Here is a 72,089-nt window from a genome sequence, read left to right as displayed (position 1 = left end):
AATAGTAGAAATAAATATAATTCTCCTTGTAGAAGTTAAAACAAATACACATTTTAATTATGGCTTCTGATAAATTTGGCGTAGAACCTCATACAAGAAATATAAACTGAAACATGTATGTATGTATGTACAAAAATAATTATAGATGAAACGGTCAGGGTTGGATTTGCTTCGAAATAATTACAGGGTGGAAAGACGAGGGAAGCGTGGGTAGCAGCATAGAGGAAATAAGAAAGGCTCTGAGGTGATAGCTGTTGAAATTGAGTGATGGGTGTATGTTGAGTTACCATGTTCTCCTGACTTCTGTATATGTTTGAAAATTTCCATAATACAAAAGTTTCATAAAGAAAACCCGTATATAAGAAGATGAAGGCCCTGGAGCTGATAAAGCTCGCGTCTGACCATCTGCCACCGGATGGTCCCTTCTGGAAAGCTGCGAGAAGCCCTTGGGATGTTTTCAGAGGTTCAAAAACTTTTATAAAATTTGTAGAAGTGAGGAAATTTAACCACAGTTAACTACTACTACTGTCTCTTCACCTTTCAAAAGCCCCTCCATCATACTTCACTGCATAGTTTGAGAGGCTATAGGCTTTTGGAGGCTTTAGCTAAGAGGAAGTTGAGTTGGGGATATAAATAGCTACCTTCTAGTTATCTTTATTCATAGATTCAAGGTACAGATGTAAAATTCCCAGCAGGGACACGCACTTTGACACTTTCACAATTTAGGAATACATTTGTTTCTTACCAGCCCCTTTTGAGTGTGTTATCACTGGTCATGGCAGTGTAGGAATGGCTTCCAGGAATGCTGTCCACTGTGTGGAGCCACTTGTGTTATGACCTGAGGCAGAGGGCCAGAGTTCGCAGTAGGATATGAGTGTGCTCCATGGTACTTACCGCCAAAGTATGTAGCTGGTCAAGAAAAAACTAGATTTGAAACGTACATAGCCAGAAGCCAGTTTATGGGCAATGCATCCAATCATCAGATGTGTAAAATCATTTGCATCAGATTTGGTTCTCCTTGATATTGATTTAAACTTGAAGTCAGAAATATACTCGATGACACTTTATGTACAATTATAAATGCATCATACTTGTTTTTAGAAATCAAGAGAGATGGGATTTATCAAATGTTGTATTTTTAGGGCACGTACACTAACAGAAATATAAACTTAAGTATGTGTTATGTATGGGTACTTGAATATCCATTAGTTGTGTCTTAGCCTAACTAACACATTTTTGCCATGAAGCAATGGAATGCCAAATAAAAAGACACATAAAACTCGACTGCCTCTGATGCAATAAAATGACCAGAAGCAAACACAGACACACACACGCACACACAGGGACACACAGTGGATTGAGCCCATAATGAGTGGTGGAGGTGTTCCGACTTCAGTGAGTGCATGAAAGTGTTGCAGTCCAGCAAATACTTCTGTGAACTGAAAGACTTTGGGAAGCCGCCTTCCAGCATGACTTGAAATATGCAATGTACTCCTTGAGGATAAAATTTAAAACAGAATAGTATTAGATGCATCTCTAGGCTCGAAACTAAAGCTTCTTACTACTTCATATTTGAGCCCTTTGCAGAGAAGGTTTCAAAGATAACAATCTAAGTTTAAAAAAATAAAGAGTCCCTCCAGAGAACTGAAGCAAGCCAAAATCGGCAACGCAGAAAAGAATTGCTTAAAAGGGAAAAGCAAGTCTTCCTGTTTCACTTGGTTGTTTTCTCTTACAAATGTCGAGTAGAGACATCTAGAAGGCAGGGTAACAGTGAGTTAATATTCATCGTGTTTTGTTTATCTTGGCCTTAAAATAACAAACTGCTTCAATTTCTGGTTTGTGATGATTTCTATATTTATCCAGTCAACCTTATATATTTTTTTCCAATTTTTACCTTAAAGCAAAAATCTTAGTCCATTTTCCTCAGGTTTTCCTTCTCTCCTTCCAGAAATTGTTCACCATTTTTGCTACAGCCTGTTTACCAGGAGCATGTTGGCAGGATGTTTTATTTTTGAAACAAAATTTAAACACATTAACACACAAGCAATGGTGTGTATAATATGTATGGGTGAATACAATTACATGATCCATTTATTTCTTTCATAGATAACTACAGAATGCCAGTTGCTTATTGGTTTCTAAGTGGTTATGCCTTTGATTAAATTATGCTATGCTTGTAATACCATAGAAAATCTTTTCTTTTTCCTGAATTTTCCAGTATACTGTTATGTGTATGGCTTCTCTGCAACAGAGTTCCTAAAACATTCAGAAACCTTCTGGCAAACTTTGTTCTTGTGACTTTATGACTGTATTCAAATGTAGCTGGAGCTAATGTGTTCAGATAAGCATTACTATATAGTGACAAGTGACTTGAAAATTTCTGCGACACAACCAAATCATGGTTGATATGGAATATAGAAACTCCCCACTGCATTCAGCCATTCAGGGACCCAGGTTCCATCTTCAGAATTTGACTGAATCATCTACAACCAGATGGTAGAAAAAAATAAAATCTGGAGAATTGTGGAGTGAAGCTTACGGACCAGGCCTAGAAGTGTCACTTCTTACCCACATTATGTGGGCCAGAGTTCAGCCACACGACCTAGCTGCATTACAGAGGATGCTAGAAATCTATTACACTGAGCCAAAGAGGACGAGAAAATGGGGTTTGGTGAGTTCACAGCATTGCCTCTGTCACCATACAGTTCTACCTGCTATGGCACCATAAAGGTCTCTGTTATTCCCCCAAGTAGTCTCCAATGGGAAGCCGATTCTTTGATCCGCCTTGAATCAAGGTTGAATGATAGCCTTAGTTCTTGCTAGGTGAGACTTTAAAATATTATCAATCATTTAGCTCCGTGTAGATGGAGGCTTTGATAGCAGGTCTTGTGAAACGGACTGAGATGGAGATTTTCATGCAAATAATTTATTGGGGAATGCACTCAACAGCGTTGGGGGAAGGAAAGAAAAGTAGGATGAGTCAGAGGGAGGGGTTGAAATGGTCACTGGGATGGCTCTCCAAAGTTGTCCTGCCTGAGACAGGGGCCACCTCTTTGGGTCCCTCTCTATGTGTCAGTCATTGGATGTGAGCTACACCCAGGGAGAGGGTGTGATCTATGGTAACGATGACCCTTGGGCTTCTGTCACTGCTTTTCTATATGCTTCCCCTCCTGGAGTACTGTGTGAGAAGAAGCACAAAATAAAACCCCCACAAATGTGCTTTTAACTCTCATGGTTCTGTTTGGCCAAATGCCGCTGTAAGGACCAGCTTTACTTAGGCTGCGCGTTCCGCACCCCACTCCCACCAGCCCAGAATGGCCCTTCCCCTGTTCCTAGCTTACACAAAACGTTCTCATCCTCTCAGGTGTGTTTCAGTCTTCACTTTTGTGAGGCACTCTCTGCTTACCTGCATTCCAGGGGAGTTCACACTCACCAGAAATCCTTGATAGCAATTATTTGTCCGTTACTCATTAAGCACTATTTTACCTTGCTAGTTATCTTTTCCAATGTGTACCCAAATTGAAAGTACTGGAGGGAAAAGGTTATATTTATATTCGGTGAATCATAATCAGTGTTTGGTACGATGCAAGTCTTAAGTTATTTTATTAGTCTGACAAATGTTTATTTGGTACCTATTATGTTCAAGCACTGTGTTGATGCTGGAGAAACTTAGGTAAGAGCTTTCACATTCAAAAAGATTGTTCTTGTGTGAGGGACGGACAGACCTTCAATTCCACTGCAAATAGTCTTCATAGGCATACCAGGTGGCGTGGAAGGCCCTAAACTGACCGATGAGACAGGTGTCCAGGGTGAGGGACTGGGGCAAGGAAGGTGTCAAAGAGGTCAGTCACCATTGATATGGTGTATGAAGAACTCTGAAGCTTCACATGGTGACTGGGGTGGAAGCTTGGGAATCAGGAATGGACAGAGCCTGAAACTTTATGGAAATAGGTGCTCATTTATGAAACTACGGGTCTATCCTAGGGTTTCTCAATCTTGGCACTGTTGACATTTTGGACTTTAACTTTCTCACGGGAGGCTTTCCTATGGTCAGTGAGATTTTAGCAGCATCCCCGCTAGATGCCAATAGCTCCCCCAAGATGTGGTAACCGAACATACTCTAGAGCAGTTTTTCTCAACCTTCCTAATGCTGCAACCCTTTAATACAGTTCCTCATGTTGTGGTGACCCCCAACCATAAAATTATTTTCATTGCTACTAGCAACAACTGCTCTAAATGTTACCAAATGTGTCCTGGGATCCAAATCAGCTCCACAAAGAACCCCTGAGCTAGACCCTTTTGCAATAGGCAGCACTGGCTGTGATAGCAGCTTCTCTGAGAACAGAAGACATTCCTTTCATGAGGCTGAAAAGTTAGGAGTGCTGGAGTTCAGTGCTAATGGAAGTCCAGATGCTCACACTCTGTCTTGGGAATAATACACTTGAGAGTGGGTGTTTAACTCTCTCTTCTTTTGATGGTTTGTCTATCTCACAAAATATTCCTGCAGTTGAGATCTGGTATGAGGAGCCTATTTTTCCCAAAGTTGATAGCTACACTTTTTCAAGTGATTCTTATAGGGTACATGGTCATAGAATAAAAAGATCAGAGTTAATAATCATTTGTTTATTGTTTTTTGGAAATGTTGACCAGCAGGGAAGTATGAATATTTCTAGAAATCACTAGGGTACAGTGAAAGTTGCCAATAAAAATGTAAAATAATACAGATGTTGTTATGAAGCAGAAACATGTTATATTTTAAATAAATCAGGATCCTTAACTATTAGCAAGAGAGCATGAGTTTTTTAAAAAAAAGAACAATGGTATTATGACTTTATTATCTTTTTCCTACACATCTGGAATTTTGAAAACTTTTTGAATAAGAAAAACATTAGATTATTTAGGTCACCCTGGAGTTTAATAGTAGTTTTTTAAACAGACAAAAAGTTTTGCCTCAAATATTTTCTCCTTTTACAGAATCTTCTTAATTATTTGAAAAACCTTATCTTCAAGTTGGTCTTGTACGTAATAATATACAAGTATGTAGGCAAAATCCAGATAGAGACTACAATTTTTATTTTTAAATCATACCTACTATTTTTATTATATAACTATAACATTTGAAAAATAGACAAGTATAACAAAGAAAATAAATGCAGTTTGTAATAGTTTGATGAATTTTTTTTTTCTGGCCCTTTTGCTTACATTTTAGTGGCTCTTAGACTTTACTCTCAGAGGGAGAATATCTTTTAAAAGCGTGTTCCAGGGCATATAAGAGTACAGGATGAGGTCTGTACAGCATTTCAGTACATACAGCAGCTGATTCAGATTCAGATGGTCTCTAAAAAGCACCTGGAAAAACTCATATACCTTCTTATGTTGCCCTCATCTCATTCCCATCCACTGACTGATTAGGGGAGAGAAGAAACTATAGGTTTTTACTTCTGCTTTGTTTGTTTTTAAAAGAGCCCTGTTCTTTGCAAATATCATTTCTTCCACAATAATTGGCTTCTATTTAAGGCGTGACGTTCATTTAAATCTTTCAGTACCCTTTTGGATGATTTTCCATGGATTAGTAATCATTCAGTGTTTTCTGGAACAGATACATGAGTAATCCATTTAAGAATTAATAATGTCCTCTGAACTCCCAGTATTCTTGGTCTGTATTTCTCTTGGGGTATATTAACTCCAGGCATAAAATAGCACTCACATGACAGGGCTGGCATGAGACAGTACTGACAGTGTCAGTGGTGGCAGGATCAGATGAGTAGCACAGACCGGATGATTGGGAAGGGGCAGAATTAGTATCTTTTATGGTGTGAGGGTAAATGAGAAGGAAATGTCCCAGGTGAATCCAACTTTGGGAACCAGGGAACCCCAACTGAGAGGAGCTGTGTTGGAGAGTTTGGGGGTATGGGTCAAGGAATATAAGAAAAGCAGCAGGCCAAAAGCAGTAGCTTCCACCTATAATCCTAGCACTACAGGAGTCTGAGATGAGAGGATTACTTGAGTTCAGGAGTTCAAGACAAGCCTGAACAAGAACAAAAGCGAAACCTGGTCACTACTAAAAAAAAAAAAAACCTAGCTGGACATATGGTGGCAGGCACCTGTAGTTCCAGCTACTTAGGAGGCTGAAGCACAGGATCACTTGAGCCCAAGAGTTTGAGGTTGCTGTGAGCTATGATGCCACAGCACTCTACCAAGGGTGTCAACATGAGACTCTTTCTCAAAAAATAAAAGAAGAAGAAGGGCAACAGGATGCAAGGTTTCAGAGGCCAGTGGGGCATCTATTAGAGATGTGTAGAAGTTTGGAAATTTTAACCATGTTTAAGAAGTTTATCAGGGCTTGAAATAGAAAAGTAGGAGGCAAAGGAGTAAGTGGACTAACCTGAAACATGTAAATATTAAGAAAAGAGGGCCAAAACTAAGCTGTGAGGTGTGCCCTAGTTTAGAAGCCTAGGAAAAAGCATAAATAACAGAGCTAAGGAAAGACAGAGAAGAAGTGGGAACACCAACAATAACCTGTCCTGGATTCAAGGGGAGGCTTTAGATGGAAGACATGTCCAGCAGAGGCAAGACCAGCTGAATGGAGAGAGGGAAAGGATTGAAAGCTTTTGAGTTGGGTGGCCAGGATTTCACTGGTGACCTTTGGCAAAAGGTCAGTTACTTGAATAGACTTAAATGAAGTAAAAAGTCATGAGCTTGAGGAGAACTTAAAACTCAAAATCACAATTAAGGACATGATTCTTCCGAGTCCACTCATTGCTGGGTTATAGTGAATTTCTGCCTGCTGTCCTCTCTCAGTGACTCCTTTAGTGTAATCACTTCAATATTCTGGCACCCCCCCCACCACGACCCTTAGTTGAAGCCCTTTGAATTAGGTGGGTCACTTCAGTGGACTTAATTGTTTCAACTGGCAATTCACAACCATGGCACTTTGGCATCTCCTGACTGAGCTCTTGATGGGGTCCATCACAGAATGCGAGGTGAGTTGAACTAATCTTCCATGATCTTTTCAGTTCACATCCACAATTACTCTCCCTTTTGCTTATCTAACACTATCTCAAATATTAAAACCACCCATTCCAGTTTATAAGATCCTCAAAACAGCATAACAAAATAATAAGACATGGAATTTGGATATTTGAAAAGGTACATGGTAGGGTTGGTGTGTACCTGCTCCCATTCCTTTCTAAGGTTCAAAGCACGTTTATTTTTTTTTATTAAATAATAAAGGGGTAACATTTTTTAAAAACTAGTTATTTTTCTTCACTGGGTTCCATTTAATTGTCAGCTTCTTTACTAGGAATTATTTCTAGTATGGCAGTAACTCCATGAACTTGCACTTAATTCTGAAAAGATAAATAGCTTGGAAGTTGCAGGATTGAATTTGTGCCCTGATTGCTCTGACTACATAGACAATAATAGTTTATACCATACCATGGTGCCTTGACGGATCATCTTTCTCATCAAATTTTGTTTTGAAAGAATGGATAGTTGACATGTATTTTTTTCTGCTGCATCCTCTGGCACATAAATATAATTAAACAAGACTCAGAAAACACATAATACCACATATCAAATTGATCACATATGATCCACAAGTCTATGAAAAATTTAACCTTCTACCTATTTGTGCTACTGCGTGAGTCCTAGTTTCTTAATGCACCTCTTGAGGAGCTATTAAAGGATCGTAATGAACTTATCTTCTACAACACATCTCTAACGTTTATAAATATTTTATGCAAAGTCAATTCATAGAGTTATAGATTATTGGATCTGACATATCTATCTCAGGCATAAGTTGAAAATGTCTAATTCAAAGGCATCATAAATTATTTATATTTGTATGTAAGTTAAAAGTTCTAAAGTTTCATTTTGGCCTGTTTTCATTTTTGGAGAAAGAAAGGGCTATGTTAGATCCAATATTAAGTTGTGAGTGTACTTACAATACATATCAACTTATTTCCATATACAGGGGTGTGGGATACCCATACAAAGCATGTCTGTGGAGCAGTGTGCCTTATTTCTAGATTTGAGTGCTTGGAGGTTTGGGCTAGTGTGAGGTTGAGGACATCAAGCCTAGAAAAGATGTAGATTTGGTTCTGCATGGTGGTTGTAAAGAAATGTGGTCTGGCTGTTGGGTCAGAAAGAGACTGGAAGAACGATCCTTGTGGTGGTGGATGATGACTTTCCCAGAGAAGGGCCCCAGGCGGCAGCTGTGAGTCTATGTGAAACAATACCTACCACTCTGGAACAAAGAGGGTAAAAGTTGCCAGTGGGTAGGTCAATACCAATCAAATGTAGATCACAGGAGAGCCTCAGTCAGTCCCAGGAGAGAACTCAGAGGGTAAGGACAATTGCCACATTGCACTGAGAATTGTGGGAATTTTAATGGCCGACAATTGGACAGCACCATCTCCTCCTGGCAGTAGGACTTGGTACTCTATGGTCTCAGAAACTCAATAGCATTGAGCCTGCAATGATAACTCCAGCTACAGAGATCTGAGAAAGAAAAAAGCTGATAACTTTCTAGGCTATTGGTCTTTGATCCTACAGTTCCATGATTTTATGCAGTTTATTTTTATGTGTGTGTGATTAAGTCTCTCAAAAGTCAACCAAGAACAGACTGGAGCCAGGCTACCTGGGTTCAACTGTGGGCTCTTGGACAAATTACTTGACCTGGTTGTGGTTTAATTTCCTCATTGTAAGTTGGAGATAGTAATCTCTACATTATTAGTTACTTATGAGGATTTAATGGGTTAATATTTGCTTTACATAGAGTAAGAGTTCTCTATGAAATTTCTAAAACTAAAAATAAAGCTTTATCTAGGTTAGTAGGTCCATTTGTATTAGTCTCACATGGGGTATTGTTAAAAATGCAGATTCTGGAGTGTCACCCCAGATTTACTCAAATTCTTAAGGATGGCCCTAGGAATCTATATTTCTAACAAGTCTCCCAGGAAATTCTATTGATCAAAGTAGTCTTTGGGAATTAAATAGGCCATGTTTCTGGTTCATAAAAGATTTGAGGTCGTTAGCACATTGTTTTCTGACTGATTTCTTAAGAAAAATCCTCAACAGATTATACAAAGCTCACTTACTTAGTTCAAGTCTTATTTGGAACAAGAAAAGATGTAAGTAAACCAGTTTCCCTAAACCACTTTTTTAATGAAAGATTTGCTTCCAACTCCAGATGCAAATATATCACCTTGAATGTTAGAAACTACTTGCTAGCCATTTTCCAGCATGTTAAGACTAACCTGGAGTTTGCTTTGAATTGTCAAGTGTCTGTAATACGATATAAAGGAAGTGCATTTGTTCTACATGTCAGAAATCTTTATACAGATTTCTCAATTTCTGAAGGAAAAAAAATCACTGTGATAGGCAATTGCTAACTGTTCTTGGGCATGGTTTTTAAAAGTAGTGTAGTGATAGAAAGCCAAGCAGGAGAGGTCCCAGAAAGATATATCTAAATGTGACTGCCAAGACAAATAATGTTGCATTTAATAGAAACATGGTTTGTTTTTAGTTAAACAAAACAAAACAATGTGATCTGGTCTTCTGTAAATGAATTCAAGAGAGTGGTAATATGCAAATGATTTATTTGAAAAGAAAACAAAATAATTTCTTACTCTTATCACTATAAGTGTTTATGGACTGTGCTTTTGTAGGCATGGAGATACTAGTAATGTATTTTCAGTAGATCATGTGCTACCAGAAAAGATAATAGATTTGCACAGAGTGGTTCTTTAGAGGTGAGGAGAGTCTGGTTATTCTCATTAGCAATATCATTTGTTTTCAAGGTGATTGACTGGAGTTAGGGACCTAATCTATGACCTTGAAGCAAAGCAGAGTTAATTGATATAGCAAAGGACTCATTAGTACTTGTCCCTCAACCATGAAACCAGATGGACAGAGTAGCTTAAGAAATTAACTGTATCTTTTCTTGCCTGTAGGTTTTTAATAGGCAGAAATAAAGGAAACACTTTTTATTCTTCCTTTTCTTTTTGATCATGAGTCACCATGAAAGTTTGAGACAGACTGTGTTACAGTCCATTATTTCATTTCCAAGAAACACAGTCTCAACAGCAGCAACATCCTTGCTGATTCACGTGTGCGAGTTTCACTTTGCTTGGCTTATGAGTGTTACTGAGAGGGGTTCATTTGTTTCTGTCCATGCAGATTTTATATTTCTTGATTTTTGTGTCTCTCAAAATTTTTGTAATAACTTACATGATATAGAAAGCCAAGTGTGGCAAGTTACATTTTCTAAAAATTGCCACAGCAATATATCCAGTCCCATGTGTTCCTCCAGAACTATTCTTCCCTCCCATTAGGAGTTGGGGTCTATTTCTACCCTGCACACCTGAGTGGAACTTTGGGTCTGGCTCAACATGAAGAATGCACTGGAAGCGATGCTGCATGACAATGGAGGTCATGCAGGGTCACATAAGGCAATATGGTTTTACCTGGTTCTGTCCCTTTGAGAACTCTCCCTTGAGACCTAACTATCATGCTGTGAGGAAGCCTCTCTCGCATGAGGAGACTGGTTGTGCTCTTAGTAATAGCACTAGCTGAGAGCCCTAGCTGGCAGCCAGCAACACCACAAATCTTAGGGAATTAGCCTCCATTCCCAGTCCTCAGCCTTCCAGCAGCCCGAAGTTGCAGGGTTTTGAGCAAAATAAATGTTGTTATTGTTTAAGGTACAAAGTTTTAGTGTGATTTGTTAATAGGATGAGTAACTATAACACCAGAGCTTTCTGCTGCAGAGATGCATAGTCTTTGCTTCAAGGATGGAAAGAGACCTTTGTGTCCAAAAGGCAGGCTGAATAAGATCAGAGCCCAGATGCTAAGGAGTGTGGTGGTAGTCTAGCATCTAAGGAGTAGAATTCTTTAATCCAGTGGATGAGTGCTGGGAGTTGTAAGGGCAGAGGAGATGGTGCCCCCTCCCAATGGGGCCTTAGAGAAGGGGCAGGACCTCTGGTAGGGTTGGTACTATGGAGGCTGTGGATTAAATACTAGGCTCAGTGACCTTGGGAACTATGGTAAAGCTGCCATAACCCCCTGTGGGGGTGTGCATGCTTGTGTGTGTGGGTGTGGGTGTGGGTGGTGGAGGGATGGTATCGGAAAAGCCAGCTACCTTCAGAAGGACCACAGGAGCCATGATAAAGAAAAATGTTAGAGTTGAAACCACATACTGAAAGACACACTTTGAATCTTGTCATCCCTGGGACTCTTGTCTGCCCTAGGAAGTGAAAGAGACCCTCAGACTTTATTCTGATAGGATTATGCATATATATTGGAAAATTGATAGCTGTTTGTTTGAATATTATTTGCAGCTACTTAGTTAGCTAGTTAATACTTTCCATGCTAATATAAAATATTGTGCTATCTTATACCAAATATGTTTGCTTATTTGGTTTGCTTTGGTTTTTGTTCCATTAATTTTTCTGTCTATAATTGTCGATATGATTCCATTTTGGTGATGATATATTTTAAATGCATTTTACTATCTTGTAGGAAAAAGTCCCATTATTATTTTTTCCTCAGAAGGTTTTTTGCTTTCTCACAAATTTATTCCTCTTGGTGGGCTTTCAAATCATTTGGTGAGGTTCTTCCACAAAAAAATACCTATTGGGGTTTTGATGGGTATTGTCTTGCACATAAATAGTTAAGAACGGTGGATTTGAACATGTGCTTAAGCTTCTCTCCCACTCAGAATTTTAGTAAATAAGAATAAAGGAATGTTAAAGAAAATGTAAATACAGTAGAACAAAGTATGAGATAAAATACAACAGTGACAAAATTTTGGAAGTTGGCAGACAGACGGATGGAGTTGAAATGACTTAACAGACATGAGAAAGCCGAATCCTAAGCTAGAAGATGGGAAAGGGGGAGAAATAACCTAATGTACATTGCAGAAGCCTTGAAAGGAGCAGGATTTGGCAGGTGGAAGAATTGGTTGAAAGTCTGTTTAAGAATTTAGTCCCTCATATCTCCATTCCAAATTCAGGCATCTGAGCAAACATCCTCCCCCATTCTGGCAGGAGACTTGAAGTTTATTCTCTCGGGATGATAAACAGATGATCTTTGAATTAGGCAATACCAGGTCCAGCTAAAACAGAGATACCAAACACAAAACTTAGGGATTAAGATAAACCTTATATATATAGTAGTTAAGATCTCCAGCCATTTTCCCTTATGTGGCTCAATAATGTTGACAGCCAGATACAAAAACTTCCATGAGGGAGGTCAAAAGCATCTTCTCTGGGAAACCTAACTTCCAAGAGAAATGATCACAAGATATTCAAATCAGAGCTTTTCCAAATATAACCCTACAGAGAATAGCATCGTTAAGAAGCATTCCCCCTCCTCCTCATCCTCCCAATCTTATTTTTAGTGTGCCACTCTTAAATATAAGCAGACAGCTGAGGACTTCCAGACATTTATGAAAAAATAAACCCCAATTTTAAATCCCAATACAAATGGAAATAAAAATTTTGTAATAACTGTTAGAACATATTAAGAGAAGATATGAATCTATGAAGCAAGAAGTAGATACTGTAAAACAGAAATATTCAGTGAAAACAAAACCTTACAAATTAAAAGTGTGATTAAAAAAAAAAAAAAACAGTCCAGGAAACAGGGCATCCAACTCAAGGGAAAGGCTAAGGGAATTCCTATGAAGGTAATGAATGGAGATTCCTAGAGGTCTTCTTGTTGTTAGGTATAGTTAGGTAAGCAGAATTCTAACCTGGCTCCAAAGATTTCTACCCCTTGATATACAAGCCTTTCCATGATTGTGGGCAGGAGCTGTGAGTATGATGGGCTCTTACTCCCATAATTATATGGTGAAGGTGAAGAGATTTTTGCAGATGGTATTAAGTTCCCTCATCAGTTGACTAAGTTATTCAAAACGAAGATTATCCTGGGTGAGGTCTGATCTAATCAAGTAAGCCCTTTACAAGAGTATGTAGCAATCATAGAGGGGAGAAGTTAGATTTAAAACATCAGAGATTCTCCCCTGTTCACTTTTAAGAAGCAGGCAGCCATTTATGTGGCAGGGACAATATGGGAAATGGTGGGTGTAGAAGCTGAGGGCCTCAGTCCTAAACCATGAGAAACTGAGTCCTACCAAGAGTCACATGAGCTTGGGAGAGGACACTGAGCCTCAAATGAGAACTCAGCCCTAGATAATACCTTGATTGCAACCCAGTGAGATTCTGAACGGACAATTCAACTATGCCATGCCTGGATTTCTGACCCAGGAAAACTTTAAAATAATAAATGCATGCTATTTTAAGCCAAGAAATTTGTGACAGTAGGATAACTAACGCCAATGTAGATGGCAAACAATCCAGATTGGAGCAGCTCAGCAGACTCTGGCAGGAGTTACTTAGAGATATAAAGTTGTCCTGATATCTTGAGAGTTATATGCAATATGAGGATAACTGGGAACTGAATTAGTAGTAAGTATTAATAAGTAAATAGTAATGTATTAGCACACAAAACTAAGTGAACAAATACAAGGCCACTACTAACTTTAAGGAAAACAAAATGTTGCATGGGAAAATAGTTATGGTATATAATGTGTCAGCTTTAAATAGGATTTACAGAGTCATTATAATATAAAAACCAAATAATGTCTAAGCAAAATCACATGATAAGTACAGTGCGGAGCTTGAGATAGGACGTGTACATGGGGGTGGGATGAGAAAGTGAATAGCAACAAGTTCATCTCCCACACTAGGACTGATAAATAATGACTAGAATGGAAAAATTTGGAAGTAGCAATATATTTCTATCATTGTGCCTCTGGAAAGGGAGACATTGGGGAGGGGAGGTGGATAACTTTTGTTTCTTGCTAAAACCTTGTAGAAGTAGTAGAAGTATTATACTTACCTCTTTAAAATACGCAAATGTACAACTTGGACAAAAATAAAAATAAATTTAAAGCAAATAATCAAAAGTTCAACTAATAAAGATACCTAAGACTAGTTCTTAAGATGACATTTTTATATAATTGCGTTTTCAAATATCTCCTCCTTATTAGCTGTTGATAAATGGATAAGATTATCAACTGTAATATTCAATTGGCTTTATTCCATGTGTGAACAAATGCCACAAGAGAAAAGAATTTCCCTTTCCCAATCCCAAACATTTCCCTAAAAAAATAATCTTCAAGAAGTAACTTGGACAAATAACCAAGAGCTGCCATTTCTCAATTTTTAGCACATCACAGAATTGAGGGAATTATTTTTATTTACCTTTTCATCCCTTAGAGTAATTAAAATATTTGTAATATATTGACAGCCTCTGGTGAAAGAGCAAATATTTCAATGTTTGTTTCTTCAACAATCAGCTTCTCATATGGGATAGCTGGAATCTAAATTCATTGTTCTCACACATTTTCACTCTCCAGATGCTAGAATTCAGCTAGATCGTGAAGGAGATGTATTGTAGTTGTCACTGTATTTTCTATGAGTAGTATTCACCACAGTATACACTTCCTGTCACTGTATACACTTACCACACAAGTTCATACACCATGGCAAACAGCTCTTTCCATTTCAGTAAAAAGGAGATAATATTTTCAATATAGGATTTTTGAGTGGCTTGCAGGAGATAAGTAGGCAAAGCTTAGCACAATGACTAGCACAAAGTAAGAAATGAAAAAGCATTAGCTACCGTTATCATTGTTATTCAGTAGAGCAAAATTGTCATTAATAAGTATTTATATTCAGATTTAATAAATTAAAGAATAAAATTCTACCTTTAATCCAATAGTTTTTCAATTTAGTATATGAAATTTTCTCACCCAATTTAAGAGATAAGTGGTTAACTGATCCATTTCAAACCTCTTTCTGAAACTAAATTAAACTTACAAAGCATGATAATTCACATACTCTTTATACATTTGAATCTGTGCTATTCAGAAAATATTTTGATGCCAGGTACATATGCATCCATAAAAAACATGAGTTTTCAGACTTAGAATCACCCCAAAAATTTTGCTTAAAATCCTCAAGTTCTTTGGGAAGTTGGAAGGAAAATTGTGTTTAGCCATTGGTTTTTAGTTCTCAGCAGATACAAACAAATTCATCTATCCTTGTCTAGAAAATCACATGACCACACATGGTTATTATTTGCACATATGAAGCAAGAAGGCATACTAAAGATTCGTCCTTGTGAAAACCTGATTATTTAATCATTAAGACTTTGGGCAGGAAAAAATAGTGAGACAACGAGGGTTCCCCAGTTCAGTCTCTTTCTTCCTCAATCACCTTTGTCCATTTATTTCTTGCTCAATTTTTTTTTTTAAAGCAGAAATGCTTGAGTGTGCTCACCATTGTTTGGGAAAAATTCCCAAAACCAATGTATAGAGCGAAAACCTATACAGATATGTGAATATTTTGTTTTAATTTGTTTTGTTCCATTGCAGTCTCATAAAGACATGTGAATTAAGAACTTTTAAGAACTAAGTATTTCTCTAGAAAGCTTTCTTCCTTTGTAAGCCCAGGGAAATTAAATACAAATACTATGTTACCACAGTATCTCTGTGCAAAACCCAAACTTTAGAACAGTTGTCAGGAAATTCCAAAGGTTCTACAGCCCAAATGTGTGGGTGTTGTGGCCTGAATGTAATTTTTCTATTCCTCTTTCCCTTGTTAAATTTATACCTTCAATGCAATTCTGTTCATGTGGTAAAAACCGTGTCAAAATTTGCCCAGGGTATGCAATGTGGCCACGTTCTCACTGTTCCTAAGATCCTTAACTAGGCATTTCCTGACTTTTGATTTTTCATCCTTTAAACAAGTTCACATTAATGCACACCGTACAGAATACCAGCTTGAGAGAAGGGAAGGAAACTGAGGAGAAGGATATTTGCAAACACGTGACGTGGAAAACAGTTCCATAAGACCAATTTTGCTATTTGAATAAAAACGCTTTTTCAGGCAGTCAGCTTGTTCTTCCAAGCATGAGCAGAGGAAGAAAAAGACAAATCTTTACTTCGTATTTTGTGTCAAAGCTGTGCTGGGTTCGCCTCATTTATCATTCAGCTGCAAAATGGAAACTTGGCCTTTGTTCACTCACAACTCTCATTTTTCAAGAAAGCGTGCACAGATTTGAATAACTCCCACTTTTTCTGAGTGCTCAGTATGAAATTCTAAGTTTTTGGACCTTGCAAGACAATTTCAATGAGGTAAGAAAATAGTTTAATTTGGAGATCCAAGCCCTTAAATACCAGTGTTCTACAGAGGGGCTGGGAATCAAAAGTGATCAGAGATCTCCACAAACCACAGGCAAAATAAAACTAGTTCTAATGTGGTACAAAGTAAAATTGATCTGAATATAATTAGTTAATGTCATAGGGGATTTAAGGAATACATTTCCTGTGCCAGTGTAGGATACTATGGTTGATATCTAATAGAATGGTGTTTCCCCTGCTTTTTAACTGAATTCTTCTATATCATCATCCTACCCTTCTTCCCTGCTCTCTCTCCCCTCCGTTTTCCAAGTGGGACAGATGGGGCTGCAGAGGGTGGTCTCAGGTGCATGTTCTTTCCACCCTCCTTCTCTCCTTGCCTGACCCCTCCTACCTCAGAACCTCAACTCTGTGGATTCATATACTTTTGGCACTCGGCACTCACTCGGCTCTGCCATGTGGCCATTAGCCACTGTGTGCTCTCTGATGGGGCAGCTGGCAGAAAGAGGGGCCATCACTTGCTTGATTCACAGATCTGATCATTTATGAAGTCATTCAGGAGTTACCTACTGCATGCCCCCACGTGTCTGACACTTGAGTTGCAGTCCTTTGGAGTGATGGCATTTTTCTAACTCTACAGTTCCACCACCCAGCATGGTAAGCAGGCTCCCACTCACTGTGGGGATCCTGGACTCCCAGCTTTGTTCTACTAGCTTTAAGAGACTATCAGACTGTCAGACATTCTGATCAACTTCTCAGCCACTCTGTCCCCTCTTTTGGGCTTGACAGATATCCCTAAGCAAGAAGGAACACCTAAATGGCTTACCTCTCTCTGCAGTTCTGTTTATTCTGACTTCCTTGAAGTTAAAAATTGTTTAATCCTTTGTAAGCAGTTCAATGCCTTAAAGCAGCTGTTTTAAATAACTAGTCCAGATTTCCTTAGGGCAGGGGTGGTTCCAAAGATGTAGTCGTTCCTCACCTTTTAAGATTCATTTCCATATTCTTTTTCTGTGAGGTTGTGTCTCCGATACCCCTTCCTTCTAGGCAGATTCATCATTTCATCCTCTGTGCATGCTAACTCCGGGCTACATGCCTGTGTTAGCGGATCCATTTTACGATAACTTAAAGATTTGTCTTTTACTTATACAATTCCTGTGTAAAGGACACCAACTTTACCTAACTCATAGTTGTGCCTTCAGTGTCTAATGTTGATGCATATAATAATTGTTCAATAAATGTTTATTGGTAGAAGTAGTTGGCATCTCATAGAAATTACATTTTTAATTAAATTCAATGTCTTAAATGAAAATCACTTAAGAGCTATCTCCCCACCACAAAAGGAAAAAAGAAAGAAGGAAAGGAGAAGAAAGGGCCAAAAGTGTTTCTTTTATGATGCTTCAGATAAGGAAATTCACAAAACCAGGTGTCTTTGGTTTTGTGGGAGAGACAGTGAGGAATTAGGAAAAGAGAAGTAGAGTAACCATCATGGTTAGGAAGGAAAAAGGAAAGAAATCCTTACACACAGATTTGGGGAATGGTTTTCTAAGATGCTAGTTTATTTACATGTATATCTCTATCCCCCAGAGGAGAATCGCATTGTCACTGGCCTCCAGGTGGAGGGCTTCCAAGTTCTCAGTGTTCTTCAGGAAATGAATTTCAGGATGCACCACTGGAGCCAAGCAAGTGTCAGATACTAATTGAAGGTGAAAGTTCCCTCTCAGGGAGGAGAGCAGGCAGGCTGGAAAGAACAGTTGGTCTGAGAGGAAATGGTTTTAGATCTTTTGCAGTTTTACTAAGTGAGGGGAGGAAAATTCGAGACCAAGGGGTTGGATTTTACTAAGAGTTTAGTGGTAATTCCTAGAATTACTGGAATGAGTTCTCTCCTATTTTCATACTTTATTTGGTTGCTCAGAGCTGTCCTGGTGAGTACAAGGGAAGAGAAATTTTAAAGGCCCAGTGTAAATGATATTCTAATTAGCCGAGATTCATGTAAGGTGACAGAGATAGCTAACAAGCTGGTGGAAGCCAGTTCTTTCCTGCAGAAGAACTTATCAGCCCCTCTCGTTAGCTTCTGCTTGTGGCTTGTTTACTTTAACACCTGTACACACTCTTCAAGCCCCTGTGTCCAGCCTCAGCCCTGTCTCCCAGTCTCCTACTCTAACAATGTGACACCCAAATTTCTGCCTACAACAGGATACATTTGTCCGATGGCCGTTGGAATGGGAGTTCAGAAAGAATCTGGACAATTTGTTTTCAGAAATATCCATCCCAACATTTAGCTTTTCTGTGTGGATTTTTGATTGGTGAATTTTGCAGAAATATTTAAAAGCACAGCAAAACAGTAATAAAAAGTACACTTTTAGCACAATATGTAGATGGGAAAAAATTAAGTAAATAACACATTTCCCCCTAGTAAAACTCATTTATAACATAAGAAAAATCGTCTTATTTACAATAGATTAATTACAGCAAATGACATAAGCAGAAGAAATTTGTGCAGAATTCTTCATTAATCAAATAGTATGAAGTAGTTTGTGCCAGAAACAGAATGTTGCTATGAAAAACCACTGCCAGATGTAATGTTTTATTTCTTCACCTATTATATTATGAAGCAAGTAGAAAAACATGAATAAGGGTAAAATAATGACCATTTGTCTTTAAAATGAAAATTTTAAAGTGCCAAAAGATTACTGCCAATTGAATTTGTTATAAAATGAGTAAACGAATATAGGTCTATTAAACCCATTGTTACTGGGTCATTCTTGTCCTCTTCTTAGCTTTTTAAATCATGTCTTCTCTTAGAAAATAGAACCGTTTCCCTCTGTTGTTTAAGGATGCCTCATTCTCAGAATAGTAATCTATGCTATAATCAAGTTTCTAAGTTTAAATTTTGCAATAGAAAAAATAAACCTTGTCACTCAGATAAGATCAATAATGTATGGAAGCCATGAAGTAATAATCTCTGAAAGCACCCTTAAAATATTATGGGCAACAAGCTTCACCATCATTGGTTTACTCAGCGCAATTTTATTGTTAAAACACAAAGGCAAGTGAAACTATAAGAATTAAGCACCTTGGCACACCATGTTACACTCTCCCCAACAAGCTTACAAGGTGGGTGATATTACCCTCCGAGAGCCCAGGAGCAAGGGTTCTGAGAGAGAGAATGCCTTATCCAAAGCAGGAAAGCAAAGAAAAAGAACCTAAACACACACTCCAGTTCTCTTGCTTCCACGGTCTCTGTTCTTTCCACTTGACCACACCGTTTTTAGTATTCAGACAGGGCATGGATGGACCATAGCTCTGACACCTAAAAAGACAAACCCTGTCCAGTGTGATGCAAACTAAAGTGATACTTAAAATAAATGCAAAACATCACATGATGGTTTACATTTTCCCCACAGTTACCAAGTTATTTATTTATGGACGTTATTGATAACCACACTTTTCCTAAGAAGCCTTTCTTTCCCCTCTCCTGGTGTCCCTCCCCCTCTAACTTCTCACTTTGGTGAGAAGCACATACCTTATTTTTCATTCGTGTGATCTGGTACCAGTCAGGGTAGGAAAACTTTTTCTCTGTGGAGCAGTTTCTTTAAAAGGATTTGTGGACAACTAAGGCATCAATAACTGGACTAAAGATGTTGATAAGAGCTCCGAAATGATGTGTAAAATGTTGTGTGTATAGGCGGTTTTCTGAAGTGGGGGCTGGAGCTTTTGTTGCCATCTCCAGTAGATGGACAACCACTGCTATAAAAAGTCCAGGTTGCCAGGAGTCCCTAAAAGCAGGAGACTGCAGAACAAATAAAGAACAAGGTTTTCAAATTGTTTTTATAAGAGAAATGCTAAAAATTGCACACATCTGCTTCTAAATTAAGAACAAAGATCATAGAACTCTACTTAATAAACTTAGGATAATTTTTGCTAACTTCACTTGCATAACATTTTTCTGCTGCACTTGGCACTGTTTTACGCATTGTACGTATGTTAACTTATTTTATCCTCATAAGAACGCAGTGACATTGGTGCTATTGTTTCTGTTTTATTTAAGCTGCAAGATATTTCAAAAATAAAAACATATTTGAGTTCTACATATATTACTACAGTAAATAATGGAAAAAGCCAGAAGAGGGCAAGGGAGGGAAGGGGAAAGGAAGAAAAATACAGCAAAGTCAGATGCTGGGTGCAAGGGTGAGGAGAGAAATCTAGTGCTGAAGTATTAGAGGAAGACAAAGAAGTCACAACAGAGTATAGGCTGGAGAAACCATAGCTGTAAAAACACAGTCTGCTATTAGCCAAAGCCGTAAGCATGAACAGATTAATCATTTTAGGGAGGAAGAAAGGAATATATAAATGATTAGCTTAAAAACATGTATAAATACTGTCAAAATGTATCAGAAGTGTTTGCATTGTAGCCTAGTACTTGGAAGCACGGACATTCTTGAAATGTTCTCTTTCCTTCATTTGATGAAGAAAATCCTTATTCACACACCGTGGAAGCAGGCTGAGAAAACAGTAGTTTCACAGAATAAATCTCCATCTTCCACGTAGTCTTTTGGACTTTAATTAATGGTCCTTCATAGCTCACCCTGTATATTGGTGAAATTAAGCCGAGAACTATATCAAAAGCGCAGGTGAATGCCTGTCCATCTTTCCTCACTCACCAAGTCTACCATGAAGTTAAACCTGTGTTGTCATAATTGAAAAGTCAATTATCTATATTGTAGCCAAAATGCTCTGTTACGTTGAAACTAGCTCTGTATACTACCTGGGACAATATACATACTATTGTAGGAATTTAAACTGGATTCTTTTTGGTCTTTAATGAGAAACTCATAAATACTGTAAATGCTTTTAGCATAGACAAGTTCATATGATTTTCCCTTCAAATTAAAGAAGGTTCATTACTTGAGAGGGAATGGATGATCTAGGCTGTGCCAAGCTTTTCATTTTTCTGTACTTTTTCATCTTTAAAAATGCAGAGAAGAGAGTGGATTTGGATATGAAAATGACTGTTTTCTATCTTTATCCTCAGTGATCAGGGTAGACCTGAGATATCTTCTTTAAGCAAGTGTTTTCTAATATTTTTGGTATTTGTTGTCTTGTGCCTCCCCTACCTCATCCTCATTCCCCCACATTCATTGCCCACACTGCATGGAAATGCACAACTTAGGGACTGGGTGGGGGGGAAACACCATTCACGCTCTATATCCCCTTATGGAACTAATGGATTCATGACAACTAATTTTGACTAAGTGGCTATTAAAGATGGATGTTAAATATCTTGAATTACCTCCAAATGACAAAATTTTCTTTCAAAAAGTGAGGCATGTATATTGCAAAGGTAGAAAGGGAACTTATTCATTGTTCTCTTTATGTTCACTTATAAAAATACGTACTCCCTACTTGCCTATTCCTTTTCATTGGACATAGACTGTTGTCACAATCAGCTCATGAAGCTGTCAGCAGGTCCATGGGGACCACTTTAAAGTAAAGGCAAAGTAGCATCAATACAAATCCCATGGTTATTAACAGACCAAACAGAGCTCATTTGGAATGACTTTTACAGTTGAGGTCACCTCACTAAACTCTTTCCCACTACTCTGTTTCCATTTCAAAGTCACATCTTTGTTAATGACATCATGGGATCCTGAATTCAAATTGCTTGTGTTTTGCTAAGTCTTGGGAAGACTCATGCTAGTATTCCAATTTCCTGTGGGTGTATTAGAAAACCACATACTATTTAAAAGGTTTTCAGTATTGGTCCAACACTTTGTGTATCACAGTGCTATATCATTAAAGTAGAGTTGAAAATCTCCCCTTGAATTAAGGGTATTGAGTAAAACAGTGTTCAGCTAGAGGTATACCACTGAAATATTTGCAGCTGAACAACATTTGAATTAGAACTTCTTCAATTTTTACTCATTTTCCCCCAAAGCATTAAGTGCTTGCCATATGCCAAACATCGGCTACATGTTAAATATAGAGAAGAGAATAATGCAAAAAAGGATCAGGTATACTCATGATGCTCAAGAATTGTATGGAGGATATGAGAGAATGAAATGCAAATGCATCATTCCTGTGTAGAATGCTCAGGGCCATGGTAGACAGATTGGGAGCCCAAAGCCTGAAAGAATCTGCTGACAAATCTTGGAAGAGGAGTGTGAGTTTGGCCATTGAAGAGGAAGGATGTGGTAGAGAGTTGCCTGATTATCTAGCAGCCTAGACCCTTTTTACACACTCTTGTAATAATGGAAAACTTGCATCCCCAAGATAGAAGGTAAAACTTTCCTCCCCAGACTTACTTGAAGCTAGGCCCATGGCCTAGATTCCAGCAGTCATAGTGGTGAATAGGAGGCATTGATTATAGAAGTGAGTAACGGAGGTGGTGGGCGTGTGGGTTTTGCCTTCTAGATACAGAAGTAGAGCTTTGGTGTGAGCTAAGCAGGAGGAGGGACAGCTATGATGTTGGGGGTCACATGGGGAAGTGTAAAGCATTTGAGTATTATTCTTGGCATTAGAGGCAACAGGCTGGCCTCTGACTCTCTTGGAGATTTTTTAAGTTTCCTCATACCACCCAATACCTTGTATGGGCTACTTATACCCCATAATGAATGTTCCTTTTGCTGGAATGGATATGGTTTGGACCTGAGGATCCTGACTGATAGAAATAAGTAGGTACTAATGGTCTGGATGAGGCAGGAAGAAGACTGCAATGAAAAGTAGGAATTGCAGAAGCAGACCGAGTTTAGTGTATGACAGGAATGGTTTGGATAGCATCACCGGTGATAAGTCTGGAGTAGGAAATAATGTAAGGAGATGAGATTAAGAGACGCTAACATCAGATGTGGGGAGAACTAGGATCTCATTTAGGTTTGTAATGATAATTTTATGTAAATTTTTAGAAGCTCTCAGTACAAACTTTGAAGTAGGGAAAGGAAAGGGCCCCTCTGGGTTGGAGGTTAAAAGAAGTGGCCATAATAGACAGACTGAAGGAAAGCCAAGGAAATGACTAACCCTGTAGTCCAGTGGTTCCCAACCTTCCTAATGCCGCGACCCTTTAATACAGTTCCTCATGTTGTGGTGACCCCCAACCATAAAATTATTTTTGTTGCTACTTCATAACTGTAATTTTGCTACTATTATGAATCATGTAAGTATCTGATATGCAGGATAGTCTTAGGTGACCCCTGTGAAAGGGTCATTCCATCCCCAAAGGGGTCATGACCCACAGGTTGAGAACCACTGTTGTAGTCTAATTGGGGTGGGAAATTTATTCATTTCTTTAGCCAGTTATTGTGTGGCTGTTTTCACCAGGGCCAGATTACTCTTCTATCCCAGGTTTTTGCTTTTTCAAAACAATTTAAGAAGGGAAATGAAAAGGTATTTCATAGATGAGGAAACAAAGGTTCAGAGAAGGGTAGTAAAGTGTGTAAGAAGTCGTAAGTGGTGTACTCAAAAGTCAGACCCAGTCTATCTACCTCAAAGGCCAATGTTACTTCCACCATACCATGCTGGGGCTCCTTGAACCCTTCATGAACTCACATTATTCTTAACACTTCCCTCTGCTGTCTAGGGGTCAGGCATCCCTAAGAGTGGATCAGGTGCCTCAATGTAGAAAAGTCTAGGCACAAGCCAGGCATGGTGGCTCACGCCTATGATCCCAGCACAGTGGGAGGCTGAGGCGGGAGGATTGCTTAACCTCAGGAGTTAGAGACTTGTCTGAGCAAGAGTGAGACCCTGACTCCTAAAACAAAAAAAAAATGGAAAACCCAGCTGGGTTCCCTGGCAAGCGCCTGTAATTCCAGCGGCTTCAGAGGCTGAGGCAGCAGGGTGCCCACAGCCTGAGTCTGAGGTTGCAGTGAGCTAAGACACCATTGCACTCTGCTCAGGGCACAGGGTGGAACTCTGTCTCCACAAAAAAAGAAAAGAAAGATCTAGGCACCAAGGACCCTGACATAGTCAGAACCTGCATCTCCCCATCTGGGAAGATGTAATAATCAGACCAAGGTTCATTGTCTTTAACCTTTATTCCCTGATGTAGAAATGTATTCTGGGTGTTTGACAGCCCCACACCAGACTCCTAGAGTGCTCTGCCCTACCAGACCCCCTATCCTTACAACATTCTGCAGTCTCTGGTCTCTGACACTCCAGTCTCTGAAATTGATTTTGTTTCTCTGGCTCCTTTCTATACTGTCTGCCAGGGAAGAGCTGTTGTTCCCATGCCTTAAGTTCTGTTTTGGTCAAAGCACACCTTTCCCCCCAAATTTATATTGCAGTGTTTGCTCCACTTGTTAAAAAAGAAAAGCATCAATTATATTAGAAACCCGTAGGGTGTATATGGGAGGAAGAGAGAAGGAAAGAAAGAAAAGAAAATGACTAAGGAAGACAGAGACAAAGGAAAAAGGAAAAGTTTAAAAGCTTGATACACACACACACACAAACTTAGAGGAGGTAATTGTGGTCGAAAGGCTGTGGGAGAGGTTATTAGGAAGTCTTTAAAATTAAAGTATGATAATATCCAATTCTGGAGAGGTGAAAAGGTCATTTAACATTGCTGGAGGCAGTGTAAATTAGTTTGGCTTTTTTGGCAAGAATGTAGAGTTTGGCAAGAGCCTTAAGAATGTTTATACCCTTTGGCTCAATACTATACGTGTACTTCTGGAAATAGATCCTTAAAAACACTTCTAAATTTTGAAGGAAAAACCTCTTATGTACAAAAATTTCTTCTCAGTAATATTTATATAACTAAATAGTTGGAAATAGTGTGCCTAACAGCAGACAAGTGGTTAGTTTTAATCAAGTAATTCCTATCACTTGATTGAATATTAGTCGTCCAAATATAAGGGAGACTACTCCATAGTAGACTCTCCCTCTGTGATCCAATGGGATACATTACTCCAAGTTAAACTTGAAAAGGCAGATTTGATTTTGGAAAATACATTATGTTTCTTGTTCTCTGTCTTTCTAGGAGACTATTAGCTATCAACATAGATATTTGTCAATAAAGCTTACTGTCTCATTCTAAAAGCAACATGATTTAGGCTATAAATTTGTCTAAAATCTTTCCTTGTCAGGTTTTCAATTTTATTTTTATTTTTTAAATTTTTATAGACATGGGATCTTTCTATGTTGTTCAGGATGGTCCTGAGTTGTCTGCTCTCAAATGATTTCCTGTGTCAGCCTCACAAAGTGCTGGGATTACAAGCACAAGCCACCATACCTGGTCCCTTGTTAGTTTTTTAGTCAGCCTTATATTTCTACATTTCTCATAATCTGAATGCTTCTAGAGCAGTGGTTCTCAACCTTCCTAATGCCGTGGCCCTTTAATACAATTCCTGTGGGTTGCAACCCACAGGTTGAGAACCACTGTTCTAGAGCAATAGTAGTCTATCTCTTGAAAACTTGATAGAACTCATCTGTAAAACTAGGGACATGGTGGATTTGGGGGTGCTGTGATTTTTTTATAATCATAGAAATTTTAAAAGTTTTTGTCAAAACCAGTTTTCTTATTTCTTCTCAAGTCAATTTTGGTAATTTGTACTTTGTTAGCAGTATGTATTTATTAAGATTTTGAAGTGTGTTAGCATATAATTATATTTTAATATTTAAAAAAATAATCCTCATGACTGTTTTTTATATTTTCTTTCCCATTCCCACAACTTGGTGTTCAATATTTTTAAATTTTTTCTTTTGCAGTTTTTGGCTGGGGCTGGATTTGAACCCACCACCTCTGGCATATGGGGCCAGCACCTTACTCCTTTGAGCCACAGGCACCACCCCCTGTATTTTTTTAATCTCTCAGTTTCTCAGGTATTTGGTTTGGTCATTACAAGTTTCTTCTATTTTCTAGTTCATTAATTTTGCCTTTTACCTTTATTATTTTTTTCTTAACTTTTCCTATTATCTTTCTTCTTAACAATTGAGTTAGCTCTCCCTTTATTTCCATTGCCTTTTTTTTTTTTTTGAGACAGAGCCTCAAGCTGTTGCCCTGGGTAGAGTGCTGTGGCATCATAGCTCACAGCAACCTCCAACTCCTGGGCTCAAGCAAGTCTCCTGCCTCAGCCTCCCAAGTAGCTGGGACCACAGGCGCCTGGCACAACGCCCGGCTATTTTTTTTTTTGTTGCAGCCGTCATTGTTGTTTGGCGGGTCTGGGCTGGATTCGAACCTGCCAGCTCAGGTGTATGTGGCTGGCGCCTTAGCCACTTGAGCCACAGGTGCTGAGCCTCCATTGCCTTTTTTTTACTAATATCCATAAAATTTAATGCTGTGAATTTATTTTGGGGTATAATTTTGGTGTAGCCTGTTTATTTTGATATGCTGTAATTATCTTTAACTATAGAGCCCATTTCCATTAAATATTTGCACAAATTAAATTCTTGTAAAATTTCCACCTTGATTTTTTTATGTGCCTTTGACTAAAATTTTATATAAATTTCTAGTTTGTCATATTGTAGCCTGTAAAATTTCTACATCGGGTAAATCTAAAATCGTTTCTTTGTGAGTGACCGTTTGTAAAGATTCCTGAATTTGCATATACATTCCTTATAGAGACAAAGTTGTATATGTATTCAGTAATTTCAGCAATTAATCTATTCAATTTATCTATATTTTTATTTGTTTGGGCCTATTTAATATTTCAAAACTGTTTTATAATCTAACACTAGAACATGCTTCTCTTAAACTCTTCTTATAATTATAGAAGCATTTTTTCATTCATATTTACACTAAGACCTACACGTGCACTATCCAATATGATAGGCCATATGTGACTTTTTACATTTAAATTAATTAAAATGAAAGAAAATTCAGTTCATTTGTCCCTCTAGTTGTATTTCAAACAATAGCTTCATGTGGCTAATAGCTACCAGGGGTGTCCAACCTGTGGCCCAGGGGCTGTGTGCTGATTTTTTTGAGGACTGTTTTGCTTACTTGTGGTGTCAAATATTTCAAAAAGTATGCACATTTTATTTGCTTATCAACTATGGTTAGTGTTTGTGTATTTAATGTGTGGCCCAAGGCAACTCTTACTTTTCCAATTTGCAGCAGAGAAAAAAAAAGTTTGGATACCTCTGATTACCCTATTGGACTGTGCAAGTATAGAACGTTTCTATTGACATAGAAAGTTCTATTGGACAGCACTGTTCTAGTCTATTATATTTTATTGTAGATCATACTTTTGATTTGTATAGTATTGGTATATTTATAGTTTAAATATAATGCATTTAATGCTTTCTATTTGTTCTTTCAATTCCCTGATAAACATTTGCCCGATCATTTATTTTCAATACTTCTACATCATTTTGTTCTCTGCATTGTCTTGTGCTTAATACATAAAACATAGATACAGAATACATAAAGCATAGTATAGTCTTATTGCTAAAAGATTTTAAAATGAGTTTAATGAACTTATGTTTATTTTCATGCTATACATATTTTTTATTTTCTGACATATTCATTTATTTAAAAACTATTTTCCTAGTGTTCCAATTGGTTTTCATCTTTTGGTAGATGTGTAGAATATTAGTTAAGATCTTAAGCTCGGCATCATGTCTGCTCAGGCATGGATCTCATTTCCACATTTGAAGAATCAGCAGCTCTTAAACTTCTTGTACTGAAATGTTCTCATTTGTAAAATTTGAAAAAATGGGGATAAAAAATAGTACCCATTGCACAGGGCTATTGAGAGTGTGATATGAACAAATGTTTTGAAAATGCTCGGTACATTGTAGGTGCTTATAACTAGTATTTTTCTGGGCTACTTTGCTTCTAGAAACATTGAATATGTTTCATTATGATGGTTACTATTAAATTACAAAATTTTCACAGCCTGTATATGTATAATTGCCAATGTCACAAAGGAAATAAAATTATTTGAATCCCATGTAAGGCAAAGTCATTACCCTGCTTTTCATTCTTCCCTTGTATACACATTTCATGATTACTGTTGGAATTATTTGTAATTATAGCACCATATTACTTAATATTAAACACTATTTTAATGCTTGTAGCTTTGCTTTTAAGAATGATTATTTTTGCATTCTATACTATAATCATAAGTGTTTGACTCACCTTAAATCTAAATGTTTTACTGCTCACTGCCAGACCTTTTAAACCTTTCTTATGTTCTTTTTTCTTCATGCACTTACAGGTCTTAGCCCAGTGCTATCACCCTGTGTAAATTTTGAATCTGCCTTTATTTCCTTAACCGTGTTTGAGGAGTAGAAAGACTCATCCCAAGAACAAGAAGTAATTAAAGTTCATTTGATATGCCCCCAAATGTGATATCTAGACATCTAATTTCCTCTATTGTTTGGGCCATATCGTTCTGTATGTTTGGGTGGTGTCCACTTGGCCATTTCATTATGAGTGTGTCACTCGCTACGTTGCTTTGCTTGGAAGCTGAATTGCATCTCTTCCCTCTCTATTGTTGTAAATAATTTCAATTACTACTTGTACCTAGACGACTCCAAAATCTGCATGTGCATTTCTGGACTCCCTCCCCCTGACTAGTACAATAACTCCAGATTTTAATAGGTTGTTTCCACAGGTCTGTTATTCATAAGATGTGCATTTCTTCATCTATATATAATGAGAGTGAGTTAAATGATCTCAGAGGTTTATTTTATGAATAAAAATCTATGGTCTACAGTTGCTATTCCTTTATTATTCCACCAGCAGTGCTCTTAAAAATTCTTTTAACCTCTTCTTTCTGAAGTTGTTCTTTTTTCACCATTGGTCTGGAAGCTAGCCATTATTTCTCTAACAGATTGAGCTATCCTTTAACTGGAGCACAGAGCCTTTGTAAAACACTCATAAACTTTGATCCTCTCAAACCCACTCTGCAACAATTAGTGGCTCCAATATCCAGGGGGATAGTCACCACCTGTGTTCTCAGATTTGACTGCTCACCAACTCCCCTCTTCCTTATTCATACACATGTGCTCTCAGCTCCGCAAGCTGCATGATGGCTTACCTTTGAGTACCCACAAAGTGGGGCCGTAAGAGCCAGTACCAATGGGAGAAGAGATTGGCTCAAGTGATGGTGGCCATCTCTCCATTTCTGTTTTCTCTACCTTTTAAAGATTTTCAGTAGTACCTGAACACCTCTCATTGCCCTATCACTCTTTTGGTTGATATTCACTTTACTTGGAGAACTCAAACCACACGCTTCACCTCAGGAGTATTGGCACAGTTTTAGTCCAATAGATACAGTACATGTCATGCTACTGAAAGACCCAGGAGAAAAGAGCAAACCTTTCTGGGGCTGAGGGAGTCACCTCAGCCAAAGGATGGTTACCTTTGGGCATGAGTGCCAGTAATGAGTTCTGGCTGCAGTTTACTTGGCTAGGCAGAACGTAATGACCCCTCTCCCCTTGTCTCCCCTTCTCTCTCTTTCTCTCTCTCTCTCACCCCTTCTCTTCCCCCTCCCCCTTTCTTTTTCTGTCTGCCTTTCCTCCTCTTTTCTCTAATCACTCAATCCCTCTCTCATTAATTTTCATCTCTAATAATCCAAGCCAGAAAAATTTCAAGACTATGTACTTAAACTAATTTACTGTTGTTGCTACTGTTACTATTAGATCATTGCTGCTCATAGTCTACTACCACTGTTACTACTGTTATGGACACCATTACAACCATAGTGCAGCTGTCATTCTGGTAGCTCTTACCACATGGCATAAAATTGGCAAACTCTTTCTATACCAATTTATCTCTATGTAAGCCCTTTTAAGCATTAGTTATCCCTACTTGGGAAATGAGGAAACAGAATCTTAGGGAAGTTAAGTAAATTTCCTAGTGTGACAGAGATGGTAAGGAGTGATGGTATGGTTTTGGAACCTAGATGTAGTTGCCTCTGAACTGCTATAGGGGCCCAACTGGAAAATTCCTGCACATGAGCTGACACCATCTCCTTCTAAAGTCCTGGCAAATGTTTGAGCTCTCCAAATAGACTTCAACCTTCTTTTTGCCTAAGCCCCAAGAGAATCTCAGAATCCCTCTTGAGGAGGGGGCCTAGCCAGCCACTAAAGGAAATTCATGAGATTTGATGTGTGAGCCAAAGCATGTTTATGAATCCTGTACCAAGTGACATAAAATGGTGTCCCCCATTCCAAGTTCTCCTCTGGCATTGAAATGGCAGGGGGATGAACCCAAAGCCCATTCACTTGGGAGATGCAATAACGTGGAACCAGAGGCAGAGTTTGAGGCTGCTATTACTATACGCGCCTATCCCTTTTCTTGAATGGCACATATTGGTGACTGTGCCATATACTTGAGCATTGAGCATTTGATTGTGAGGTCAAGAGTAACCCAAACATTTTATATCTATTCTCCCTTAGTATTTTTAGATTATAGGCAGTTCTGTCCTTACCTGTGCCATTGACATACCACCTCTTCTCACTGGACACCGTTCCTATTATTTGGAGAATGGAATTTACAGTATTTAGAAATTTCTACAGCTAGAAAGCTTTCAAATTATAAACTGCATGTATGAGCATCACCAGGAAGTTCAAGATAATTATAACTGATGCAGTGAAGCAAGGCCAAAGTAGAAATGCATACCCATATTTGCTCATCTGTAGATATATGCTGATTTATTTAGTGTTGGTAAAAGATGTGTCAATTCAAGGAGGAGAGAAGATTTCTTCCTGTTATTATGAAGGAGTGCCAAAAAGAAAAGATCAATTATTCTCAAGACACATTTACTTCTGCCTTCTTCCCACATCCTAAATACTTATGTTTATGTGAATTACACATCTGTACAATGCAGCAATTGTGTCATCTTTCCCAAACTAATAGAGATGCTAGAAACATCTGGTAGTTGATAGTTAATTCATTTTTTTTTTCACTGCACCTTTTCATAGGAAGCAGGGAATGCAATTCAATATATCCCCTGAGAAAGTCTTGCTCTTATGACAGGTGTGTATTTCTTAATGAGTCATCGTTTGACACCATTGCTTCTCTTAAGTCCAGCTGGAAGTACATTCATCTGGCAAAAAAGAGAGTGGAGGAAAAGTAAAATTTGAATGAAAGTTGGAGAGTCAGGAGGCTGTTGCATAAAGTGTCCAATTCACTCCAGTAATATTTATTCTGCTTATTACATGTATTTCCTGCAACTGCCTTTTACAAGTCTGTCACTATGACTTTTTCTGTTTTGAGTTATTTAGCTGCATACTACCAATTTATCTAAGACAAAAATGAGTTTTTTCCCCCTGTGTGGAGCTAGAAATTGATTCAGCATATGGTTTGACCTGTGAGACAAACACCCCCATCCCAGCATCCCACCCCATCTGAGTCTCAGAAAAAGCAGAAGAGTAAAAGATGAGTCATTATATCCTGAATTTTCTGACCCTTAGTATAACTCTTTGATCTCTAAGGACTTATTTTTGGCTCCTTGTGACCTCACTGAGATTATCTCTATCCTCTTCATAGTTATGATTACCTAAGGTTATTTTTACTGAAAACATCTCAGGGCTTGAAGTGGGAGGGTGAGGATGCTGCATTCTTGGTGGAGGGCCCAGTGCTTGGAATTATTCCCTTGATGTGACATAATGAATCTTAATTGGCCTGCCTTTGGGCCATGGCACAGCAAACCCAGCTGGCTAAGCCTGAAGGACCAGCACTGCATAGGGAGGGGTTCAGAGCTAGCCCAGAGAAATGCCATTAGTAGAAAAGGGTGAATGTAGGGCCACCTCCATGACCAAGAACATGGCATCTACCCTGCTGGCTTAGCGACTTCCTCATCTAAGGACTTGGTTTGCTAGATAGCTATAGAATATTTATTCTGAAAGATTCAGTGCTAATGGTATTTATGTCACTCTCACTTATCTCAAACTTCTCAGACTCCTAGACTTTGTTGACAATCCAGCCTTTTAGTGGGCTTAAAGCATTCTTTCCTAAAGAGACACACACACACACACACACACACACACACACACACACAGAATGAAGAAAAGCTCTGCTATTAATGGAATCATTTCCTTGGTCTCCTTTTAATGTTCAATGCCAGGCAAAATTTGATACTTGCCTACTGGCTTGGTGATTTCCTCATTTGATTTCCATGAGAAGGGCTTGGAATATGGATTATTTCAAATTTTTTCTTCAAAGTAAAAATAAAAATACAGGCACAATTGTAGCATACAGCAGAACTTGCCTTTTTTAATCCATTTATCTCTAGTCTTCTAGTAATAATGTAGCAATAATATTCTCACTGGACTCAGGAGGTCACTGGAGCAATGAGAGATTCAATAATTTGACCAAGGTCAATGCTAATGAACAAAGCGGCTGTGCTTCTATGTTAAATTACCCAGTTAGTCCTGGTCATATAATTTCACTTAACACACTAAATTATTTTGATTTCCTCAAAGCATCCACCATAAAGTGGCAGAGCTAATCCAAATAAGCCATTGGATTTACACGGGACTAGGACATGGTGAGTGGCCTCTTCAACGCAGATGACCTCAGTGCCCAGGCATCTCTGTCCCCTCAAAAGTCTTCTCCTGCTGATAAGTTCAGGAAGGATCTAGCCGTTCATGCTCTTCCAACTGCCTGGCAAGCCTCACTTATCACTGTAGCCACTCAGTGACTATGAAGAAATGTGCTTCCATGGGATATCCACTTGGAAATAGCTTTGCTAATTACTGTTTGTGCTGCCTCCAGTCAGGCCTTCTTTTTTCTGTCTTTAGGGGTGGTCTCCCAAAGGTCTCAAGAATGCCACGAATGTGAGGAATGTGCAAGAGTCTGGGACTCCAATTTCAAGGCAATTTTACCTGAACTCTCCTCCCTTTCCTTTGTGCCTGGAATAAAGAGAACTTTAGCAATTAGGTTAATCTCTTTAGAAACATTTCTTGTTAGAAGTTGTGTGTCAACACTGGAAAAGTCACTAGGGAAAGGTCTTCTCATTCATCTTGGCCATTCTGTCTGAAAAGTTTTCTTTGTCTTACAAACCAATGCGAAAGATTTTGGAATGACCTAATAGTAAGTGTTATATTTCTTCCATAGCAGGAAAGAGAGATTTCTTTTCCCAAGTATGGTCTTCTATTCCTCTTTTCTTTAAGTCCCAAGAGTGGTATTTAATCTTTGAGAACATTATACTTTGCATATGGTAAAGATTGTTAAAACCATTGGGGAAATTTACCAGGAAATTGGCGCATTTTTTCCTCCTTCCTTTTTTTCATAGAAGTAACAATGATTCTAACACTGTTTTCTGTGATCTAAGACTCGAGGTAGCAGGATGAACTTTAAAGACTTCAGCAAAACCTGTACAGATTGGTTTGGCCCTTATCTTAGCCATGTGATTGGCATTGGGCTCCCATCTGAGAGAGATGCACCAGAATCACCTAGAGCAGTGGTTCTCAACCTTCCTAATGCCATAGCCCTTTAATACACTTCCTGTGGGTTGCGACCCACAGGTTGAGAACCGCTGACCTAGAGGGTTCTTTAAGATTCAGATTGCTGACTCCCACTTCCAGAGGTCCTGATTCTGTGTTTCTGGGGTGAGCCACAAAAATGTGCCTACTCAACAAGTTTGCAGGTGATACTGATGTTGCTGGTCCCTGGATCATAGTTTTTGAGAACCTTTGGAGAAGGGAGGAAGTAACATTTGCTTCCAACAACAGCCAACATCTAAAGTCACTACCCATCCCTTGTGCTGGGGCAAATCACTGACCTTTCCTGTGTTAAGTGAGTCTATCACACCCTGTTAAGATGCTCAAATAAAATGAATCAATGATTTATTTGCAAAATATGCTGCTAATTTCTTAAGAGATAGCCCTGTGCGCTTACTTTTGTTACTTTTTGTTCCAAATCTTTGTCTTGGAACAATTATGTTGTGAGAAAAATGACTACAAAGGCCATCGGGAAAGGAAAGGGAAGGTCTTAGTATGTTATTCAGTTGAACACTTCTTGGAGAAGGATTTGTTTTTCCTGTGTCACATGGCTCAAAAGGTTAGTTAAACCAGGACAAGCCTCGATGTGTCTGGACTGAGCTAATGAGTAGCTGAATAGTTTACCCATAAGTGCAGAGTAATCCTCATGACCATATGATATAATATGGAAAGTAATCAACAGTTTCAAAAACTGACATCACCCAGCCTTTTGTTTTCATTTGACTTAACTGATAGTTCCTACATGCCCTGAAGGGAAAACTGGACTAATTAGTAGAGGAGGGAGAAACCACCTGGCAAAGAGGCACAACTCTAATTACATATGCAAGCTTCACCACAATTTTCAGTTACAGCATGTGGAGATGGGTGAGAAAGCAGGGCAGTGAGAAGCCAATGCCCAGCAAAGATTAGAGGCAGAGCCTTCTGCCCAGGGCCTTAATGACAAGTTCCAACAATGTCACGGATGCTTTGTGAAAGGAGCAACCAGATTATGACAGACCAGCTGTTATAAATGAACTTAATGATCACGTCTTCCGCTTCTAAATGACCTCTAGAGAGAAGCATATATGATATGTACACACATATCACTCTTGACACCTTAGATATGAATTAGTAGCCTCTAAATGTAAAAGTGTAAAACTTACAGGTGAAAATTAGTTTCTGTTATTTAGCAACAGGAAACGGCACAGAATTATGAGGTGAGAACAATAGGCTAACAAATTACTTACTGACAGAGAAATGTAGTTTATAATCGCTAAGCTCAGCACTGCTGTGTTACACAACTCCAGGGGGCATCATCAGACAGACTGTGTGCTTGGAACACCTTGAAACTATCCAATGGGGTTTTCCTTATTGAGCTAAAAAACTAAGGACAATTATTATACAGGTTTGGGGCTCCGGGTGCCTCCTACCACCACAAAGCGTTTTCTTGTTCTCTAGAAGGCACCTGAAAAGGAAAGCCTGGCAAACATTTGACTGGGAAGTCTAATGATCTTCTTCTTCCCTTGGCATTCCCATCTCTGCTTCTTGGCTGCTGCTGTCTCCCCGTTCTTCCACCCTCACTGTGTCAACCGATACCTTCATCCGCCTTCTGTCTTCTCCCCTGCTGCCACTGCCCACACCAAAATCAGAGAATTTGGAGAATCCCGAGTGCTTATAGTCTGGCCTCTAAGCGACCTCAGCTCTTTTGGGCTCCCCACCCAAAGGAATTTTACCATTTCAGTTTTTTGCCAGTAGCCTCGGGCTAAGCTAGAGAAACTTAGTGTACTGTGTTCCTTACAAAAGCAGCTCCCTCCCAGTCCCTGCCCACGAATATAAAGCTAACCAAAATCCTCTCTGAAATGTATTGAGCACTTAGCACAGTACGTATTTTTTAAACACTTGATTGCATTCATTCATTTTACCTGTGTGTCAACCCTATGATGTAGCTACCCTTACTATTCCCATCTTATATAATAGGAGTTCTAGATACTGTGAGGTTAAATAACATCTACAAAGTTCTCCAGGCAATAAGGGCAGAGCTAGGATTTGAATCCAGGCAGTCAGTCTAGCTTCAGTGTCTGCTCTTAAACCTCTCACTTGTGCTGAGAGTCTTGCCTCCCAAGGAGTGAATTCTCCATCCCTATACCACCTCCTCACTCCCTGAGATACTGCCCAGTAAGCACCAGGTAGTCCCATCTTTCTACTCCCTTCCGGTACCACAGGATCATTTCTCGCCTCCCCAAATTTGGCCACCAAACATAAAGTCTTCTGGGAGATCATGGGATGAGGCTAAGGGGTCATTTCAATATAGCATCTCAGATGTTATTTATCTAGATTTTTTTCACTGAAAGAAAGATCAACATACTTCCATATCAATGATCAGATAACTTTCCTCACCACCACTCTCTTTTAAAATTAAGATCCCACTTCTTTAAATAGTCCTACTTAGTCTGAATTTACTAAATAAGTAAATTTGGAAAAGGATTGTTTATTAATAAATGATTTCACTGCATTTAAATACAATTAAAATAGAAATTAATTTTTACATACTCAAAGCATATACATCTTTACAGAAATATATTTGTGTCTATATAACACTTTATTTTTAGGAAAAATGTATAGAGATAAGAAATCAGGATTCAAGAGTTAACTTTCCTAAGTTGGAAATAAGTGAATTTGGTTAAATTTGATAAACTTAAATGAAGAGGCATACTAGATATAGAAAAATTATTTTTAAGGTGAGAAACTTGTTGGTTTCCATATAAATGTTGAGTTCATTAATATCTTCATTTAACAAATATTTATTGATTTCCTAGTATGTGCTTGGCAGTGGAGATACAGTCCTGAATGAGAGAAAGATGTTTCCTGTCCATAGTGTATTTAAAGTCTAATAAGGACAAACACTGAAATAAATAATTATGGTAAGATCTGATGTGAATTGATGGTGGGTGGAAGCTGCCTTATGGAAACCTTGAGTAGGGGGCTTATCCAAGGAAGGATCAAAACATTCTGGAAGATTTGGTGGTTATGCTGAGACATGAAAGGTGTGGAGGGCCAGCTTGGTGGTGAGTGAAGGACAAGCATTCCAAGCAGAAGCAAGAGTCTATGTGAAAAGTTGGAGTCTGAAAAAAAAAAAAAATTGGAGTCTGGCTGATGGAAATGTTTAGACCTAGAAGGGTGCAGAAAACTGTCCAGCGGTGCTGGGTAGAGAATGCAGGCTATCTGATTTGAAGAGCTGGCCTCCTGCTGGCACCACATGGCCCTCCATGGACTGAGCAGACCTTGAGGCAGGATTGCTGCTAGCTCATATGGCACCTCTACATGAACTAGAAATATGATCTATTTCTAGATTGTTATAATATGAAAGTTTTATTGGAAAAAAATCTATCAGAAAGTTATGTCAAAAATATCTAAATCTACAGTGTCTGCCATCTTAGTAGTGCTCCCCTGGATGTACAACATGAATGGCTGCTCAAGATTTAGATCAATCAAACCAGAATTAGTCATCTTTTAAGCATCTGTTGGAGAAGAATCTATAACCACCTCATTTCGCTGGTTTTTTAATGGCTCCTGATGTGCTGCCCAGAGTGGAAACATTGACCTTGACCTCCTCTCAGGTGTTTGTGTTCTCTTAGCTCCTGATTTATGACCCATTGCCTGTTGTGGCCTTCAACGTTCCTGTCTGTTCTCCTGCCTGTTTTCCTCCTTCCTGGTTTCTGATTTATCACTTTCCATGATCGAGTTTATTTTCTTAGTCTAAAATGAATGTAACTATCAAGTCATAGAGTTAGACAATTTTTTTGAGACAGAGTCTCACTCTTGCCCTAGGCTAGAGTGCTATGACATCAGAGCTCACAGCAATCTCAAACTCCTGGGCTCAAGAGATCCTTCTGCTATAGCCTCCCAAGTAGTTGAAACTACAGGCACCAGCCACGCAATACCTGGCTAGTTTTTCTCTTTTTAGTTGAGCCAGGGTCTTGTTCTTGCCCAGGCTGGTCTTTAACTCCTGAGCTCAAGTGATCCATCTGCCTAAACCTTCCAGAGTGCTGGAATTATAGGCATAAGCCACCATATCAGGTCTAGAATTAGACATTTAATGTTGGATTTGGTCTTCCTACTGGGTCAATCTTACTCTTCTATTTAGTCTTACTTTTTTGTTGTTGTTTTTATTTTTGTTGGTAGTGGTTGTAATCCTTATTTGGGAAGGTCATTGGAGTCTTTCTGCGAATAGCTAGCTGGAGAAAAGAATGGAAGCTGGGTTTGGGTTAGGATAGATTTTCTCAAGTGTGTCACACACTAGGAAAAACTAGCTTTGCATGAAGCCTACAGATGTACAACAAAAAGAGAAAACTGCATTAGTTAAACTATCTCGAGTAACTGCAGGATAAAGGGGAGCAATCATTTTTCTTCACTGCATAGACATCAGAGTCTTTATAGGTTAATATGCTGTGATTATGCAGGTATATGCAATATTTGTAAAATTTAGTTGAACATTTAAGTAATGAGGTTCTTGTGCTCCATGAACTACTCTTGCCACCTGAGCTAGATGTTCTTTCTAGCCCATAGAAAGCTCTTGTTCAGAAGAGGAAAACTGTAGCCCATTCCCGATGCTCATCCTGGTTGGCTGCCCATATCCCAGGCAGTATTTAGTGGCATAGGAGGAAGAGGTCAAGGAAGACCAGAGCTAGAATCCTACCCAGGAAAGGAGAAGTGATCAAGTCTGATGATCACATCTTCTCTTAGCTATTTAAGGCAGGCTTCCAACCACAATGAAAAATTCAAGTGCCCATCTAGAAACAGAGGCTGCTTGAGGATCATGGTGTGGAGCCCCTAATAACTGCATCGAGGCCATGGTAAAAAGCCCTGACTTCAGAGTCAGGCAGATTTGGTTTTTTTATTTCACATCCAAGTCTGAAGAGCCATTTTAAAACACATATACACATCTTTTTTCCCCCCACACAAATGGTAGCATATATATACATGTATATGTACGCATATAGGTGTATATGTGTATGTATACCCACACAAAGACACATACACTTTTCTAAATCTTGTGCTTTTTTAAACTTGGTACCTGTTCATGAAATTATTCTACATAGCTACTTCATTTTAAAAATAACTGCTGGGAAAACTGGATACTCACATGCAGAAGAATGAAGCAAAGGAATGAAGCAGGATCCCTGTTAGTTCAAGATGGATAAAGGACTTAAAGGTAAGGTATGAACCTATAAAAATTCTAGAAGAAAACATAGAAAAAAGTCTATTAGATGTTGGCCTAGGCAAAGAATTTATAAGTAAGTTCCCCAAAGCAATACAGCAACAACAAAAATAAATAAATGGGACTTAATTAAAAAGCTTTTGCATAGCAAAGGAAACAGTCAACAGAGTGAGGAGACAACCTACAGAAGGAGAGAAAATATTTGCAATCTCTATATCCAACAAAGCACTCATACCCAGCGTCTACAAAGAACTTAAATTAGAAAAAGCAAAGAACCCCATCAAAAAGTAGTCCAAAGACATGAACCGAAGTTTTTCAAAAGAATATAGAGAAATGGCCTACCAACATGTGAAAAAATGCTCAATGTGACTAATAATCAGGGAAATGCAAATTAAAACTACAGTGAGATACTACCTTACCCCTGTCAGAATAGCCATTGTTAACATCAAAAAACAATAGTTGCTGGCATGGATGTAGAGAGATAGGACACTTATACATGTTTGGTGGGACTACAAATCAGTAAAGCCTCTATGGAAAACAGTATGAAGAGTCCTTAAAGAAACAAATGTATACTTACCATTCAATCCAGCAATCCCATTGTTAGATATTTACCCAAAGAAAAAGAAGTCATTTTATAAAAATGATTCCTGGAATACTACTCAGCCATGAAGAAGGATAACTTAATGTCTTTTGCAACAATTTGGATAGAACTGGAGATCATTATCCTAAGTGAAGTATCTAAGAAATGAAAAACATCACATGTGCTCAATATTAAATTGGAACTAACCACTGAAGATACATGTACACAGAAGGAAGAAAAACTCGATGGAAACCAAGCAGCAGGGAGGGCTGAGAAAGCGATGGTGAAAACCTGTCTATCACGTTCAAGGAACATTTACGACCCTGACTCAGGCATTATAAGAGTGATCCATGTAACCAAAACCATTTGTACCCCCATGATACTTTGAACTAAAAAAAGAAAATGATACCTACATGCAAATGTTTATTGCAGCACAATTACAAAAATGTGGAACCAACCTAAGTGCTCAGTTCATGATCTGATAAAGAAAATGTGGCATATATAATATATATACACTGTAGAGTATTACTCAGTCATTAAAAAGAATGAAAATGATGTTTGTAGCAATATGGATAGAACTGGATACCACTATCCTAAATCAAGTATCTCAGGAATGAAAAACAAATACTACATGTTCTTACTAATAAGTGGGAGCTAAACCACAAAGTGATAAAAAGGGCATTAGAAACCCAGAAAGAGGGGAGGGCAGGAGAGGGGACTAAGGAATAAAAAGTTTCCTATTGGCTACAATGAACACTATGCTTGTGATGGACATTCCCGAATGCCCTGACTTAAATATTATATAAGGTAGTCAAGTAACAAACATATTTGTATCCCTTTAACATTATGAAATAAAAAATAAAAATAAATAAAACCATGAAAACAAATACAAATAAAACCAACTGCATGGAATTCCATTGTATAGATGTGCTGTAATTTATTAATCCTTTATCAGTGGGCATGTATGTGGTTTGCTGTATTTAAGTGATGTAATGAATATTAGACATATGTTATTTCACACATAGGAGAGTATTTCTGTAGGACAAATACTTAAGAGTGGAATATCTGACTCAGAATGTGCATTTTAAATTTTAATTGATATTTCCATATTACCTTCCACAGAGGTTGAAGCAATTTATGCACACTCCCATGATATATGAGCATTCATTCTATATTTTAATTATTCTTTGTTTGACCTACCATGATTTCCTGAAAATAAGACACTGTCTTATATTTATTTTTTCTCAAGAAGACACACTAGGGCTTATTTTCAGGAGATGTCTTATTTTTATTAAGTATAATACAACAATCTATATTTCTTCAAATACAGTTAAGTCATCTTCTTCTTGAACCTGACAGGGTGAGCCGACCTTGTTGGTGGGGCTGGCGCTAGTGATGTGTGAACTCCTTTCCCCTAGCTGTTCGCACATGCGCAATAGGATGCCTGCGACTGTGGTTATCACACGCGCACCCGTGCTGCATAGCCATGCCCATTACTAGATCTTATTATCGGGGTATGGCTTATGTTTAACAAATACATAGAAATCCTTCTAGGACTTATTTTTTGGGTAGGTCTTATTTTGGGGGAAACACAGTACATACTACCGTTACAAACCAAAACTTTAAAAAATGTGAGTGTTGGCTCGGTACCTGTAGCTCACTGGTTAGGGCACCGGCAGCATACACCAGGGCTGGCAGGTTCAAACCCGGCCCAGGCCTGCTAACAACAATGACAACTACAACAAAAAAATAGCCAGTTGTTGTGGTGGGTGCCTGTAGTCACAGCTACTTGGGAGGCTGAGGCAAGAGAATCGCTTAAGGACAGGAGTTTGAAGTTGCTGTGAGCTGTGACACAACAGCACTCTACTGAGGGTGACATAGTAAGACTCTGTCTCAAAAAAAAAAAAAGTGAGTGTATTAGTTTATTGGAACCATCATAACAAAATAGCACAGACTGGGTGCTTTAAACAACAGAAACTTGTTTTGTCACAGTTCTGGAAGCTAAAGGTGCAATATCAAGATGTTGCAGGGTTGGTTTCTTCTGAGGCCTGCGGCCTTGGTTTGCCGGTGGCCACCCACCCACTGTCTGTGTCCTTCTCTATGTGCATGTATCCTTGGTGTCTCTTTATGTTTTCAATTTTTTCTTATAGGGACATCAGTCAGATTGGATTAGGGTCCCCCAACAGCCTCGTTTTAACTTAATCACCCTTTTAAAGCCCTTATCTCTAAATATAGCCACATTGTGGGGTGCTGTGGGTTAGGACTTCAACATGTGAATTTGGGGGGATCATTATTCAGACCATGACAGGGAGATTTAAATTCAAAGTTCAGAAATTTGAAAAGCTTGACACTGGCCCCACAAGCCCACAGGCATCCCTGAGCCCGAGTCAGCACTGATGCCATACTTCAGGAGCCGTTTGTCACTATATGTGTGTGATACAGGTGTATATATGGGCATATGAAAGTTAAAAGAGGCGAGAAATATTTCTCACCTACAGTGAAGATGGAAGTATGTGTTCATTATAGACATTAGACACAGTGCCCAAATAGTTCCTTGCCTAGTATTCCAGCATATAGGAAGCACCCAATAAAAATCTGCCTATGATGTTTGGGGTCAGTATTAATTAGATTTGGGCTAAAGTCAGCTTGCCTTTTGGAAGCCTTCAGTGCCTATAAATGAATGGAGCTGGGGACTCCTGGTCTAACACTCAAGACATATTTATTGAATCAAATTTTAAATTCTAATTGTAAAAAGGATTCGTAAAATCTAAAACTCTTCTATTAAGCATGCATATATCTTAAATGGTTTAGTTTTACAATCTTGATTTAGGTTTAACATCCTGTCAACAAAAAGGCACAAAGAACAAGCAAAAGAGCTTCAGATAGGAATAATGGAATGTAAGAGTTTCAATGTGAATGCCTGAGGTCTAATATTTTGCATTCCTCTATAATGTCACAGAGAGCTGGGGTTTCTCTCCTCAGTTCTTTATTTACACTGTATATATTCCAGGCTGTCTGATTCCAAGGGACGCTGCTGTAGGCGACGACGGTCAAGGTGATCAAGGGATCCTGGGCCCTCGTTTCTCTCACAGTGTGCTGTAAGCTGAGTTGAGCAGCCTCGGCTTTGCTTTCTCTCACCCTAAGCAGAAACATTTGGACTTAGTATATTAGTTTCAGTGGGGAAGTGAAGACATAGTGACTTAGAAGCATCAACTGGAGACCAGCTAGGTTGTAAGAGTAGTAACTTCCCATTTCCTACCCCTAAGGCTATCACGTAATATAGTGGGCCTGGCCCACATGAAGAGATCTTCATGCCTTGGCCTCCCAAGGTACTAGGATTACAGGTGTGAGCCCCCACGCCCAGCCAACACGTGATTCTTGGCTATGGGGAAGTATCCTGTGCATTGTAGTGCATTTAGCAGCATCCCTGGTTTCTGTTCACTAGAAGCAAGTAGCATTTCCTCCATCCTGAGTTGTGACAACCAAACACATCTCCAGACATTGCTCAGTGTCAAAATTACCCCCATCTGAAACCACTGATTGAGAGGTTCCAGTCCTAAGGCATCTCACCTTAGATGACTCCACTTCTCTGCTCAGCTTCAAGAGCACTTCCTCATTGCTCACTATAGCCATGTTCACCATGTTAATACCTGGATTTTCTGAAAGATGCAGAGAACTATGCACAAAGCAAGCTGGGCTGAGCAAGCCAAGTGGGCTCCAGACAGAGTCCGGGTGGAAGTGCTGGCCCTGAGGATGGATAGGACAACCAGTGCCCTGGTGCTCTTCTTCCTGCTTCCTCCCTCCTTAAGTGGATAAGGTAGTTAAGCAGAGACATCTGAAGTCCGGCCTATACCTATGCCTCTCTTACCCTTATCATCAATAGATTTTAACTTTTTGTCTCGGGTTGCTGTGTCTCTCCAGCCCTAGTTTCTTGTCTCCCTGACTTTTCCCCTACTTTTTACTCTCAAGAGAGTTTGGACATCCAGGGCAAAAGGAGAGACTCATTGGGATGAGTTGTATTCTGCTTATCAAAGGAAGCATTACATCCTTTGCACTGGCTTCACTCCCTCACAATGACACCGAGCCTTTTAGCTCAGCAAATTCCAGGACAGCACCTGCCAACTGTGATTAGATGCATCACAGCACACATGGACACATATGTTTTTAACACAAACACAGATAAGGATACTTTTGCTCCTGCTGAAACAGTGTATTTTTGTTCCTCTATTGTCTTATCTGAATATGTCTTAATATGGGATGGCTTCAAAAGTCACCTTATCTTTGCTCTAACCCTCACATACTTTGCAGATGGCACCCCTGTGTCCACTGTCCTTAAAGAACACTAGAGAAGTATGACTCAGTCTTGATGACTAGACTTGGTAGAGGACAGATGGAAGGGCATTTGAGTGCTTACTGGTTGACCCAAAGAAAATAGGGGGCTAGTGTTTTTTACGGGGTGACCAATGATCCATGGAGTAGGCATGAAACAGTTGGTGCCTCGTCCTCCAAGATAACTAACTCCTGGTTTGCTAGTTTGAAACAATGGTGATCTCAGGTACCATTTGGATTATTATCATCGATAGTTTTGTTGTTGCTATTCCTTTTATTTTTTAACTGAATGTGCGGTTATGTAAACACTGAGCATCAAATGCACACGTTATTGCCATAGGCTACTATGCACAATACATAACTGCTAGGAAAAAGTAGAACATGTGCAGATAGAGAACCCTGTGAGGGATGAATTAAACAGCTGTTTCCCTGTTACATTGTGTTATAACAACTTGCATTAAATATGGACATAATCGGGTTCATTTGAATGTTATTTGATGTTACTTTAGCATAAACAGGTTTAATTTGGGTACCAGAAATGCATACAACTTTTTCATTTGATAATTAATGATGATTTTATTTTTTACTTAGGAAAATTTATCTCAGGAAGGATTTTTTTAGGAGGTAAGGACTCTCAAAAGGCAAGAGGAAGACTCCATGTATGTGCATGTATGCGTTCAGATATAGATGTGGATGTAGAGTTCTAAAACCTTTTTATTTTGAAACAATTATAGATTTATGGACAGTTGCAAAAATATTAATAGTACAGAGATACCCCATCTACCCTGCTTTCTTCAATGGTTGCATCTTATATAACTATAGTACAGGGTATCCCAAAGGTGGCCATATATAAGAAAATTAACAAACTCATATTTTATATTTAATATTTTTTTGAGACAGAGTTTTACTCTCACTCTGGGTATAGTGCCCTGGTATCATAACTCACAGCAACCTCAAATTCTTGGGCTCAAGAAATCCTCTTGCCTCAGCCTTCCAAGTAGCTGGGACTACAGGGATATACCATCATGCCTGGTTAGTTTTTATATTTTTAGTAGAGATGGGGTCTTGAACTTACTCAGGCTAGTCTTAAACTCCTGAGCTCAAGCAATCCATTCTTTGGCCTCCCAGAGTGTTAAGATTACAGGTGTGAGCCACCACGCCCAGCCTATATTTAATATTTTTAGTATTCTTATATATCAACATATGGAGAAATATTTTGTAAATGTTTGGCAAAATTATATAATGAATATTTGTAAATAAGGTACATTTAACTGCAATTTCCCATTTTCCCTGTGTATGCATGCATGCTGACCCATGAGACACCTTGTACAATGAGATAGTATTAAAAGGTGGACCTTTAGGAGATGATTAAGTCATGAGGGCAGAGCTGTCATCATTGGGATCAAGGCCCTTATAAAAAAGGCCTAAAGAAGTGGGTTTGAACTCTTCTGTTCTTCTTCCATGTTAGAACACAGTATTCAAGGTGCCATCTTGGAAGTTGAGACAGGCCTTCATTAGACATCAAACTTGCTAGTGTCTTAATCTTATATTTCCAGCCTCCAGAACTGTGAGAAATAAATTTCTGTTCTTTGTTAATCATCCAGTCTCACATATTTTGCTATACCTGAGACTGAGGGTTGTATTGTAATTTTTTGACTACTGCAAAGAAAGCTTCTATAGCAAACAAACAACCTAGGACACTTTATTATATACAAGTAGTAAATTTTTTTAACTTGGCTTTTTTTTTTTCCACTCAGATTCATTCCCTGGAGATCCATCCAAATTGTTGTGTGTATCAGGAGTCTGTTCCTTTTTATTGCTTAGTGATGTTCTGTGGTATGGATGAACTATGCTCTATTCATTCATCAGTTGATGAAGAGTTGTGTTGTACTTTTTTGACTATTGCAAAGAAAGCTTCTATGAACACTTGAGTCCAATTTTTCATGTGGATGTAACTTTTCTTTTCCTTGGAATATATCTCAGAAATGTGATTAGTGGGTCATATGTTAGCATAGATGTAGATTCTTTAAAAAAATGTGACAACATTGGTTAATTTTTAAGTATTGGCCAGAAGGTATAAACTCAGTCAAAAATGTTATGTACTTTGTTTGAAAAGATGAGCTTAACATTAAGATAATAAGGATTTTTATAATACAAAGATTTCTCCCAAAAGAATTTGTATTATAAATTTTATATTCCTTTTCTGATTTGATAATATATTTCTAGTCCTTACCCCTGTAATTTTGTAACAGCCTATCACTCCCAGTGAATTCACTTGGAGTGGCTGCATTTATGCAGTAGGAAACACAATGTCCTTAATATCAGATCATCATTATTTCTCTTAAATTTACCCTTTCTATGCAACTAATTATCTCAATCCAGTAACACTGGGGACATACTAAAGGTAGACAGTACACATCGTTTTCCTTGGAAGAGACAATATTTTAGTTTTCCATTTTCAGTCTCTTTTTTTTTCTTTCTTTCTTTCTTTTTTTTAGACAAATGTGGTCTTAAATGCCCACAAAAACTCGAAGTCCCTCCATTTCAAAAGGCCGTGCTGCTTTATAGTCTTGTGCTACCTTCAACTTATAAATGTGGTAGAAATAAAGCACTGTTCTCCCATGTGAGTCTCATAACGTCAGCCTTGATGAAGTAACTCCAATTCCTTTCCACCCAATGTCAAGAGTGAGCTCGATGAAACAATTTCACAGTATTTGACTTAGTGAAAATTTCAGGGACTGTCGCTCTGGGCCTCTGGGGTTCTCATCACACAGTAAGTCCAGTGACTGAAGCATGAAGAAGAAAGACATTGCCAAATGTGTCATAACCACTGATGTAATTTGCAGTTCACATCTTTTCAGTGAAATAACATAGAGCATGTGGGGCTAGATGAAACTTATTTTAGGTCACAAATGGAAAAGAAAATGAAAGAGAAAAGAGAACCTCATAAATTAATTGAGTGGCACTTCAGAAGTGAGGATAGCCAGGCTCTTAAAAGCATACATCTCAACCCTGGAAGCCTGCATTCCAGCTCACAATCCTTCCTGGACAGCTTTATTGGCTTTGAGGTTTATGATTTATGGCCTGCCATTTATGGAGTCTTTGTAAAAGTTCAGTGGAGAAGATTCTGACCAATGTCACGATTAAAGGGAAAGGGTTTAAACAAGTTAGCCAAGGTCAAGAAAGGAAGTTAAGTCTGAAGTTGGCATTTGCCATCTGGCCCTAGTCTCCATCTTCTCAGTCAGAATCACCTTGAGTGACCAGAAGATTCAGTTTTCTCAGAAAAGTCCAAGTCAAATAGTCCTAATTAAATATAAATATTAATCATGTCCCTTTTTCTCTGAAAGTTTCCCAGTTCCAAGAGAAAGTCTATATTCATCCCACTGTTAGGCTGCATTGATATAGTTTCCCTGATCAATTAATAAAACAATTCACCTATTTTTCCTTTATTTAAAGTAAATGGGAGAATTTCATTGTGTCCTTCAAGTTTTTATACCAAAATAAAAAATTCAGTTTGATAACTGATATTTTCCTAATTTTCATATGCAATATTTTAGTTATGTACCCATGAGAAAAAGTACATATATCCACACAAAGACTTGGCCACCATTTCCTTTGCAGTTTTATTCATAATAGTTCACACATACACACACACACACACACACACACACACACCCATCAACAAGAGTGTGTGGTTTATTTAGATGAAGGAACACTACATAGCAATAAAAAAGAGCAAACCACTGACACACAAAACTGTATGCATGAATTTTAGAAACATATTGAGTGGTAAAAAAAGACAAAAGTGTAAATTATGTAATTTAATTTGTAAGCTGAAAAATAGTCAAAGCTGACCTTCTTTGGTAGAAATCACAATATTACCTGCCCTAGGAGGTAGGGGAGAGATTAACTGGGTAGGTGTAGGCGAAGCCTTTTAGGGTAATGAAAATATCTTCATCTGCAAGGCAGTTGCATGAATGCATCCATATGTAAAAATTCATAGACATTTACACTTAGATTTGTATTTTATTGTATGTAAATTTTATCGTAATCTGTAATAGGCCAGAGAAGAATTTATGTAAGAGCCATATCTATTATAAATTTCTATTAAATTTCTACCACATGGCTATCTTTGACATATTCAGAGATAACACAAACTATTAATAAAACAAGATCATAACTCATTTTGGTTAAGGATGAGTATTTACCTGTTTCTTTTCTCCCTTCACCACCATTGACTCCTGACTCCTCACCAAAGGTCTGTGGTCTTGGGTGAAAATGCTGAGCAAATGAGAACCTTGTGTGGCATGACGTTGGGGTTGAGACGAGGTGGTGTTTGAAGGTTGGGTTGGGTTGGAAGGAGAGGTTTGTGTTGAGTGCAGGCATCAGGATGAGGTCAGAGCTGAGGACATGAGGCATTCTTTTTCTTTTCCAAATCCTGGCTAAGGAAGGGAGATGCAGAGGGAGAGAATTTGAGGTTGGAAGTGCACCAATTGGCATTTTCTGAAATTTGCTACAGAATAATATAATCACAAACAGCCAAGCTCTGTTTTCATGGCAACAAAAATACACTTTGAGGCAAATGTGTGCTGGGGGTGAGGGAAAGCATATGGTTGATTAAAACAACTTTTCTTTTTCTCCACCAAAGCATTTAAATGGCTTTAGAGCCATGGCCATGGAAAGTTCATAGTCAAAGGTGCCAGTGAGTTCCTTCTTATCCCTCTTTTCATCTCTGCTGTTGCTCTACTTTTGTGTCAAAGTTTATGTAAGTGCTGAGGGGTTTAAACCAGGGTTCTCAACATGGGGCGATTTTTTATGCCAAGACACATCTGGCAATGTCTGAAGATGTTTCTGGTTGCCACAGCTCAGGGGTGGGGTGCTGCTGGCATCTAGTGGGTAGAAGCCAGGGATGCTGCTAGTATCCTACAATGTACAAGTCGAGAGTGCTAAGGTTGAGAAACCCGAGTTTAAACTGAACCACATGTCTAACACGTGGGATGTGTTAGCACCCAGAATTCCACCATGGAACTAGTGTACAAGGCACAGTTCTGTTAGATACACAGGAATTGCTGTCCAAAGGTTTGGGTGGATCTAACCCTCACGGCAATTCTCAGTGATTTTGTAGGGCATTAAGACAAATAGAGCCACAAGGATCAATTTGTTCTTATTATTTTGACTCAAGATACATCAAGGCATATTGGGATATGGCTGAAATAGAGGAGAAAATTAATGCTATATATAATAAAATGTAATTTTCTGAAGGAGCAAGACAATGAGTAATGAAATAATCACTGGGGGAGTTATCAGAAAACCAGGGTCCTGATCCTGAATTGCTATGGATCCCCTGCTTTGTGACATTGGATGCTTGGGGACTGTCTCATCTGCCTTTCCTCATTCATGAAATGAGAGGCCGAAGTCAATTATTTCTCTTTACATCTCTTTTAACACTATTATTCAATGACTTGATGGGAACCAACATATTCTTCACTAAAAAAATTGATGCCATTAGTTTTGGAGTATGTCAGACAATAAAATGACTAGAGGAATATAAAAATTGTTATAATGCCTGTCACATAGACGAAGTTCCTTTGTCTCTATAACATCAAGATGTGTCTTTCTAAATTGTTAGTTAAGCTTTTTGGCAAAATATGTCCCAGGTAAAGAAAAATAACCATGCAGAGCTGTTTAACATTTGTTCCCAATGTTAACTTTTAAACTCTGCTTAGAAAAATAATTCTGTTCAGAAATTTGATCCGTCTGCCTTCCTTTTGTATTGCTTTTGGCTCTTCCAGAACTTCAGCAATGTCAATTTGTTATTCATGTTGGCCTTCACTAATCCTTCCAAAGAATGTGAAAAGGCCCACAGTCCTTTATATTAGGAAATAACTGAGATTAAAATGGATTAAGTCTAAGCTCCTTTCTCTTGCTCTATACTGATGTAATGAGTGTTATCGCAGCATTTACAAAGGCAATGGGGTTTTTCACACTAAACTATCATTTCTTTGTATGAGCATTCAGTATGCCCTTTGTATGGGCATTGATATAGTTAGGCCTGGCAACTTTTCACAAGTTCAATGCCAAGATCCCGGGGTGCCCCTCTGAAGTGTTGGACAAGGTGCTGGATGGGGAGGGGTTAGAGAGAGACAGAAGCGTGTGTCAAGCCAAAGTCATGTGGTGGGGTGAGGGAGATGGACAGACTGTGGGCTGTGGACTTGCAAAACCAGTGGGGGTGCCTAGCAGCATGAGAGCAGCCAGCCAGGTACTAATGAATAGGAAGCAGAATTATTTAAGTGAATGTCTTCTACACAATATCTAGTCTTAATCACCAAGGATTGATAGAATGTTCTCCCTTTACATGAAAGATGCTATAGGCTTCACATGAAAAGGATGGCATCTTTATGTATTCTCCAGTAATTACAGAGAATATGCCGTTCCATTTATACCCTTGCATGTGGACCTATTTCGCATGAGACACTGTGGCACAGGGTAAAGCTAACCAACCTACAGGGGCTGAAATGCATATGGCATTGGGCTTCAATTCTACGGCTAAGCGGCATGGCAGAGACTTTACAGAGAGTGAATGCATATGGTTCATATTAGTTATTACTCGGCTGGATTCTTCAACCTAAAGCAGAAAGAATGCTAGAACCAAATTCTCTCAAGGGCCTGGGCAAAAGCTTTCCCTTTTTAGAGTCTGGATGAGAAAGACACTCTCCCAGAAATCTGAAATCTATCATTGTTTCCTGTAATTGCACTTCCCCCAAGGGAGTAGAAGTTCTTGTTTGAGCTGCTCTGTTTGTTGCTCCGTAGTGACTTTCCAGCTCTCGGATCCACTCCAAGGACACACAGAACACCCCTCAAGAGCTATTTTGGGCCACAGAGCAGGCCTGGCATGATGGTTCATAGCCCAGCCAGGCAACCAATAGTCCAGTCTGGAGAATGTTGGCAATCAAATAGATTATTTTTATGGATTATTCAAAGAAATAATTGTGATATCACATCCATTTAGGTTTCAAATGGGAAAATCAAATTTAACTCTCTGTGCCATTCAGAAAAGAGAGCTGAAAAGTGCAAGAACCAAATCAGTTTACTGACTGGTTCTCATCATGGCACACACCAGTGTAACCAATGCTCTCCTCTTCCTTCTTCATTCCTTTCATCCCCTTCATCCTAGTTGACTAATTATTCAGATTGAATTCACTTCCATTTTTGGGATATCACTTGAACTGGACTTTACAACTGAGTGTAAGAGGACTGAGGAGGGAAGAGCATCTTCTTTATATTAGATTATGCCTCTTTTTTTATGAGACAGCTCATACCTTACCTTAAACGTCATACACAATACATGCCTCTTTAAATGTGCTTGCTTGAAATTGTGAGAATTGAAAAAATATTATTGAAATTCTAATTATTTCAGAGGAGAATTTTTAGTACAATGATATTTTTGATCCTGCTTGGTGGTCGTTTTATTAGCCTAACCACATTCTCCATTTTTCCTGTCTTAAAAAAGCAAGAAAACCAAACAAATGAAATAAACAGACATAAATAAAGATAAACATCTGTTTCTACTCCTTCAAGCCTTGAAGTCTTCCCTGAAATACATCTGTTCACTTAAAAGCTTATGTCTCAGAGATCACCCATAATATCCTCGTATGAAAGTCATGGCCTTTCCTTGGTGCTCATGCAACACTCCCGCTGCATAGCTTACCAAGTCTCCCTTACGACTATCTCCCTCCTTATTTTTGTGATACCTCCTTATCCTTGCCTTCCTATCTCTTGGATCACTTAGTTTTTGCCTCCTCTTTTTAGTCCCACTTCTCCTTCTTTAATATAGACATCTGTCAAGTCTGTTCTCTCTCTCTCCCTCCCTCCCTCTGTCCCTCCTTCCTTGCTTCCTCCTCTATCCCTCCCTCTTCATCTCCCTCCCTCATAACAATCCAGTACTAACTTAGCTTTCACTACTTCCCCGAGGTGCAATGACCCACAACTTTCTTTATTACTGACCCATGTCTCTAGATCCATCTAAACCACGGTGTCTTGACCTTGCCACTATTGGCATTTGGGAGCCAGATAGTTCTGTGATGGGGACTGTATTTTGTTTAGTAGCATCCCTGAACCTCTACGCATTAAATGCCAATAGCACATTCACACTTGTGACAGTCAAAAAAATCTCCAGACATTGCCAAGTGTGCTCACGGTCAAAATCACTCCCAGGTGAGAACTACCGATATAGATATTGACCAGCTGTGTGGACACGTGCTTTAGAAGATGAGAGAGAGTGTTGAAAATTGGTAGATGAACCCAACAAGACGACTAACTGGTAGGTTTCTGTCAACATAAGTTAAATTTTCTAACAAATTAGGATAAGAAAAAGATTTTTGCTTTTTCTCACAGAGATAGTCAATTTTGGAAGGTTTTTTTTTTAAAAAAATATTTAGCTATAAAGAGCTAAATGATAATAAAGAGAAATGGTGTTCTTAGCACTTGCATCTTAACTCTGTATTAAAGACCACTTATTGAACCATATTTTTCCACATAATAGCATTACACTTCTTAGGCTAAACTCTGTAACATACTCAATGCCAAAGGGAAGAACTGTATGGTTAAAGGTTAGCCAAAGTGCAGGGTTAACCTTTACAAATTTCAATTACACAAGGCAAACATTCTCCTTTAAGCCAAGTGTCTATCTCTTCAGACTCTATAAATTTAATTTTTATCAGTTTTAACTAACTTCTTAAGAACTAAAAAAAAAAAATGTTTATATCCTGGGACTTTAGTATTTAGAGAAAGCTCTAAATTTAGGAGATAGATAGCATTGGGCAAACAAGCCTGTCATTCAAGTTTTACTAGTCAGATTTGCTGCCCTGAGTACTTTTCTTGAAATTGCAATTTTCAGACTAAAATTATTTCAGTGTAGAGTACAAATCAAAGAAACTACCAGGAACTTTTGACTAAAAAAATTGGCCCCCAGGAAATTAGCCTTATTTTCAACTCTCTTACTTAGAGTGGTCTATTTGGATTTCTACTAGCCTTAAATCTTGATTTATAATAAAAAGACAAGCAATGAAGTTGTATGTAGTAGTTTTCTCTTGCTGCTGTAACATATTACCACAAATGTAGCAGTTTAAAACAACATAAAATCTTACAGCTCTGTAGGTCAGAAGTCTGAGTTGGCTTGGCTGGTTTCTCTGCTCAGAGGTGTCCACTAACTGGGCTCTCCTCAAAAGACTCTGGGAAAAATATCTGCTTCCAAGTTCCTTCAAGTTGTTGACCAGTTCAGATCCTTGTAGGTCTGAGGTTCCTGTTTGCTTGCTGACTATCAGTCAGACCATGCTCTGCTGCTAGCACTGGCCTGCATTATTTCTCTTGCTTTCCCCATGGCCCCCTCCCACAACAGCAGGTCAAATACCTCTTACCATTGACATCCCTTCAATTTCCCCTTCCTTCATTGCCACAGACTGAGTGTTTCTGCATGTCCAAAACTTATATGTTGAAATCTAATCCGAATGAGAGAGTATTTGGAGCTGGGGCCTTTGGGAGGTGATGAGGTCATGAAGTTGGAACCCTTGTGAATGGGATTAGGACTTTCATAAGAGAGATCCCAAAGAGTTCCTTACCCCTTCCACCATGTGAGGACACAGTGAAGAAGATGTCCTTCTGGGAGTTAGGAAGCAGGTCCACTCCAAACTGGAGCTACCAGTGCCTTCATCTTGGACTGCTCAGCCTCCACAACTGAGAAATAAACTTCTACTATTAATCATTTGCCTAGTGTAAGGTATTTGGTTACAGCAGCTCAAACAGACTAAAACGTTATCTGTGGTTTCTTTATGCTTATATGTAAAGTACAAATATATATACATGTATATATACACACTACTTGTTTCTTTCACGCAAAGAATATAAACTTCTATTAATATAAAAAGTACCAAATAGGTAAATCCATACAGAAAGAAAGTAGATTAGTAGTTGCCCAAGGCTGGGGGTGGAGTGGGGTAAAGAGTGGCTACTATTGAATAAGGATTTTTTTTTTTAAGAGGGATGAAATTAGACACTAGTGATAATTGTACAACATTGTAAATGTACTTAAAATCACTGAATTGCATTTTGAAAGGGCAAATTTTATGGTTAGAGAATTGTATGTTTAAATAAAAAGATTGGATCTAGTCATTACTTTTTGTGTGACATATGAATTATTGAAACTTTTTGAATCCCAAATGTCTCTCTTATGAAAAAATAGAAAACTCTCCCATCAGAGATGCTGGAAGGACAAAAGTCAAGGATGTTTGTGAAGGTCCCACATGGGGTCTGCCCCCCACTTAGGAGTGTGCTTCTCCCTTTGCTTGCTCCCCAAGTCCCAGAAACGGGCTCCATGAGGACACTGAGGGACTGGTGCCTATAGGGGAGAAACGGGGATCAATAAGGTGTGGGAACTGCCCAGTCACCTTTTGCCAATCAGGCTCATTTTTTTGTTTTGTTTCATAATCTAGTTGTAGTCTGAGGAAAGCCATACTGGAGTAGAATCAGGAATAGCTCTTGGGACAGACAACATGTTCATCAAAGGTCAAATGTCTGAAACCTTCTGCAGCAATAGCATGACTAAAATGATAAGCTTTTTTTTCCTTTTAAAAAAATTTAGTGCCTCTTTAAGTTTTAGCTGTGTGATTGCCATGCCCCATAGAAAACAAATAATCTAAAACTAAACTCCTGTCAACTCAAAATTTAAGATTATCTGAAAGAAATTAACGTATAGTTTTTAGGTAAAGAGAAATGATTAACTTAATTGATTTTGGGGGGGAGGTTCCTTCTCAGTGTGGAGAAAAGTAGATAATGTACCTGCCAAACGATTTTCAAGACATTGATTTACTTAGCAAACATTTATTGAGTGTCTACTTTGTTCAAAGCGTTGTGTTGGACGCTCTAGGGAGAAAAGAATTAGCACAGTCCTTGAATAGAAGGAAGAAAAGAAATTCACAATTTTGGAGTGGCTGTGACTCATTTGAGCCCCATAAAGTCCCAGGAAAAATGAGACTCACAATATTATTAGGTGTAATTTAGGTATTAATGGGATTAAATTTATAAAATAATGCATAGTGAATGGTAAAGATTCAAATCCAGATTGTCCTGGATCAAACATGTGCCTTCTTTTCATTCTGTATATTGCTTCTCTTATTTAAATGTCTTCATAATTTCTGTAAGATAGTTTCATAAATTGGGATTTGTAATGTCTTCTAGTACTATCACTGAAATGGTTCATATATTCCATATGCATGTAAATTCAAAGGTTGAAGTATATTTAATATGCTTTTAAAACATAGGTCTGTGCACTTTACATACACATGTAATTAATTTAAGCAAAAATAAAATAGCTATATGAAAAAAACTGTATCTTTTCCACAAGGATAATATTTCTGCAAGAGCTGAGTTCTTTATTTATTTGAGTAGAATAACGTTAGACATTTTAAAATAAGCAATATTTCCCCCTAAAATGTTGACGTCTTGAACATCTACATAATGTCAGTTATTTTATATATACATATATGTGTGTGTGTTTATATATATAAATATAACTATTCCCTTTTATGCCTCTTTCTCTTCATCTATGGACTTCAATTGCCAGGAGAAATTGTTGGAACCATTACATGAAGTTTTTCAAACCTATAACAAGCATATATTAGTGTCAGCAGTAGAAGGCACATAATTTTGTTCTTACAGTGGGAAGCCACATCATAAAGGTTACTCATTGCTGAAAATATTATTTTGTAACAAATGTATGGGGACAGAGATGAAGTGATTGTTACCTGAAGGCGGATCCAGCTATTTGGAGTAAGAGTTCCATGGCCCATGATGATACACCTCATGAAAACTTTCCATTTCAATGAACTATTTTGACTACTTCATTCAATAAACATTTAGTGAGTGTCTGTTTCACAAAAGACATAGTTCTTTAAGTCTCATAGGAAGAGTGAACCTATTTTCCAAAACCAAAGAACAAGATCATTTTATATCATGGAGACAGAGGGACAGATTATTTATAATCTGCATGATCTCAGCAAATTCCTGTTAATGTCATAGTGTCTATAATTTTTCCTGCATGTCTCTGAAAGGCATAACAATGGAATGTTCTCTCCCACTTGAGAACTTCTTAGTTTTTTAAGGCAGGGAAATACTATAAGAGGAAACAAGACATAGATCTAACTCTGGAGATCTTTAGGAAAAAAACAGAGAATGATTTATACTAGATGGTTTAGATGCGCCCCTGCACTGGAGAGTGAAGCTAATAGCTCCTCATTACGGGCTCCGGTGATAGAAACTAATACATAGAGTGAGGTCCAGGAACATGCACAATAGCCTAGGATTCAGGGAACATGCAGCGGAGGTACGTAGATCTGAGAAGAGAAAAGGGCACTGATTTTGAGACAAGAGGGAAGAAAAGAGACAGCTAAAGATTGAAGAGGTGCAGCCACTCTTCATCTCATCCCACCCCACCCCCAGCCTTGGGCAACTACTAATCTCCTTTCTTTCTGTATGGATTTGCCTATTCGGTACTTTTTATGTTAATGGAAGTTTATATTCTTCGCGTGAAAGAAACAAGTAGTGTGTATATATATTTGTTACATATAAGCATAAAGAAACCATGGATGAAGTTTTAGTCTGTTTGAGCTGCTATAACCAAATACCTTACACTAGGCAATTGATTAATAGTAGAAGTTTATTTCTCATAGTTGTGGAGGCTGAGCAGTCCAAGATGAAGGCACTGGTAGCTCCAGTTTGGAGTGGACCTGCTTCCTAACTCCTAGAAGGCCATCTTCTTCGCTGTGTCCTCACATGGTGGAAGGGGTAAGGAACTCTTTGGGATCTCTCTTATGAAAGCCCTAATCTCCTGAGACAGTGCTCTTTCCTCACAGAGGGAAAGGAAATCCAATGCATTTTCTTGGATATCTGATTCCAGATAGTCCACATTACAAAGATGCTTTTGAATAAAAATGCTTATGCGTAGCCTCTTGGCACTTACAAAGCTTCTTTACAAACTACCATGTATTTGAATCCTCTACTTGTGCAGTGGGTATTTATATCATTGTTTGACAGATGAGCCCACTGGGCTCAGAGGGATTCCAGGACCAGCCACAGGTCACATGGGTAATACGTGGCAGAATTGGGGTTGATCTCAAATTTTCCTAATCCAAGTTCAGTCTTTTGGATTTTTTGTCTTTTTCCCCTGCATCTAGAAAGGAAAATGGCCTGAAAAATCCTGGCACAATTGAAAAGAGTATAGAAAAGCAAGAGAAGTGTATTAAACCACCAGATAATTAAAAAATTGATATTCAACAGAAAAAGGGAGGAGGTGGTTAAGATAATTTTTCAAACTTAGAAGTAAATATGGAAATGATACCACAAAACCTTAGAGGAAAAATTTATTGCCTTACAAACCACCATTGTGTTGACTTGTTGTTCATATTGTGGTAAACCCTGAAAAAGTTGGCTTCCACATTTCCCGTGTGGTGTGGACATTGCAATTCTGGCTTCTGAACTGAGCATATCATTTTGGAATTTCAAGTGATAAAAAGATAGGACAAACCTTCAAGCAAAACAAAGCTGAAAGTCACCCTTACAAGTTCCCGAATGGGCCAAAGTGCAGACCAATTGAGTTGTATGCATATGTGTGTGTAAGTGTGTGTACATGTGTGCGTTCCTCTGGGTTGTTTAATTAAGGGCTTAGAAATCACTATTCTCCCAAATTAATGTGCCCTAGTTACAAAGTCTTGGGGTTAAGTGACTCTGTTCTTGGGCCAACTGAAAGGAAATTCAGATGGGTTGAATGGAAATGCAACACCCTGCTTTCCTAGAATTTGAACCTAGAAATTATGACTACCAAATGTATGCATAACTTCTTTCAGCCAGATCTTGAAAGACTATCAATGAACTAAAAGTTTAAACAATTTCCTAATGTTTTCATTCCCCATTTATGATAAAAATATAGAAAAATAAAGGAGGCAAAGAATGGCTAAAAGAAAGGAATTTACATGAAAGTGAAATTTTTCTGTAATTATCATGAGGAAAATAAAACAGTGTCAGAGATTAGAGAAACAAATCCCTTCAGGTGATTTTTTTTTTTTGGCCTTTCAACAGAATATTTTACCTCAACTCAATTATTCTGCTGATGTTTATACGAAGTACTCTGGAGAAATTTTCGATTTTATTTCTGCCAGTAATTTAATTGTATGTCATAAGAGTTAGTTTATTTTAGCTCAACTAGTAAGGAATACTTTCAGCTTTGGAATAAATCAGAGTGAAAAGATTGTGGAGTGTGGGGGATTACTCATTTAGAACATTTTTAAGTTTTTCCCGTGTCAGACTTAGAAGACATACCTCCAAAGGAGACCATATGCAATAAGCACCTGTAGCGGATTTTAAGCATGAAGAAAAATCACTCTGCATTGCTGGAGGAAATTAGGAACCCAATGGAAGGGTTGCAAATTACATTAACATGTATTTTCATGTTCAGACAGAAATGCTGCTTGACAAGCAACCCGGATCATTACCAAACACTTTAAGCCTGCAATTTTTAGTGAACCCATGGATCCTCTATTTAATGGAAAAATAGGGCATAACTTACCAAGAGACTGGCTTCCAGAAATGCATTTTCCATTTGCTAAGGGATAAGATGGCATATATCAGAGGAGACATGTTGCTAGGAGGGAGGGAGAGGTATCAGGCTACACATTCCAAAAGGAACATAGAACTATTACATGGGGAATAACTTTTCAGGCTAGGAAATAAGACTACATAAAACATTGTCAGACGCTCAAGCCAATCTGAATGATAATGCCATTTTCCAAGAAAAGCAAAGAGCTTTCTCAGTTCAGTGGGTAACTGCAATAGCAGAGAGGAATGATACAAACCAGTTGGTTCTCTTTTGGGTTTGAGAATGCAGATAACAACATTGAATAGCCTTCAGCCTTCAGACACATTTCTTCTGCAGCCCTCCCCTCGATTTCAGCATCCCTGGGAGTAGCTCAGTAGTTCCTCCACTGTGGAGGTCCAAGCTATTGCCTCCACTTCCCTCTTCTCTAATGACATAGCTGTTGTTAGACAAGCCCAGGTTCTAAGGGCTCCTTTTCCATGGCTTTATGTGTGGGAGATTTGGCAGCGTACATAAACCACTGGAGTCGGAATTTCTCTTTTTTAAAGAGGGGGAATTGTTGACTTTGCTGGGTTGTTATGAGCAGAAATCAGGTAAACGTACATAAACTACTGACTTTAGGGTCTGGCATATTTGACTAACAATAAATAATACTTGCTGAGGTTGTTTAAATTTCAAATGTTACCAAGAAAAACTTAGAATCTTCCTTCCACTCCTTACCACCACTCTCCTTTACTTTGACATTTATGGAGGACATTTCCAACACACTTGTTTGCCAATTCCTCAACCTCCAGGGCGGCATGGGCCTTCATCCTCACCTCACCTCTGATGCATGAACCTGCCACTACCATTACTCACAGCTGTCCAAGTCTCCAGTTCTGAAAGACCATTTCCATTCTTCCATCTCTTCTGTATATTACATATATTAATTTAATCCTCACAGTGACATACAAGGTACTATTGCTATTTTAGAAAGAAAGAAACTGAGGCACAGCAAGATGATGTGGTCTGCCTAAGGTCCACAGCCAAGAAGTAGCAGAGACAGAATTCTATAACAGGCAGAAGTTGGAGTCTTAATCATTGTCTCATTCTTCCTCTCCTAGAGGAAGGCATCCTTGGAACACATTCTCTACAGTTCAGTAGGAATCGTAGACCTGTGTTTTCTCAACCACCCCCATTCCAGGTCTCCCCCAACCCCAATCATCTCATTCAGTACCTTCATTTGGGTGTCACAGCCTCTTTCAAGACCTGTGAGCCTCCAGGCATGTCCATTCACCTGTGTGGCTGCCCCCTACCTAGTCTCTTGCACCTGACTATGCTCTCCTTCCTGTCTGCCTTACTCTTCACAGCAACATCTCTGAATTCTCTATCACAGACCTCCAATTTGCATTTCCCATGGCCTGTTGCTCTTTAAATTCAACAGAACCTTATCCTGCCCCCTTAGAAACCAGCTCATCCTCCATAGTTTTTTACACCAATGACTGCACTATTTGACCAGTCACCTACTTTAAAGCATTGGCCCTTTCTGTTTTTCCAGCTTTCAACATGTTTCCAACCTGATAGTGCTACCTCTAGTTTTCTCCTCCTCTCTGCCCCCGGCTTTTCTATTCCTGCTGTTATCACCTGAGTCCCCACATCTATCAACTCTGCATTTCCTCATTGTCTGTTCAACAGCCATATCCCTCCCCCATCTATCCTCTTCACTCCTCACCTACCAGTCTTCTGAAGCCTACTGTACTCAGAAATGCAGCAATTCCCAATTCCCTCTCCTTGGGGAGAGTCAGAATGTGATGATTGGGAACAAAAGAGAGCATGGTAGGACCTAGAGTCAATTCATAGTGATCAGCACTCAGTACTGATCTGGATGCCAGTGGGCCGCATGGCTCCAAAGAGAGTTCAAGGGTCAGAAATTACTCTTCAGTGAACTGTAAGGAACAGAGAGAAAAAAGAATCTCCATGCACTTACTGTTTATATAACTGGAGATATAATTTTTCAAAAGTATACTTTAAATAGTCATTTGAAAACCAATATTTAGGATAAATGGGAGAGAAAAACACACAGAGTAAGGTCAAATAAAATTATTTTGGTAGTATGTGATCAGTGGCAAGTTCACAGAAACCTAATTCAAACTACCTCATGAGTGTTTTTGTATTATGTATCTAACTTAAAAATGTTGAATACAAATCCTTCTGGATCAAATGTGGAGTCAGTGATTCAGGAAAGTTCAAATATATGAATATGTTTGATATAAGGAAATAAATGTGTAAAGTGAACTAGAGAATGGGAGATGGTTAGAATGATAAAATGGAGTGTGCTAATTTCATGACAAAGTAGAATATTCAAATATTTTTTGACATCAGAGAGACAGAAAGTGAATTCTGTGATTAATTTCACCTTGTCTTTTAAGACTTGGTTCAAAGGCCAGCTTTCCTTAGATGTATTTTTTTAGCCTCCTTTCTAGCCCCAGGCCAAATTGCTTACATACTGTTCCTCTGGAGTCCTATTTGTAGAGCATATGCATATCTTTCTGTGGTACCGAGCACAGTATATCATCACCTTTTATTTTCTTGTCTGCTTTACCATCTAGACTTACACTATCCTATATAGTAGCCATAAGTACATGTCACTATTTAAATTTAATTAAAACTAAATTCAGTTTAAAATTCTGTCCCTAATTTGCAGTAATCACATCTTAAGTACTTTTTAGCCACAGGTGGCTAGTGGCCACCATACTGCATAGTACAGACAGAGAACCTTTCCATCATTCTGGGAAGTTTTTATTAGACAGCACTGATAGCCCCTCATTTCCTTAAGAGATGATTTTTCCCTTTTTAATTTCCTTTTATTTTTTGAGACAGAGTCTCACTTTTTCACCTTGGGTAGAGTGCTGTGGCATCATAACTCACAGCAACCTCAAACTCTTGGGCCCAAGAGATCCTCTTGCCTCAGCCTCCCGAGTAGCTGGGCCTACCAGCACCTACCACAACACCTGGCTAGTTTTAGAAATGAGTCCTCACTCTTGCTCAGGCTGGTCTCGAACTCCTAAACTCAGGTGATGCACCCCAGCTTGGCCTCCCAGAGTGCTAGGATTACAGGCGCGAGCCACAGCCCCTGGCCTTCTTTTTGATTTCTACATTCCCAGATCAGTGAACATCTGTGGGATGAATGAGTACAAGAAGTTCAAATGCTGAGCTGAGAAAAATAATTTATAAACTTTATTATTTTTGAAGCCATTAAGTTTAAGTTTCTCTCATTTATATGGTTGTTTTGGTGAACGTTTGTTTATAATTAGAAATGATGAATTAAAAGCAAAATTCTCTGAATTATGTACAGGATTGGCAAATATGTGTGCTTTCAAGTGGTCTGAACTCTAAAGACATTGCTTTCCCCAGAGATTAAAAGTGTCACCTCTGGGTAAATTATCATCCAGCTGTGAGATTTGTTAACAAAGGACATTTCTCTTCTAAAATCTTTAAAATGCCAGTCAATTTATATTCCTTGTGAAGCATCAGGTTACCAAATGTAACAATACAGCTACTCTTTGGCCTTTTGTATTTTGAAATGGTAATTCAAAAAATGATGTTAGAAGCAACTAGAGAGAAAAAGTCCAGGAAGTGATATCAAATAAAAGTCTTCAGTAACATGCTTTTGGAATCAACACATTCTCAGTCAGCTCGGTGCCCGTAGCACAGTGGTTATAGTGCCAGCCACATACACTGAGGGTGGCGGATTTGAACCCAGCCCGGGCCAGCTAAACAACTGCAACAAAAATTAGCCAGGTGTTATGGCAGGGGCCTGTAGTCCCAGCTACTTGGGAGACTGAGGCAGGAAAATCACTTAGCCTCAGAGTTTGAGGTTGCTGTGATGCCACCGCACTCTACCGAGGGTGATATAGTGAAATTCTGTCTCAAAAAAAAAAAAAAAGATATTCCCAATCAAAGTGACTTCAACCAGAAGGAGCAGTATTAATTCACATAAAGAAACATTCATAGATGGAGCATGGTCAGGGTGATTCATTCCATAACATAATAATGGCAGCAGGGATCCAGGTTCTTGATACCACTTATCTAGGGCCATTGTTACTATTGGCTTAACTTTAGGCAAGTTGATGGTTCTTGATATCACTTATAGAGACATGATTTCCAAAGAAAGAGGAGAGACAATCTCTCCTGTTATCCTCTTGAAAGGATTAGGAAATCTTTCCTGGAAGATGCTATTTGATTTCTTCTTATCTTTCACTGACTAGAATAGGGTTACATACCCATTCTCTATCCAATTATAGGTGAAAGGACTAATATCTTACTACTGCATCAATCAGGCCCAAGGGCAGAACTGAAAACAGGTTCAGCCTCCCTTGCCTGAAACACACAATGGCTTGACAGTAAGAGATGTTTGAATGACATACAGATTCTTTAGCAAGGAAGGAAATGGATATTGTAATGCTCATGAGCAATAGCATACCAATCTTTTAGAATTTCTGACATAGAAATCTCCTAAACCTCAGTAGAAAAGTAATTCAATGGTTGCCCTAGAATATTTTGAAAAGTCAGTAAATTTACTGATGTCAGTATTAATTAATCTTGTCATGTCAATGAAATCCCAAATTTATACTTTGACTAACACTTTATCTCATAGTCAATGAAATTAGATTCATATTCAAGCAACCAAGTTCAGAAGGGTGAAATAAACACACTGCATTTCTTATATAGTTGATTGAAAAATATAATCTCCTCACTCTCTTCACCTTATATCACTTTGGGGGATGCGGGGAACTTATTCAGAATCTAGGCTGCTGATTCTCAGTTAGTGGTAAGGTCAGATAGAGCCATGGCCATCAGAATCTCCTGGTGGGAGCTCCTACACATACTCCATTACCTTCTTCCCATCTCCTTTTCAATATGTCCCTGCTCTTCTCTCTGATTGTGAAAGTAAATTTTGGTTAAATGTATATATTTTCCTAGCACCGCAGGGTTTTTTCAGTTTTTTACATGAAGTATTAAAAGTATGCATCTTAAAATAATAAAAGTCTGTAGGTGGTAGAGTCAATGATTATTGAGCAATTACTGTGTGCCAAGTATGGTGCCAGATCATTTAATCCTCATTTAATCCATGCTGAAATTCTCTCTGGGGAATCTTATCCCTGGGATAGAGCTGAAGGCACTCAGCCTCAGATGGTGTGAGGGACTGTCAAAGGTTGCTCTCCTGTGAGTGGCAGAGTTGAGACTCAAAACCACAGCTCTCTGTCTAAAGGCAGCCTTCTTCCCACTAAATGATTGATATTTTATTCTTAAATAATGTTTTATTGTGGAAAGTAGAGCATAGCATGTCCAAAGTCACTCTTCAGGAGACAGAGCTGGCAGTGGGACCATCGTAAACCAGTGGGCAAGCAGGGCAGAATCCTAGCCTCCACTTTGTCATTAACAATGACGCCTTGGCAAAAATATTTAACATTTCAAGGCCTTTCTTTCCATTGAAAGTTTCTACCAGCTCAGGAATTAGCATATCATGGCCCTGTTTTTGTAAATAAAATTTGATTGGAACACAATCATGCCTGTTTGTTTCTACCATTTACTAGACAATTCAGTTCACTTCCTTGAATTTCTCTCTTTTCATCTACAAAATGGAGATGATAAAAATTTTCTTGCCGACCTCAGTGATCAAGAAGGGATAGAGTGTCCAAATACACCTTGAAAACTATGAAGTGTGAAATACATGTAAATACTTACATTGTTGGAAACATTTTCTAAAATCACTGGAAGAGACTTTAAAAGAAGAGATATTGAGATTTTCATTCTAGACTCTGGTTGAAAAATTTGGCTTAAGTTTCATTCTATTTCATGTTTTCAAATCTTCAAATGCTTCTTCTTTCTACAGTGTGTGCAATAGATACCTCTTCTCAGATATGGTGTCTTTCAAACATACACACATATAGCTTCTTGCATACAGCACGTATCTCTTCCTTCTCCATAGCACACATTGTACTCATGTATCCTCTTTAGTCTTCCTTTATTTCTCACTGTTATATAGCTTGGGGTCTTTTAATCATTCTTCAACTGTTAGCTTCCCAAGCTGCCTTTCTGGCTACATGCTTCTGAATGACTATGAATCCCTTCCAATGTTTTTGAATTTTTTTTTCCATTTTCTCCTTAATGAGGTGCCTGGACCTGTTTACATTTTTCCAAGTGTAATCTCATCAGTATCTTCTAGAAAGAAGACTATATCTTTATAGTTACAAAGTGAATCCTGTGAGTGTGGCTTAAACCATGATGAGGCCATTGGCATTGCTACTTTGGGGGAGGGGGTTAGATTATTCATATCATGGTTTCATTTTTTCTAGATATAGAATTTTCACTTTAGTGTTGTGGATTTTTTAATATCAATTTTTCTGGGTTTTTTTTTGTTTTTACAAGTATCATTTTCTTGAAACTAACCGTGATCTATGTTGTGTTAACTGTTGGTAAACTATGGCCTGAGGACCAAATCCAATGGTTTAATTATTTTTTTAAATAAAGTTTTATTGAAGTACAGGTACATGCATTTGTTTATATATTTTGTGCTTTTGTGCTGTAACCACAGAACTGAGTATTTGAGGCAGAGACCATATGGCCCGCAAAGCTAAAACATTTATGTTGTGGCTCTTTACAGAAAAAAACTGCCAACCACTGTATTAAATGAATTCACTGATTTGGGCACTAACCAGATAGTTTGGTAAGGGAATCAACTATGATATATTTATATTGATTTTTCATTTTATACCTTTTCATAATAAAATATGTTTATAATGTGCCCTTTATTGAATAATTCACTACCCCTGCATGTCATGCACATCTCTGAGGGGATATTGAGAGGAGAAAGATGCACAGATCTCTTCATGTGGGTTTGTGTGCTGGTGTGGTGACACGGACAAGCAAGCAAACAAGACAGGCACCAAGGCCACTTCAAGTGGTAAGGGTGGTGAAGAAAGTAAGGGCCAGTGATATGATAAAATGTGATGTGCCAACTGGGTCTGTGGTCATCAGGAAATCACCTTTGAGAATTTAACATTGCATTAAATCTGACTGAATGGAAGAACAAGTCACATGAAAATCAAGGGAAGAACTTTCCAGGCAGAAGGAAGAACAAGCCCTAAGACTTAGAGGAAGAATTGAGCTTGATGTGTTCCAGAAATAGAGAGATGACTGTAGTGCTTAAAGGCAGAGCCGAGAGAGGGCAAAGGAGGTGGTTGCTGAGGCAGTGTTCAGATCTGGAAGGGCCGTGTAGGTGAGGAGTCTAGACTTTATGCTGAATGCAATAGAAAGTCTTAGGGTGGCAAGTGTGTGGGAGCCCTGCTCTGATATGTTTTTGAGGAATCACTCTTGCTTTTCTCTGACAAATGAATTACTGAGGGTCAGAAGTGAAGGAAATCATCCTAATTCTTATCTGTGAACACAATACAGTCTCTAATTACAGATGAAACTTGGTAAAACTTAATGGAGTCCTAACCTCCACTTGGAAAGGAAGAACCAGTTTAACAAAGTGGGGGACAAAGATGAATAAACTACCATCCAATTTAATGGAGAAGTTTAGCCAAGGAGAAAACACATGTATGTTTTTCATTCTGCTAATGAGATCTCACTTACTGGTCATTTTCTTTTTTTCTTTTCTTTTCTTTTCTTTTTCTTTTTTTTTTTTTTTTCTGTTTGGGATTCATTGAGGGTACAAAGAATTAGGGATGGTCATTTTCTTTTTCCCTTCTTCTTTTTCTTTTAGTTTTTGCCTTTCCTGATAGGAAGCTCAGAGTTAAACTTATTGTTTAGTCCCATCAAACATATCAGTGCACATTCTCTTTCTATACTTCATTCCATGTTCTCGATTTCCTATTTTTATTTGGAATTTATGTACTTATTTTAAGCTGTCTCAAATCCTGATTTGAAAGAACTAGCCAAGACATAAAGTAATGTTGGAATCTATAATTTTCAGAGTCTACCAAAAGTTTTCTACCATTTGCTCAAATGTTAGTGTATTGCTTTTGCTGTAGTGGAAAGACATCTTCCTAGAAATTATTAGGTAAACGACGATCTGACAATTAGAAATAGCACCAAGTGCCCAAGCAATTGTGAATTTTCAAGGATGCCATGGACACTTCTCATGCCCACTGAACTCAGTGTACTTTTTGAATTAACTCACTGCCATATATAAATTTAAATATGAAGTTCTAATTAGTTTGTTAGTAGAAAAGAACTCTAGCTGTGATCGGTTTCTCCAGTATTATTACTACTTAGAGCTACATAATTAAGAGAAGAATTTGGGGGGTGGAAGTGACTTATTTAAACAACACTTTCTTTCATTGTTTCATGGAATTCTAAGCTCCTGTAAAGGATCCCTCTTTCTCAATAGAAGTACCATTCTGTTGAAAGTGAAATTAGCTGTTGGATGCTAAATGCAAGGTTGAAGTACAGGACTTTTTCCTGGTGGATTTACAGTCTCAGGTTACACTGGGGAGACAGTAAACAGCACTCAGTAAACTGAAGTCTGTGGTCTGATTTGCTGAACCAGACCCAGCAGCACTATTCATCAATATCTGTGACATAACAAAGATGGCAGCTACTTGCACAAGATTGTATTCTGAAAGGAGAATTTATTTCTTATTATCCTCTCTGTTTTTGGAGCCCAGAACAGCATGCTTGGCACAGTAGCAATGTGGAAAGGTTATTTGTTGACTCAGTGAAGGAATGAATGATTCTCTAAGGGCAGAGAGTATGTACATCGATAACCATGATTTAGGGTAGAATTGGGTACATGCTCTACGGCAGGCCACAAGGCTTCTCAGGGCAGGGTACAGGGTAGGGGGGTGTCACATCAGCTGGGGCTGGGAGGCTGGGCAGGGCATGGCAAGTCAGAGATACCCTACCAGGAAGGGTCATACTACATGGAGAAAAGCAGGGACAGATACAGCATGTGTACCCGCCATATAGTTCTGCTTGGAAAAACCTACAAATCCCCAAATTTAGGAAATATCAGAATCCTTTCATGGTAATATAGAGCTTTTCACATACCCTTAGGAACTTTTTTAAAATTGCATTTTCCCGCATGTAAAATAACTACTTTTAAGTAGAAGATATTTAACTTCAAATAGACACTTATTTTAAGATTTTAATGGCTAATAACCTTGTTAATGTTGTAGAAAAACGAAATTTGTCTTTTGCTACTTAATAAGTTCCTACTTAGCAGTTGTCTGTAATTTACTTTTATAAAATATCTAAGGTCCATGGGGAAAAAAGAGGTGGAGGGGAAATATGATCTGTTGACAAATAAATTAGTAGATGTGGGACACTGAGGTAATTGTGTACTGTTCACTGTAGCCTCATCTGCACCCAAAGGCTCTAGTGCCTAGTCCACAGAATTGTTGCTAGCATGAAATAATATATTGCAAGACATTTTAGCAGTTATAAAGTCCAATACAAATGCGATACTGGGTGGGGAATTTGGAAACATCTCTCTACCAGTTTGGAGCCTACGGCGCAGTCTAAATGAAAGAAAAAGAAGACTGAAATAGTTAGTAGTACTAGTAGTTTGGAGATGATCCAGTGGGTAGGAACATCATTTCAGGAATAGTGTGAATACAATTGGCTAATTAAGTGAGCAAAATTCACAAGAGGAGGAGGATTGAAAATGGCTAAAGTCTTGAACTTAGGTGAATAGGCAAGTGATGATATTAGCACATACACTTGCACATATGTATGTATGCACACTTACAGATATGTATGTATACGTGTGTGCCTTTTATAAGAGTGAGTAGATTCCAGAGAATATCCTTCATCTGATCATGTATCAAGGAAAAGCTTGTCCTTGGGTGGGGGGGAGTGTTTCCCACGATATTAGGGTTTGGACTTGACATACCCAGGAAGATGGCCACTGCCCCTCAAGTACTTTTTGGGCAGTTGCACAAGGTAGAAGGTGAGATTGAAGGTGATTTTCCTAGTAGTGAGTGTCACTCAGCTCTGGAACAGGGTATTAAGGAAGCCTTGAAGCCTCTTTTACTGGAGTTGTAAAGATAAGGGAGCTAGTCATTTCCCTAATATAAGCTGCCTTCAGACTGAGCCCAAGTAGCAGACTAGATGTCCACTCTGGTTCCCATATCTAGATATCCCCATGATCGTCTGTGAAAGTGGTGATCGGATGGTAGAGAAGACATAAAGATAAAAACTTAACTAAATTACCAAATCTGGTGATCCCTGAGTCACTGAGTCATTCTGCAGATATTTATCAAGTGCACACACATAGCAGACCCTGTATTAGAGCCCAGGACAACAACTAGGAAGAACCTGGTCATCATTCTCAAGGTAATCGTGTAGTAGGGGACAGAAAGACTAAAGTATTACTACTATTTGTAATTCATGGAACCTAAATAGCACCGTTCAAAGTTCTGACTACTTTTTGCATTGCCTCTCATGTAGTCCATCATCCCTGAAATCACTGCTGTCACTCCTAGATGTGTGACAGTGTGCCTGTGTCACAGGATAGTCTATTATCAGGCTAAAATTGGCAACCACTTGTGTGGTGGGCCCTAATGTGTGCAATAGCTCTACTTATTTAAAAATAGCTTCTCCCATAGCCACCTGGGAGGCCTGCCTGTCCTACTTGAGACCAGTGCCACTGGGGTGTACTATTAGACCTTGAGAAGTTCCTTTAAGCCATTAACATTAGTTGTTAGGTCATTGGTCCAGAAAAGCCCCTTCCCCAGAAAGCCCCTTCCTACTTTCAACACACCAAGACTAGTGGTCTCACTCTTAAACTCACAGCTCCTTTCAAGCACAGGGAGTTGCCCCCTAAACATCTCCTTATCTCTCAGTCGCAAAACCCACCTCATCTCCCTGTCCCAATTACCCGCTGAAAATTTCAAACTTACGGCCTGCCCCTAACGGCTCTTCCCGTCAGAGCAGTAACTCCTTATTGGCTATTCTACCATCCCGGCACCATTCTGAGACTTCCCCTAGCTGAACCTATATAAGGGTGCGCTTTTCTTTTAGTCCCTCCTCCTCTTCTCTTTCTCCTCTCTGCTATCCTCCTCTCTCTCCTCTCCACTATCCTCCTCTCTCTCCTCTCCCCTATCCTCCTCTCTCTCCTCTCCACTATCCTCCTCTCTCTCCTCTCCGCTATCCTTCTCTCTCTCCTCTCCGCTATCCTCCTTTCTCTCCTCTCCGCTATCCTCCTTTCTCTCCTCTCCGCTATCCTCCTTTCTCTCCTCCTCTCTCTCCTCTTCTCTCTCCTCCTTGGTGCTGCTCTACAGCATCCCTCGCCAGTAAAAACCTTTTGTACAAGCCTGGGTGGTCTGTGAAATCTCTGCCGGTTCAGTGCCGCCCTTTTATTAGTAGTATTTCCCAAAATTCTTTCTGTAGGCCACTCAGGAGAAAAAGAAGAGTTCCATATTTAAACACAAAAAGTCTTTACTTTGCTGTCCCAACTAATATGTTGACAATGCACGTTACAATAGAAAGCCCTGGCTATACACAGTTTTGAGAAGTTTTGACTTCCCATGGCTTAACCATGGAACCCGTCTTTCCTTAGAACTCTTGTTAACAGCCAGTAAAACACATGTCTTCAGGAAATGCTGGTTCATCATACTGGGTGGCATCAGTGAAAGCAGACTGTTGAGCCTCAAGGGAATAGAACACAAGACAAGCAAATTCAGATGGAACAGGATGAGATGATTCTGGAGCAAGCATCCTCTCAGCAGCTGTCTGCCTGCAGTGCTGGCCTTGTTCATGCTACAAAAAAATGGAGCAAAGTCCCATTCTCAGCCGCCTTTTTGCTCATGGAATTTTTAAGAGACAAGGGTGAAGGATTCCAACTGCAAACATATATACATATGGGTGTAAGAAACATAAACAGAAAGGAGCACTTATGGGTAACAGAAGTGCCAGCTGGGACTTTAGAGCTGGGTAGTTTTTGTTTGCACAGTTTTTTTTTTCTTTTTTCTTTTTTGTCGAGAGTAGTTCTTAGAGTACATAATCCATATGGTGTGTTTAAAATAGACCACATAGTCTGAAAATGGAGCTCCTGAGAAATTCATAGATAAAAATCTCAACTGCTATTTTCATATGTAAAAGCTAGAATCATCTTGTAAAGATAATTCAGGATGAAATATTTCCATTTCCATTTGTATGCAGAATTATTTGGTTTTAATTGCAAAAAGCTCTAGCCAGAGTTTCTTAATAATGTCACATGCCTGACTCTGGGCATTTTGGAAGTGTCTATTACAATACTACAGTATCTAGCTTGTAGGGAAAGATAAAAAGAGAAGATAGACAAAAAGAACAAAGAAAGATCTGGAATCAACTGCTCTAATAATTAGTTCTCCTGGGGAGCAGGGAGAGGTAACCTGTAGAGTTACAACTGTGGGTAGTGCTTCATTACTTGGCTGTAGGATAAAAGTCCCAAATCACTTTCAGCTTTATTCTTTGTTTAATTCATTTAATTCATGCCTAAAAACCATTAAATGAAAGCACAGTCCATTAATTAGATTAAATAGATACTAAATAACTAAATACATAAATAGATTTTATGCTTAAAAATAAATGTTAGGAAGATTTATTGTGTCTTTTTTTTTCTTACCCACTTTCTTGACCAACGTTTAAGTTTTAGGGCTCATGGTTGCATCATACTCAGAATACACTTACAAATAAACTTATAGCACAGAAATATACTTTGGGGGCAATATTAAGTTTAAATGTAATTGTGTTTCAAAATGTGGAACTGGCACATGGCCAACAGCCATCAACCTATTCATTCCTTTTGTTCAGCTTAAGCTAGACCAGGCAAATTCCTTTGAGTCTATTCAAACATGGTCTACATAAAACTTGCTCTGTATTATTGTATTCTCTGACTAAACTGTTGTGTCAGATAAATTGATAAGTATATCTTTACCTAAATCAAAAATATTGACATATCATTTCGTATAGTTTATTTAGTACATTTTCGGGTGAAAAAATAATATTCTGGAAAGGGGGGAAATTGTCCCCAAAGTAGTACAACTTCTTAGTACAAAGCCGTTATGACAAAAAATCATTTATTGTACAGTCATTATACATAAGGTATTGTGTGCTACACAATTACATCTGTTAAGTCTGTATTGGGCTGGGTGTGGTGGCTCGTGCCTGTAATCCTAGCACTCTGGGAGGCTAAGGTGGGAGGACCCCTTGAACTCAGGAATTCCAGACCAGCCTGAGCAAGAGTGAGACCCTATCTCTACTAAAAGTAGAAAAAATTAGCCGTGCCTTGTGGCCGGTTCCTGTAGTCCCAGCTGCTCAGGAGGCTGAGGCAGGAGGACGACTTGAGCCCCAGAGTCTGAGGTTGCTGTGAGCTAGGCTGATGCCACAGCACTCTAGTCTGGGCAGCAAAGCAAGACTCTGTCCCTCCCCTCAAAAGTCATTATTACAATACTTTTCAGTTTACCTTAGAGAAGAGAGCATTGTGCTGTGTGCCTAGTAGAAGGATTTTTATTTCAGACAAAAGAATGGGAATAAATAACTCGCTCAAGGACTTATAGCATATTTATAGACTCATAATAAATTAGCCAACACAACTTTGCACAGCAGTTTTGAAAGTTTGATTCCAGATAAGTCAAGCAAAGAAAGATTAGTCTGTTGGAAAAATCCAAGAATATTTTAACAGAAGAGCAGTGCTCTTGTCCAGGATTGGCTACTAACCAGCTCTGTGGCCTTGGAAAGTTCTCATATCTTCTGGGGTCCTTTCTTTCCAAATTTATAA

This window comes from Otolemur garnettii, unplaced genomic scaffold, assembly GCF_000181295.1.
Source record: "Otolemur garnettii isolate 467f Iridium unplaced genomic scaffold, OtoGar3 scaffold00065, whole genome shotgun sequence".
NCBI lineage: Eukaryota > Metazoa > Chordata > Mammalia > Primates > Galagidae > Otolemur > Otolemur garnettii.
Note: the sequence above shows the minus strand (reverse complement) of the source record.